Source organism: Lissotriton helveticus, chromosome 2_1 (genome assembly GCF_964261635.1).
Source record: "Lissotriton helveticus chromosome 2_1, aLisHel1.1, whole genome shotgun sequence".
Lineage (NCBI taxonomy): Eukaryota > Metazoa > Chordata > Amphibia > Caudata > Salamandridae > Lissotriton > Lissotriton helveticus.
Window position 1 is genome coordinate 232,899,571 of NC_136059.1, and position 72,089 is coordinate 232,971,659.

The following is a 72,089-nucleotide window of genomic DNA, read 5'->3' on the forward strand; positions in this document are numbered from 1 at the left end:
TTACCTGGCCACCAATTTGTGTGCTACTAATTTATTCAGCAGATGCAACATACAACACATTTAGTCATTGTATTATACTTTAACAATTGTATTTGATTCAAATCATTTTAAAACAACAATTCTTCATTTTTGATGCATTGAAGGAATACACATATCATTCTGCATTGTGTACCGTTGTGAACTCATAACAAACATATATTCATAAACTCATAACAAAAATAGACAATAAAATCAAATCATTTAATTACACCAGTCAGTACTGTAGGTTGCCTGCCAGTGCTAAGTCTATTTTCATTGTAAATGGGGCGCAAAGACAGACAGGCTACGGGGATAAACCTATTTTGGGGTTCTCTCTCGGGGTATTTTTCATGTGATGACACCCTCACTAGAGTGCCAATTCATGTCGATCCCTCGTAGGCGAATATGGGTGAGCCGACGCATTTCCAATTCCCCTCTGCCTTAGGGGATTATCATCAGGGCTTAGACCTTGGTGTAATCTATATAATTAACAAAATAAACACCATAAATTATAAATCACAAATCTCATCAACCCTTCTTTCTCTACATATAACGGTTAGTTTGGGGAATACTTTTTAGGTACCTTATATTCTTCAACGTGGCTCACTCACTCGTGCAGTAGATATTTCCTCTTGGTGGATGTGTACCTAGACATATTCGAATTATTTGTGTGAGTGTACGAGTCTATAAATTGCTGGCAATTATTGTCACAGTTATGTTTTTGTTTATAGACTTACTCGATATCTTCACACGTATGTATCGATAAATGCCAACATGATTCCTTGTTCCTGGTCAAAATAAACGGAGGCTTTTTTTTGGAGGACTTGTATCTCCGCCCTGTAACAGATGCATTATATTCAATTGACTGATTTATATAGCCATCTGTTTTTGGCATAGAACGAGCTTGTTACGGCGTTTCTCTTACTTGAAAAAATGTTTCCTCTTTCATCAATGGTTGGTTATAGTTTTTACGTGCTTCCTACGTCAGTCGTTTTAAAGTATAATCTTGATGGCCTGACAAGATCAATAAAACCTTTTGTCACTTGAATGTTTCTCCTAATTTTAATTCCATGTTACATTTATTGCTGGCAATCATGTGCGCGTATACTGTTGCGTGTCAACCCTTTCCTACTTGCGCGGCGTGCTCGTTACTGCACGTCTCTATCTGTGAAATATGGCTTTAGAGGAATTATTCATGCGGTCACTGCTTCGATGCGCCGTTGCGCTTCCGTTTATGCTCTAATGTCACTTACCAAGCGTGACGCGTTATGCGCTTCAATTCTCGGCTTTTCGTCCATTCTATTGGCGAGTAATAACGCGATGTATCAATGCGCACGATCTTGACGCTTTTCCTCGTGTTCACGCGCTTCTTTGATTTAAAAACAATCATTTCGCTTTACTGCTAATTCCACATACTGAAGTTTGATCACTTACATTGTAGGAGCTTCCTTTGGGCCACAGTTTGTCAGTAGTATCTCTGAATGGACACACATCACTCTGTGCTTGTGCTGGCTCTTCTTTTATGTGTTACCTTTCCTGTCACTGGCCCAAGGGAATTCTGGGACTTGTAGTGACATTGAGTATAGGTATTATTCTATGGTCGATCTTAGGCTCCATTTCCCAAGTTTGTGAATGCTTTTTTAAATTTTTGGATCTTCTTCCTCCATCATATTAGCACCTGGTTCAACTCGGTTAAGTCATTTAACCCATTTGAGGAGGGCATTAACAAGTAACTCACAATTCCCCTTCAAACTTCACCATCTTCTAGTCAACACAAAATCAGGATTCATAAAGAACCACGGCAACAAAACATCACTCATCATGGCCAACAATGACTTTCAAAACATCCTGGGCTAGGGAGAAACAGCAGCCCTCATCCTGCTCAACCTCTCCGCAGCCTTTGACACTGTCTCCCACAATACCCTTATTAGAAGAATCCACAAGATTGGCATACAAGGATCCGCTCTCAAATGGACCTGTTCCTTACTCACCAGACGAACCAAAGGGTCAGGCGGCTAGCCCTCACTTCAGAGACCAAGAAACTGATATGGGGTGTCCCACTGGGATCATTCCTCATCTCAACTCTTTTCAACATTTACATGACACCGCTCGCCAACATCATCCAATAACAAGACAACACTGTCATCTCCTACGCTGATCAAAACCTATTAATCTTCTCCTTGATGGACTAACAGCAGCAGAACCAACTTCACCACCTGCGTGACCATGGTAGCAGACTGGATGCAAACCAACTGACTGAAGCTCAGTTCTGACAAGAAGTAAGTATGGGTCTATGGCACCACGACCTCCACATGGGACTTCACCTAGTGGCCATGGGAGCTAGGATCAACAACCACAGACCACACAGGCAATTTAGGGAATCATCCTACATGACAAGCTCAACATGATGGCCAAAGTGATCGCAGTGTACACCTTCTGCTTCCACAACCTAAGCATGCTGCGAAAGATCTTAAAATAGTTGCCTCAGAATGCCAGATGGACTGTCAAGTATGTACTCATCACCAGAAGACTGGACTACGGCAACACTCTCTAAGCTGGGATCTCCAAACAACTACTACACAGACTCCAGACCATCTAGAATGCCGATGCAAGACTCATACCCAACCTCCCATGCTGCACCCACATCACACAGCACCTGAGGAAGCCAATTAGAGTATAGCCAATTCCAACTTCCTATGCACACATGCAAGGCCCTACACAACACAGGTTCAGAATACCTGTATAGCTGCATGCACTTTCACAACCCACCGGGCACCTGCGTTCTGTGTTGGTCTGACCCTGAATATGAGAGAAGTGCATGCACTGTAGGAATGTTAGAAGAGTTGGTCTGTCTCACCATATACACAAATGACAATTTAAATATCACTATTTTGACATTTCATTTACAGTGCTAGACATCTCAATACAGCGCTTCAAATCACATGTACACATTGAACATTGAAAATTAATCACATAATTAATCACATTGAAAATTATTCACATAAGTGTGTACATAAATGTACAGGATATATTACATAAGACCATAGCCAATGGAATTATACAGCTACATTATGAGGTAGGGTTTACTAAATTATGAAACAAGAAGATGTAAATTATGCAGCATAATTCAACACATTTTGGGATAGTATCAGTTCCTTATTTTGTAATATATACACAACTTAACACTGTCTGGACAAAGATTTCACCTTACTAGTACTAGCGTAACTCTCAAATACAGCAATAAGCAACAGAAAGGTGAATAGTCAACCTTTTTCGAAGTGCCTTCCACTGCACAGCAACAGGCTTTGGAACATTTTTTGTAACTTTTGATCTATTTGAGCTAGAAACAACAATTGTTTCGTTAAAATCTGCAAATCATGGAGCAGATGATGGATTATGTGGAAAATGCAGCAAATACATAATTTTGAAGAAAATGCCGGTGGCGCTGCATAAGACAGTGAGGGTTACAAGGTGTATGAGTTACCGGTGCTTCACAGCTCACTGTGCTATATAAGAAGACTGCAATCTATGAACTGCAAGTATCAAAAGGATCTCTGTGTTAAAAGTAGGAACACAGAAGTAACCCACTTACCCACCTACATAAATTAAAAATCTGTATATTACATGGTTTGCCTTGCAGGAAACACAATAATCCTCTATGCTACTTTGAATAAAAACTGGGACTAGACAAAACACAGATCTCCCCAGCAAAATGTGTTAAACTCAGGAGGTATCTTACCATTATTAATACTCTCTGAGAATTACTGGGCACACAAAGATCTCTGCAGCAGTTGTCTTCACCCCACAAGATATTTTAAAATGCAGACTTTGCAACCAATTAAGTAGAACAGATTTACTGCCACGTTTCTCCTTGTTTCCAATTTCATTTTGTCAGCTTTTTTAGAAATTAAGGACCAGATTAACTACCCTTTCACGCAAAGCAGTGTAGCACGGCAACTTACTGCGGGTCATTGTGCGAACGGGAGAGAGCAGAAATGCATCATATCTACTAAGATAAGGTGTACTTCTACTCTCTCATGATGCTGGCGCACTTCAGACAGCCTAGCGCTAATTCAGGCACCCTTGAACCATGGTGCAATTGTGCCTGCATAACAAGAAGAATTGTTTTTGTGCTTTCCTTCACAAAAACTCTCAAGGCATTTTCCGCTTTCTATGTGTGCTGCAGAGTGAGTCACACATACAAAGAGGCAATAACGGGAATAAAAAGATTTTTCTCCTTGTTAGACCATCCTCTAGGAGGTGCAGCAATTTGATGCAGTCCAGGTTTACAAACCTGTGTAAATTGGATTGCATAAAATCCATAGGTGGATGCATGGGAACTCCCATGCTGCACTCCTGAAACACCTCCCAGAATGAAATGTAATGCATAGCAGTGCAAGCTGCTGCATTGCATTGCATTTTCTCTTACAAAGCCACGCAAGGTGGTGCAAATCGCCCCTTGCATGATTCTGTAAATATCTACTAGCATTTCGCATCATGGATGTGCTGCTAAATGTATAAGTTGAGGCATTTTGTGTAAGGGTTGCGTAACATTTTTCAGCACAACATCAACACAGAGTCCCAATTTAATTGCGTACTGTGCTCAAACGTACTCATGATAGACCAGTAAACATATGCGTGAGATCTAAAGATCTGATATCACTTCTTGTAATGGCGCTTCCTGTGAGCTCATGGATTGTGATGCCACTTTCTGTGATGTCACTGTTTACACATAAAACCAGCAATCCAGCGTTCTCTCCCTGTCTCTCATTCTCTGTAGCCCTGCTCTAGCATATTGATGTTTTGTTTTAAGGTTACTTCTTCGTTTTGACTTGCACCCGACACCTCTTGATTTTTTTTTAGCTGCCATGTCACTGCTCGGAATTCCCTTCGCACAGACTTTTTACATGAAAGGATTTCCCAGTTTGAGATACTTACACCTGCTTACACACGTAAAAGTCACCAATCAAGCCAGGCAGCACATGCGCTGTTTCTTCGGCACATGCAGTATTCATTCTGCGGGCTTACAGCCTTCCCATTTCCTTTTACTCATCCCTTTAATTGTCGTTCAAAAATGCTTGCTCGCTAGTTTTTAATCCGTCCCTTTGTCTCTCCTTCTTGTGTTTGGTTTCCTCCTACACAACACCGCCCAATTACTGTTAACATTACGCTGCTCTGTTAATGTGTTCTTTTGGGGGGCTATTTTTTCTTTGATTCCTGCTCGTGATACTGTTTGTCTGTCTTAGGTGTTTCAACTTTGGCATCTGTCACTTAGGGGCCCATTATGATCGCGGACGGACTTGAGTCCGTCCGCGACCATAAAGGAGGAGGGAACCTCCGCATGGCCTGCGGAGTTCCCTCCTGTCCAATTAGGATGTGACTGCCACCCTGGCGGTCACATCCTCTATTTTTACCATTGCAACGGGTGCGGCTTCAAGCTGCACCCGCCGCAATGGTAAAAATGCATACATTGCATTTGTATGCAGAAAGCGGCAGGCACCGTGCGGTGCCTGCCGATTTCTGCATACAAATGCAGGGGGGTACCATAGGTGCACCCCCCACTCCCCCTTCACCCAGGGGGCCCGCAACAGGCCCCCGCAGTGAAGCTCCACATGCTTTTCCACAGCGGAAAACCTGCTGCGGAAAAGCATTTTTTAAAGCCCATCCTAATATGGCTGGCGGTGTCTGTGAGACACCGCCACCATATTAGAGCTTTTCCGCAGCGGTTGTAAGCCAACCGCAGCGGAAAAGCTGCAGACGGAAACCAGGACCCTCCAGCCATCCTAATGTGGCGGTGGGTCTTTGGTGGGTCCGCTGCGGTTTTTCCGCATCCTCCGGGCTAGCGGTGGCTTCCGCCGTCCCGGAGGATGCGGAAAAACCGCAATCGTAATAGGCCCCTTAATCTCCCTGCTCCGTTAAAATACGGATATGAAATGTCCGACGCTTCAGATGCTATTTTCGGTCACCAGAACTTCAGCAGAGCAAACTTGAAGCACAGTTAAGGGCAAGGGTTGGGAAACGCATGTTGCATTTTCTCTGACACTTGTTTATATAATGAGAACTCAAGCAACCAAAATGTGTTGGAATCACTTGATATGAGTGCTAGTTACAATACAAAATGTCAGATTATTTTTGGGGGGCATTTTTATGGAGCATGAACTCAACTGACTCAGAGGTTTTGAAGTGCTTTTAAAAAGCACCAGTTACTTTACAGAAGGTCTGGTTAATTTTTAGTTTTTAGGTCACAGAGATTAAGTGATGCGGAGGCCGCCCCTGTTTATTCATTATTTCCCCTTTAGCTGATAAGTGGCAGCAGCATTCATCCCACCCATCTCCTCCCATGTCACTGCATTCCCGTCTCGCTTCCTCTTCCTGTTGTACTCCTTCTCCCAGAGCTCTAATTACATAGCAAATCCAAGGCAGCTCCCCTTGACTGAGAGGCATTTTTTATTATATAATGTTAACTCGAGTTTCCCGAAGGTGTTGGAGCGCTTTACATGAGCGCTAGTTACATTACATAATATCACATTACATTTGGGGGGCATTTTTATATTATGCGAACTTGACTGACCCAAAGGTATTGAAGTTACATTACACAAGCTCAGGTTAATGTTTTTGTTTTTAGGTGCAGAGAGATTAAGTGATGCTGACACCATCCCTGTTTATTCATAATTTCCCCACTACCTTACAAATGGGAGCATTTTGTTGTTGCTACTATGATCAGTGTTCCTGTTAGCAAAGGTATTTCTGGTTGGCTAAGGCTTGCGCCAAAGCCAGGCAGAAACCACCACTATAATCATGGCAAGGGAGTTACACACTGACGATAACCCCTGCTCACCCCCTTGGTAGCTTGGCATGAGCGGTCATGCTTATCTCAGAGGCAATGTGTAAAGAGTTTGCGCAACACACACTCACAGCAGCAACACACTAGGCACACCACAAAAGAAACTCCACACAACGTTAAATAAAAAATAGCCTTTGTATTGTCATAAACACATTAGAAACATAATCACACATTTAGACTGCGCTAACTGGCACGGGCAATATTCACAGGGGATTATATACATGACTGGGCCAATCGGGCTACGGTCAGAACCATCACATAGATAGTAAAGCACAACAACCAGTAACTACTGGTATAATAATGACCTCAGCATTATCACTAGCATAAACACATTATGCACTCTCATTGGGCCTAAATATCATAGCATGACATTTACATTAGGCATCAAATTAGCATAACCACATTATGCATAAATCACATTAGGCCCAAACACATTGCGCCACCTCTGTAGGTATAAACATATTAAACCTAAACCTCATTAATAGGGCACCTTAAGGAACTACTGGCAGGGCGCACACTGTACAATGGAATTACTAAACATAGCCAGCAATACACCATAGTACCGCATTTCAACCAGGGCAAAAGCTGTAACCATCCTGTCTAATTACACCCCAGAAGGACACTAATCACCATATGGCACTGAGGTATAACATGGCATTTGCATTAGGCATAAAAGACAATTATGCGTCAACTAGGCGTGCACCACAGTACATGCACCAATTATCGAACCCTGACCCCAGGACCCCTCCCCACGGGGAGGTCTCAGTTGTCCTCAACACGCGGGCTCTTTCCGGTCATGGGAGCCCCGCCTCGCACAGACAACCTTTCTCTTGCCGTCTGCTTCTCTACGTAGTAAAGCCCCACTCACCGTGGCTGCTCAGGACTCCTCTTGCTGCTCACCAGGACATGCAGGCTCCCACCTCGGACTCCACCTGTCGGCTCTCAGCTATGGTCTCCTCTCGGGGATCCTCCCGGCATGCAGGGGTCCCGCCTCCTTCCTCAGCACACCTGGCATCTTCTTTCTGGCCAGCTGGCCATGCCCCAACCAAGCACAGCCACCTGGCTTCTGGGCCGCGGCAGTCATTTCCCTTCTTGGCAAAAGGCGGGATGAGCACCTGCCGTGAATAAGGCTCAAAAGTGCGGGTTGGGCACCCGCGCCCCACTCAAAACGCAGCATGGTTTGGTAAAAATGCGGGTGGGCTCCCACCTCATAGGCATCATGGGGGAATCCCTACGCTGGGGATTCCCTCAGCAGCAACGTGCAACCCAGTGCTGCGACGCTCCAGCGCTCCTCACTGAAAGGGGAAATTAAGAAATAAAGTTCAGCGCCTATGATGCAGCCCATATCTACAGATGCCAGCTCTTCATCTCTGCTGGCAAGTTAGGAATGAAGCACTACCCTGGCCTTGGGCCTTGGGGGATCCAAATATAGTGGTGCGCAGGAAGTCCTTAAGGGCCCAGGGTCATAGCTGGGCCCAGGGAGGCCACCACACAGGGCCCTCCAGCAGGGATGCAAGCCCCCATTGTGGTTTCTCCTGGGACCCAGCAGCAGCAAGGCCTCCTCCGTTAGAAACTGAACCACAGCAAATGGACTGAGCAGATTTGCTGTAAACACGTATCTATCGTGTGCAGTGGAACAATTTCCCCCTTAGGAATTGGGTTACAAAACTTCAAAAGCGGACATCCTGCCAAATGCTAGCCCTCTTTCCTCAATAGTCACGATTCAGTGGCTTTTACTCCGAGTTCCGCCCCAGGGTTTGACCTACATCTCCCCTTCCTCATCCTCATCGCCAGTTTCCACCCTCTACAGGGAACCTGGCTTGGTCTCCCTGTGAGTATTGCTTCCTTTTACCTCACTGGCTGTTGACACTAATTTCCTCAGCTGAACTGCTCGGTTGACAATCCAGATGTTCCCAGTATCATAGGTCCTGATGAGACCCCACATCTTAGAGAGGGTTGAAAAGCCATCGACAATTTTGATGAAAGCACTTATTGTATAAAGTTGCTGCATATTTTGAGAAAAGTTCAGATATGGTCGTTTTTGGTAGAAAAAATATGTGAAACCTTGTAATTATCACATTGCGCCACTCAACTGTTAGGTTCACCCTACACTTGGGACACCTCTTCACAAATGCTTTCCTTTTTGTATAATGTTTTGATATATACATATATATATATATTCACTGAAAAAACCATAGGTTATAGACCATATATAGTTAGGAATTAGCATTTAGAAAACCTTATTTTACTCACACAAAACCATTGAAATTCCATATATAGTTAGTTGCACTAACTATATATCGCGCACCCGCAATCCACTGCTGATGATGTCACATATTACATCATTCATGACATGGTCAGTGACATCACTGATGACATCACTGATGACATCACTGATGACATCTCAAATGACATCACTGATGACATCATGACACACCAATACCAGTTACTACATACGCACTCACTGATTCCTACGTCTACACACACATTCACTCATTCACCCATACAATCACTCATACATACAGTCACTCATTATTACAACACTATCATATGCAATCATACACCTATGCAGACAGTCACACACTGCCACTCATCCATGGAGTTACTCACACACCAAGTCAGTCCTGTAAAGAATCAATCACACTTCCATTTCTTCATCTATACAGTTAAACACAGAACACCATACTTCAGTGACATCACTGATGACATCACTGATGACATCTCAAATGACATCACTGATGACATCTCAAATGACATCACTGATGACATCATGACACACCAATACCAGTTACTACATACGCACTCACTGATTCGTACGTCTACACACACATTCACTCATTCACCCATACAATTACTCATACATACAGTCAGTTATTATTAGAACACTATCATATGCACTCATACACCTAGTCAGTCCTGTGAAGAATCAATCACACTTCGATTTCCTCATCTATAGTTAAACACAGAACACCATACTTTTCACACATATACTAACACATACTTACTCTCTTATACAATCACTGATACAAGTACACATTGATATGCACAGAGTCACACACCTCCCAGCCAGCCACACACACACTCAGTCTTCCATACATCCACTCATTCTTCAATATGTAAAACGTATTTAAACTTTACAAAAACACACAGACACTAGATGATGTCATCAGTGATGTCATTTGAGATGTCATCAGTGATGTCATCAGTGATGTCACTGACCATGTCATGAATGATGTAATATGTGACATCATCAGCAGTGGATTGCGGGTGCGCGATATATAGTTAGTGCAACTAACTATATATGGAATTTCAATGGTTTTGTGTGAGTAAAATAAGGTTTTCTAAATGCTAATTCCTAACTATATATGGTCTATAACCTATGGTTTTTTCAGTGAATTTTCAAGGTTTTGTAAATGCTAATTCCTAACTATATATGGTCTATAACCTATGGTTTTTTCTGTGAATTTCATTGGTTTTTTAACAGCTAATATCTGTAGCTGTAAAATGTATTCTTTAGGTAGTGCTTTTCTTCATGAGGTCTGGTCGCTTCCATACACATACAGATGTTTCAAAGATGATCAAGAAGTTTATCTGAATGGAGAGGAATGCACTGAGACGCCAGATCATTCACTAATGTGTAGGCACATACAGTTACACGGTTCATGCAACAAACACCGACCAAATATGGCTTGCGTGTTGCAAGGCACGCCAGTTCCTGCTATCATCCCCACGTTCAAGTTGTTGGAAAATGGTAGTTATTTGATGCTCAATAATGAAGATTGTTCTGAGTTAATTAAAAGTATTCCTTTTATCGTAACAGTAAGTGAACGGGTTATTTGCTGCAGAAATGTTCTATTTCCTCCCACACATGAACATAGGGAGTTTTCAATCTGGCCACAAATACCAACCTTGGGACACGTTTCAACGGCATGGCAAGAATAAGAGCTCTTTTGTCTCAGAGAGAGGTGGCCTTGAGTTCGGCCCGTGAAACTTTCGTACTTCACATAGCGAACACCCGTACAGAGGTGCACACCCTTTTAAATTAAGATTTGCCTTTCAATTTCAGCAACATGTTTCCGACTATCTTTAACGCATCCTCCACAAAGTCCCTGGCGCACTTTTTTAAAGTTGTTACCAGTGGTCTCGTGACTTTATTTGAGAAAATCTTTGGAGTCATCCCTGCTTCCTTTCATTCCATTTTCTCCACTCTGGTTCGTGGATTGGCATTTTTACTTGCATTACCAGCGGACGCTCTTGTGCTTTTTTACATTTTTAAATATGGATGTCCCTCCTATGCAACCTCACACCCTGCAGCTGCTGACACTGTTCCGCAATCGCATGCTAGAATATTATGGCACAATGCCGTTGGCGATATTAAGCACGGCATATGGATTATCTTTTCGATTCTCCTACTTCACCTGTGTCCAGCCTGTATTTCACTGCCTGACCTGTGATTTCGATTGGGCCATTGATTTGTGTCTCTGCGGACCGGTTTCTCCTGACGTCGACTTTAATCAGATGATGACTCCTATCATTACTCACAAGTTGGTTTGTCCTGGCGAAAGGATTATGGCTGTGGCATTGATGCATGGACTACTTGGTCCCTGGAATTTACTGGCGGCAGCACAGTCTTTCTTGGAACAGAGCTTTCTTGAAAACCCACCGAGCTGTCCTCTGATGGTGATAGAGGATCCGGTGCTGGGAGAGCACGTATGTTCTTTTCCGCTTTTAAATTGGATGGCTGAACTGTTTTCGGATGAAGACGGTGACTTCCTATTGGAGGCTGTTGCAGCTTATTTTGCATACACAGTTATGTCATAGACCTTTTTCATGTTTGATATGCTGAGTACTAGCATTTCATTGACAATTCATTGACTTATTTGTCAAGTTTTTATTATTTACCTTGCCTATTGGCTTAAGACTCGATAAAGTACTTGGCTGTTTTATTTTTCTTTAGCATTAAATTTTCCTAGTTTTTAATGCTTTACCTTGCACCCCGTCCACATATAAACTTGCAATCTGCTCTCATGAGATGGCACTTCTATTATCTTATTCAGTTCGTTTCCGGATCATGGGGAGGTGTCATCTAGGTCCTGGATATCTTTACACCGTGTTAAGTTAGCATGGGCTCATTACCGGTTTAAACGCCATTTTTCCTTTTTTGCAACTTCTGCACAAGACACTTAGTTGTTGCTTTAGCTTTCCACCTAGTAGTTCATCGTGGTTTACATGAGAATAATATGTTATTGGTCTACTATCTGCTTTACTTGTTAAACTATATCTGTACAGCGAGTGCTAAAGTTTCAAGAACAACACGATACAGAATTGTTATGAGGTCTGATCTCCACGACTTCATACTCATAACATAAGTGCAACTTCTGCCAATTCTGGGCATGAGGCGGGTTTTATATTGCTTTGCCGAACACACATACACAATAGTTGATGCGGTTCACATGAAGAGAGAGCTGGTGTATGCTGATGTGATTCCTTCAAATCTAAGACACTAAAGTATGGGCACGCCCTAAACCAACACAAAGAGACCTTCTTAGCAAATAATATAATATGTGTATTAGGGAGGGTGAGATATAAGCAGCCGCGGGCCGTGGAGGGAGTTACGATGGGGCAGGGAGGCGGGGAGGGGGAGAAGCAGGGTGGAGCCCTCTCTACCTTGCCCCTCCCCCTCCCCGCCTCCCTGCCCCACCGTAACTCCCTCCACGGCCCGCGGCTGCTTATAAGTGTTGCTAACTCTTATTCATTTACAGCATGTTAACATACTGTCACCATTCGCTTTTTATGTACTAGTAACTATGCTGGTAATTTTGCTACTGATAATATGTGTACTTGTATTCTCCACCCTGCTTCTCCCCCTCCCCGCCTCCCTGCCTCACCGTAACTCCCTCCACGGCCCGCGGCTGCTTATAAGTGTTACTAACTCTTATTCATTTACAGCATGTTAACATACTATCACCATTCACTTTTTATGTACTAGTAACTATGCTGGTAATTTTGCTACTGATAATATGTGTACTTTTATTATCTAAGGTACTACGCCTGAGAAGACGGCATTAGTAAATAAACATTTCAAATACACATCTGTTCTTCTTAACTCCATGTTCTGGTTTCTAAGAAATCTATAACGACCGACTGTTCATGAGTTCCACGTATCCTGAGGTACTATAAGTTCATATTCTGGATTGTCTAAACATTGAGAGTTTGTTATATCCAATGTGACACTGTACCTAGCTTGCTAAGGAGTTTTTGATTACTAACGTGAGTTTTGGGACACCCTAATTCGCCGAGGTTCCAATCCTCTGTCCACAGTTCTGTGTGAGAACAGAAACCCTGCGACAGGGGCACCCCCGACCCTTGCTGGAGCTTCATCACACTTGCGATACAACTCCAGCAATGCATTCGCCGAGGTTCCAATCCTCTGCCCACAGTTCTGTGTGAGAACAGAAACCCTGCGACAGGGGCACCCCCGACCCTTGCTGGAGCTTCATCACACTTGCGATACAACTCCAGCAATGCGCCACCTTTACGGCACAGATACATCACGCATCTGTGCTGTTTTTGCCCCATGATGCGCCGCATTGTAAATGCAGCACACCATAGGTGACGGAACAGCGGCACAGAATGACTAACACATCCCTGGTGATGCGCCAGTCATCATAAATGTATCCCTATGCTTCTTATCTTGTTAGAGATGAACCGCCATATGTATCATCAAAGTTTTTTGCATTTCCTAAATAGCGAACTTTAAGGAATAAATAGCGATTCTTTACCATTCCTAGTTTGCGATGAGCTATTTGCTAATTAGCCGAATGTAGCCCAATGAAGCCCAATGTAGCCCAATGTAGCCCAAAGATGGCTGCCAGACACACAAAAAAACAAATGTAGCCCAAATATCAGCCAGATGTAGCCCAACTATAGCCCAGTGACAGAATGACCAATCAGCTTCGCAAACCTCCGTTACGCGAAGCGGAGCGCTGTTACAGATATATATCTTTTTTTGAACGTTAATTTCTCAAAATCCACTGGAGCTCATATATTGAGACCTAGCAAAGGCACATCGGGCTACCAGTCCCTAATATTTTGCCAAGTTTCGTGCAAATCCATTCAGCCGTTCGATTATTATTATTATTATTATTTTTTGCCCCGCGGGGCCCTTTTAAAACCTCCACATCAAACCTAGGGGGTCAGCGAGGATCTACTATGCCCCCTTATAGTTATTTCCCCCTTTGTTTTGACCTCCTCTTGTCTCTCGATCCTACCGAGAGAAAAGATGGCGGCCGCTACGGACTGTTTGGAATGTTGACAGACGCCGGAGAACCAATCAGCTTCGCTTCACAAAGCTCCGTTGCGCGAAAAGTCCGCGTCCTGGGCCGCTGCCCAGTCCGCTGTTACAGATATATATCTTTTTTTAAACGTTAATTTCTCAAAATCCACTGCAGCACATATATTGAGACCTACAAAAGGCACATCGGGCTACCAGTCCCTACAATTTTGCCAAGTTTCGTGCAAATCCATTCAGCCGTTCGGGCTAATAGTGAGGCCAACCGCCCTATGGAAATTAACATGGGAAAAACGCGTTTTGGGACCCCCCTTTTTTCTCGGCCCCCCCTTGACGAACCCCCCCAAAATTTTCAGGGGCTGCTCAGAAACAAAATGTGCCATTTTCCTGAAAATGTCAGCCAATTCCGTCCACAAACGCCAAAGTTATTAGACATAGAATTTTCAAAAAACCCATAGAGAAAAAATCCTAACTATATATACCTACTGGCGACCGCCAGTAGGTAATATATATATATATATATATATATATATATATATATATATATATATATATATACATATATATATATATATATATATATACATATATATATATGTATATATATTATATATATGTATATATTGTGTGAATAATACAAACTTATGTGTATAACGAAAACCCTTAGTGTGTCTGGTCCCTCTTTCTATGACATCAACATAACCCTTCTATCACGATTGCGCACTAGTATACTTATATATAGAAATATACTATCCCACAGGAACCATTGTTTTCTTGTTATAATTAGCTACCCTGGTTCCGTTGTGAGTAGGGTCCCCTTGTTCTCCCCTCTCGACCCTCCATCAGGAACAGCACACCAGAACAGGAACTGAACAATTTCATGGGGTCACAGCCCCTACAGTTATACACCATTTCTCTTTGTCTGCAGTGCACAGGGCTTGGGTGAACCAGTTCCAACTGGTTCTGGAGCACTCCGTTTACCAGGCTCCTCTTCCCTATTGTTAGGTGGGGGCTCATCATCAGACACACCACAGGGGGGGCGGAGCCAGCATTCACTAGGGCAGGCACAATCCTAATCAGGGACAAGGGTCTTGCCCTTCCACTTACTGCAAATTGCAGATGTTCCATTCAGCCTAGCGCTGACTCACCCTGCCCCTCCTGGAGCGACACACACCTCACAGCCCTTGTCACTCAAAAGCCAGACATGCAATTCACATTAGATAGGCAGACACATAGCACACAGAAATGCAAATTTCTAGAAGTAGCATTTCTAAAATTGTTATAATAAATCTGCGCACACCATTGTGCAGCATTTATTCTCACCATTTCATAGATACTAAACTCGACCACTCTGCGCCTCCCATACCATGAATTACCACTGACACCCACTGATCAGGGAATCCCTAATGCATTCCGATGGGAGGGCAGGCCAATCTCATCACACGTACCCAGAGAGCGCATGCACTTTACACTGGACCACAGTGCTAAAGTGCCCAGAGGCCTAAAACCACCAACACCAGGTTACAGACAAGGCAAAAAGTGTAGGGGTGAACCTGCCAATAAAATGCCAAGTCCAACAGCTCCTATAGCCAGGGGGCTGGTACAGAGGGTGGGGACTGGGGCTTGCTGGTAAACGGTGCAAGCAGTGTTTTCAATTGAAAACTCTGGAGAAGGGTGCCTGGTGAATAGAGGCCTGGGGGAGAAGGGATGTGATGTCACCGTCATTGGAAAGTACTTCACTACTTTTTTTCATTGACTGTTCAATACTCTAGTGATGCAGTCATACACAGAATGTTATAGCACTGTTGACTTGCATCAAGGCACTTGTCTTTTTGTCTGTGGTTTAAAAAGCCTTGGAATATCACAAATAAATGTTTCCTGAGTCAAGCATTTATTCCTAAATCACACTGCATGGTCCAGTGTGTAGTACTTGTCCAACTCTTCAATCCCTCGTGGCACAGCACCCAGAATAATGTGCTGCATGGCTAAACACTTATAAGGTTCCAAAAATGAGATGTATTAGCTATGCCAATGCCGGTGTGCCTTATTTTGACCAATTTTGACATATTCTGTTCCATTTTGCTTTTTAGTGCAGACTTGGACATGGCAGAAAGGTTGGTACTGGTTATGGGGAGCCTGGCTCCGGCAGGCCACACAGCAGAACATATATTTTGGCAATTGAAAAACCTGTGGCTAAAACTGCAGTTATATACAGTTTAGACTGAGCCTGTCCACAAATAGGGCTGGGGACAATAGCATGCAGAGCCATGTTATTTTACAAATCTCAGAATAATGCCAAGAATGTTATTTCCAACCATAGCCTCGATGCCAGTAGGCAACTGTTTATAAACAAATACAATCTGCAGTTCATGTAAATATTTGCTGGGAATGAGATCATAGCACATTGCACTGATGATTCCTCCACCTCTCTGAAAAGCATGACTGTCCACAAGCATACATTGAACCAATGCTCATGAGGATCTAGGTGTGCAACTGTCCAACTGACACTCAAAAAGACATCTGTGTACTGCTGGCGGGCCACAGGAACTCCAGAAAAGAACACATATTACAATCTATAAGAACATCTGGAAAATCTAAAGAAACCATAAGCGGGCGCACACCTGCCCCTAAGAAGCCAATAACTCCAGCATCAGTCAGAATGGATCACTGACAGAATATGAGAACCAAAAATATTTTGTGGACAGACTACCGTGTCAAAAAAACGAGGACCAAAATATCAAGAACGTAAGTGCAATAGCTAAGTATAGATTTGCTATTCTTAACTCCATATCTATGCAACTTGATGATCATCAAGGTACATATTTGTGGCGTTATATATAGTGAAACATTACTTAACTGAAAAAAACTTACCCTCGTGATATTTTTGTCTTTCATATTCTTGACACAATATTTTGTCCCACACTATTTTTGTTTCCAATATTCTACCTAAATACCATCAGAATTAGTCTAGCTAGTGTGCCCAATAAGCCACCAGCACCTGCACCAGTGGAGAGTAGCCCAAGTGTTCATCCAAAAACACTAACATCTGCACCAGCCAAGAAGTGCCACAATCACACAAACCTCAGCAAGAGATCTGTGCAGCACTGACATTGGGGGAGCAGGACACTACCTACTCCTCATCGCGTGGTTTCTGACAAAATTCAAATATGTGTATTCAGACCTCAAAGTAACCAGACACAGTAGCTTCAACCTGTGTTACAGGGAAGTGGTACTGTGGAAAAAGATGTAAAACAAATGAACAAATCAATGGTCTCAGTGTCTTGGTAAACATCACAAATGCAATGGTTAACAATGTAGTGGGTGAGTATGTAATTGTATTCAGTACAGTAAGTGTGAAGCAACGCATGGGTTCCTTGTCTTGAAAAATTACACAAAACAGAAACAGTGGTGAAGAACACACCACTCATAGACAGATTCTCAACCAGATTAAAGGGAATTTATTGTTTGCCAAAGGTGGTAGGGGGATGTCGATCTCATTCTTGTGTAATCACCAGGTCCATGAGCTGGATAAGGAAAGAAGTCATGTGTGTGTTGCCTTCTTCATTAGCTGCCCCTATGCAAATCACTGCTTTGAACAGGAAGTCATTGAATTGCTAGTACTGCTATTAATAACAATATTGCCATGCTGTGCTCATTTTATGGAACCATACGATAAGTAACCCAGAAGATAACACAGTGAACTACCCAGATCGCACTGTACTCAACTATCTGCCTTCTATACTTGATTCTACACAAATTGATTGAACATAAAGTGTGTGCCTCTGAATGAGTTTCATTATGAGCCATTTCTCTCTGGAAACCGCTATGTTCATGTTATGTTGTTATGTTATGTGAATTTGTAAAGTACAGCTAATCACCTGTGAGTGTACCCAGGTGCTGGGTAGGGCAGGCCTGAGGGGGGAGGAGATCATGCCTGTTTTGTCTAGAAGAATCATGTTTTAAGGTTCCTTTCAAAGTACACGAGGGAGGGGGAGGTTCTTAGGTGTTTCTGGAGGTTGTTCCAGGTCTTGTCTGCAAGATAGAGGAGGAGCAGCCTCCACTTCTGGTCACCTTAATGCGACGGAGGTGTGCTCTTGCCCTGGATGCAGATCGAAGGAGTCAGGTGGGTTGGTAAAAGTTGAGGCAGTGGTTAGGGTAAGCTAGACGGGTGTTGTGGAGAGCTTTGTAGGTATAGATAAGTAACTTGAACTAACATCTTTTCAGGACTGGGAGCCAGTGGATATTGTTGAGGTGTGGAGAGTTGTGCTTATTTTGCAGGATGTTCAGGATAAGTCTGGTGGCGGCATTCTAGGTGGTTTGAAATTGGCGTAGGACATGGGTTGGGATTTTGATGTTGATTGCATTTCCGTAATAAAGTCTACTCATGATAACAGTCTGGGTGACCGTTCATCTAGTATTCAGTGGGATCCACTTGAAAATCTTGTGTAATATTCACAGGATGTGGAAGCATGATGAGGAGATGGTATTGATCTGTCTGCTCATGGAGAGGTTGGTGTCCAGAATGATTCCCAAGTTCTTGTCATGGACCGCAAGGGTGAGTGGGGGTCCAACCTTGGCGGGCCATCAAGAGGAGTCTGGGTGGGGAAGGGCGGTGGAGGGTTCCTGAAGATTAGGTCTTCGGTTTTATCTGTGTTGAGCTGGAGGCAGTTGTTTTTATCCAAGCAGCAATGTTTCTCATGCAGTAGGGGACGATTGCCTTGGCGGTGCTGGTTGAGTCAAAAAGGGAGACAATGAGCTGTGTGTGATCGGCATAATATACTATGTTGATGTTGTGAGCTCTGAGGATGTCTTTGAGGGGCGTAGTGTAGATTTTGAAGAGTGTTGATCTGGGCATGATCCTTGAGGGACACCGCAGAGGAGTTTCTTGGGTTCCGGGATGCAAGGAGAAGTCAAACTTGTTGAGTTTTGTCCGTGAGAAAGGAGGATATACACTTGAGGGCCAGTTTGCTGAAGCTTTCTGATGAGTGACTTGCAGGAGACCATATCGAAAGCTACATAATCTTGTCTTGCCAAGTGCTCATGAATATAGAGCATGCACTGGTGTGGCATAAAACAATCTTGATGAAGGAGGCACATTGGTGATCATATAGGAAAGATGATTCATCCAGTAGCCATTTCATCCAAGATCCATTTAAATCAACACTCAAAACCCATTGACATGTTATTCATACACATAAGCTAACATATTAACAGTAATTTATTAATACATATGATTTGCTATTTTAACTGCTTACTGTCAGCTTCAGATTAATACTTAGCATTAATTTCTCATTAGCAAATGATTCCATTGTTGTTAATTACTTCTAAAGCCAGTCAAACCCCAAGTTGTGTATTTCGGATTTAATCATGCTTCTCATGGAGAAAAAGGGTTAAGTGCACAACACGCACAATCTTGCAGACTGTGGGTCCTTATGACAAGGTTCAGAAGTCTGTGTATTGCTGTCAACTGATTCAAGAAAATATACTTATTGGTCTACATTGGATGTGCTCAATATATGTGATCAATGTATGGTGAAGTGACTACGGATCATTGATAGCTACCACCAACAGGGGCAGCCCTATGACCCAAACCCGGGGCCAAATAAAGACTAGAATCCTAACAAGGGTTCAAGTTATATCTCATCCACGGTGAGAGATATAAACATAAAAAATGACAAGAGATTAGGGCAATGAAATAATGAAATTAGGAAAAAAGAGAGAAAAAGAGAAAGAGAAAGGAAGAAAAAGTAGAGCAATATTTTAAATACGTGATATCCCCACAAATTCAAATAGTATATGTTGGACCTGGCCCTTTTGGCAGGTTCACCCCGAAACTTTTTTGCTTTTTCCTAGCCTGTTTCTGGAACCTGGTGTTGGTGATTTTAGGCCTTTGCGCACTTTTTCACTGTGGTACAGTGTAAAGTGCGTGTGCTCTCTGTGTATGTGTGGTGAGTGACCTGCCCTCCCATAGGAATGAATGGGGTATATGTATGCCCATGGTAGTTCCTGATGTGTGGGGAGTGCAGGGTCGAGTTTGATATGTGCGAACTCGTGAGATTGAATGCTGCGTAATGGTGTATGCGGCATGATTGTGTCTAGTCTAGAAGCGCCACTTTTAGAAGTTGGCATATTTGTGTAATTTGTGCCTGGCGTGTAATTGGCTGGTGGGCCTGGCCCAGAGTGCCTGGGCCTGCTTGTGGATTGACTGTCTGGTTTGAGCGTGACAGGGGCTGCAGTGCCCCCAGGAGGTTGTCTGAGTCAGCCCGTGGATGAAAGGCAGCATCTGCTGCCAGGGAAGTGGGTGGAGATCGCACCTGATAGTGAGTGAGGCTGTGCCTGCCTGCCGCAATGCTGGCTCCACCCCCCCGCTGGGCGACTGTCACCTCTGTCCCTGATACTGACAGGACTTCCCTATAACCAGTTCTAGCTGGTTCTCACACTGCCTGCACAAAGACTTCAAAGACTTTTCTGTGTATAAGAAGGGGCTGTGTCCCCTTCCAAAATGTTCTTGTTTCTGACTTGAATCTACCAGGGGCAGGCGCTGCCCAGCCCCTGGGTGCCTGGAGGACTTCTGGGGGACCCCTCTGCCTGTCCTGGAAGGATAGGGGACTTTGCTTTACCCTGGATGGACTGCTGATGCCCTGGACTCTGGAGACCTTTTACTGGGTCCCCTTTGCTTCCATTTGCTGGACTTGTGGACCTTTACATGTCCCTAGCGCTGGGAGTGCTTTGCTTTCACCCCTAGCGCCTGGGGGCGCCTTATCTCTGATGTTAGCGCAGGGAGCGCTCTAAATTTCCTTTAGCGCTTGAGAGCGCTTTATTCCTGCTCTAAAGCGCCTGGGAGCGCTGTGGATTGTCCTTTTAGCGCTGGGAGCGCTTTATTTACTTTGCAGGTGCCCACCCTGCTTATGGTGGCCCTAGCGAGTGCCCACCTCGCTTATTTGCTATTTTTATATTTTTACTCGAGGGAGCCCACTGCTCGGTAAATTCCCCCAAGCCTCTGAGTCCCTGAAACGGGCCGCCGCGCTGCCCGCGGCGACCCGGAAGTGCTGGGTCGGCCGGCCAATCCTAGCACGGCCCCCTCGGAGAAGGACCGGAAGTCTCGCCCCCGGGGGCCGCGGCACGAAGGAGGAAGGCTGCTGGTGCTTGCGGGGCTCCCATGTGCAGAGGGAGCCCCGGGAAGATGAGCGGAAGCGTGGCCTGCTGCGGGGCTCCCGTGTGCTGAAGGAGCCCCGGGAGAAGCGCGGGAGAGCCCCTGACTGACGGGGGCCCAGCAGCGAGAGAGGAGCGGCGGGAGTGCAGGCGGGGCTCCGATGGAGAAGGAGAGCCCCGCGCTGCTCAAGAAGAAGCTTCAGCCCGCGCTGCTCGAGAGGAAGCAGAGCCGCTGCCAGACCAGGTGAGTGGAGTAGAGGAAAAGAAGGGAGGGGTGCCGGGACACATTGCCGGTGTCCGCCCCCCCCCAGTGGCGCGATCTTGCGCGCCTTGTGCTGGTGAAGCCCACGAGGGCTGATGGGGCATTTTTACCGATTTCAAGCCCACGGAGGCTCGAGGGGCCATTGGTTGTTTTGAGCCCTGAAAGGCTCGAACGACGGGGTCATATCTGTTTTAAGAGCCAGAGAGGCTCATGGGCAGGTTTATTTACTGAGAGCCTGAGAGAGGCTCTGGGGGGCATGCTTTGTTGTAGAGCCCCGAGGCTCCCTGCCCCATGATGTTTAGAGCCCAGTGAGGCTCTTGGAGAACACCAGTGATTTTAGAGCCTGTGTGGCTCGAATGTGGCTACAGCCTGCGCATATGTGACGTCAGAGCCTGTGTGGCTCCAACAGTTGGCGCAGTCCTGTTTTAGGGTCAGTGAGGACCCTGTCGCAGTTTGTCTCCAGCTGCCCAGCAATTAGTGGGCAGCTGCACCGTTTAGGCGCAAGATGGAGAGTGAGCCCTTGAGAGGGACAGAGATGGCACAGAGGTGCCCGGCCAGTCACAGCTGCGCAGCACTTAGTGCCAGCTGCAGCGTTTAGGACCTTGTTATTGTTCCCAGGTGCCCAGCAAGTAGTGGGCACCTGCACCATTTAGGCCCCTGACATTGAGACACAGGGCGTACTAGCCCAAACAAGGCCAGTTGGCCTAGGGACTGCCACTGGTGGTGGCTTATGTAAGTTTTGCGCAATGTGGTTACCCACTATGTTTAGGATGGTAATTGTCTACTGTGTGTTTATGCGCTATTGATTTGGGTTGGGGTACCTCTGAATGTTTTTAATGCATCATGTGTCTTCCTTGATTTTACACCTCTGAATGTTTTTATACATCATGTGTCTTTCTTTCCCTGCGCTGCACCTCTGACTGTTTTAGGCATCATGTGTCTTCTTGCGCTGTACCTCTGAATGTATTTTATTGCATCATGTGCTTTGTTCTTAACACCGCTGAATGTGTAGATTTATGCATCATGTGTTTCCCTTTACTACTCCTCTGAATGTATATTTATGCATCATGGGTAATGTGTTCTTTCCTAGACCCCTAAATGCTGTGTGATACTTAGGTGGTTGTTCTTTTTAGTACAGGTGGTCCTAGTGAGGTCCTGGTCCCCTGCGTGACATTCTCCTAAGGTAGTTAGGGTTGCGTAGGTGGTACTTACCTGTTCCCAGTAGTTACTGGATGTGATTTATAACTGTTATTTTGTTTTATATCTTATGTTCTATGATCTACAAAGTACTATTTCTAAATGTGTTGATTCTGACAGTGGCCCATGTGGCCCTGTCTTGTAAATAATCCCTTATGAATGTTGCCCGTGCCAGTTGGCACAATGTACATGTGTGATTTCTATCTGATGTGTTTTGACAATACAAAAGTTATTTTAATATAACCTTGTGTGGAGTTCCCTTTGTGGTGTGCCTAGGATGTTGTTGCTGTTGTGTGCTGGCGCAAATGCTTTACACATTGCCTCCGAGTTTAGCCTCACTGCTCATGCCAAGCTACCAAGGGGGTGAGCAGGGGTTATCTTGGCGTGTGACTCCCTCGCCCTGACTAGAATGGTGGTTTCTGCCTGGCTTTGGCGTCAGCCTTAGCCTACCAGAAATAGCCATTTCTAACAGTATATATGTAGAAAATGTATTAATAAGACAATATTAATAGAAACAGTAAATTACTAATGGCATAAATTACTAATGCTAGACAAAGAAATCAATTCGGGCCACAAATTCAGTTTGAGGTCCCCCAAGGCGAGCCAAACTTCCCATGCTAGGAATAAATCGGTTAAGGAGCCGTCATGCCGGAAAAGAGACCGTCCCGACAAGTTGCCAGACAAGAACGCCTCAATTTCTTGATTTGAAGTTCCATGAATGAAAACAAATTCTGACGTATAGTTACACCCATGCTGCAGATTCGACGCCCACATGTGGCCCTACTTAAAGAGGATGCATTTTTGTGATGTGTTGTTTCTTGTTTTGTCTAAACCACATATATGTAATTTTTCCTCAGTGACTTTTTATGTATACACAGCATATTGCCATTATGGTTGTTTGTGTAACTGGTTGAGCGCCATTAGTATTTTACTGTTACTAATATTATTGGCTTATTATTAAACAGACCCTCCAGCATTTCGTGATTTCGCGATTCGCAAAATAATCGCGAAATCAGCTGAAGAGTGCAATGGCCGCGATATTGAACATTTTTGCCGCGAAAATGGACCTTATTGGCTGTACGCGCACACGTCACTACGTGGCGCTCTACAGCCGTAATAGCCGCCTGTTTACTCCTGCTGCACGCCTGTACCGCATTAGGGGATTTAGGTCCATGTTCTTTGGAAGATGAGACGAGTCTCCGAGAAAGCCGGGCTGTGTTTGAATTTTGGCTTGAGACAGTGCTCTTTCCATTTGCATAAATAAAGCCACATTTCGGAATGATTACGGAGAGCGCAGGGCTCGTTACGTGTAGAATTACAACTCTTCCTTCCCCAGGAAGCTGAGTACTTGAAAGTTCTGCGAAGGAGCGGGGGCTTCTTCTACCCACCCGCCACCCTGCAACACTTTGCTCTCCCCTCGTCCAAGCTTGCTGAAGTAAAACCGTAACTTCAGCAAGCAGTTCTTGCCTTCCCTTAACTTTCATTCATTCGTTCCCACATCTAATGAATGAAAAATAGGAAAGGAACATTTTTTGGGGATGGTCATCTTTATCGGGCATTTTCTGTTCCGTCGGCAGGTTCAGGAAGGAAGGGGGAGGGGAAGGTTTGTTGGTCAGTGGTCTATGGAGCCCTATGTCCTCCCCCATCCAAGCTTGCTGAAGGAAAATCGTGACTTCAGCAAGTGGCTCTTACCTCTCCTTCATTCGTTGCCTTGTGAAATGGATCCATAAAAGAAAGAAACATTTTGTTGGAAATGTTGTCTTTCTCTGCAATATTCTGTTTGAGCTACAGCCTCGGGACGGCAGGGGTAAATAAATGAAAGATACAATACAAGGAAAATATCTGCATGAAACTAGACATAGGGGCAGATTTACAAGCCCCGTGCGCCGCTTTTACGCCGCCGTTGTGTCACTTTTGTGACGCAGCAGCGCCGCAAAAGATGCGCCATGGTGCGGGGTATTTCCAACGTGACGTATCTCCCAGATGCGTCACGTTGTAAAGCCCTGCGCCAGAAGAGGCGTACCATCGCAGGGGGAGGTGTTCCGGCGCAGGAACGCCTCCCAAAAGTGGCTGAGTGAAATCTACAAGATTTCACTAAGTCACTTTTGGGCCCATGCTGCGTCAAAACCCTGCCCCTGCTTGAAGCAGGCGTAAGGATTGACGCAGCATTGTGCACATAGGCCCCCCCTGATCATTGCTGGAGCTGCGTCGCGCTTGCGACGCAATTCCAGCAATGCACCGCTTTTACGGCACAGATGCGCAACGCATCTGTGCCGTTTTTGCCCAATGGTGCACCTCATTGTAAATGCGGCGCATCAAGGGTGGCGGAGCTGCAGCGCACAATTACTGGCGCATCCCTGCCGATATGCAGGGATGCGCCAGTAATTGTAAATCTGCCCCATAGTATTGGCAAAGTGACCAGTGTTTTCTGTCACATGCAAAGACAATTAGCGCCACTTTACAGAGTGGGCCAGTTAATAGCGCTGTCATTTTAAACTCTTTCCTGTAACAGCATTGTTGTTGGAAGAGAGGGTGAGGAGATGATGTCTCCATGGTCCGGGGTGTCCCTGACGTCTTCATGGTCAGTGGGGTCTCTGGGGTCTTCCTGTGCTATTGTGCTGGCCTGAGCCTATGCTCCTGGAATGTTACCACAAAGGAGAATATAGCAAATACACTCTAATACAGTTAATAATGCCTATTGCATAGTTAAATATTCTGCTAAATCAGTTTGCATAGATTTAAGGCTGAAAAGGAATGATTAACAGTAAAATAAAGTGCCGCAATAATGCCGCAAAATTTTCATTTTTGTGCCGCTAAATTTCCATTTGTGTGCCCCTTAATTTGCAAATCTATGCCGCTATATCCTGGGGGGTCTGATAAAATTGTCTACATATATACGATTTGAATTTGTGGGATAGCACTTGTTTAAAATATTGCTCTACTTTCTCTTCTTTCTCTCTTTTGCTCTCTTTTTCTTAATTGTATTATTTATTTGACATAATCTCTTGCCATTTTGTATGTTTATATCTCACACCATGGATGAGATTTAACTTGAACCCTTCTTAGGATTCTAGTACTGATCATTGACGACATTTCGTTAATTAAAGAGTAATATCACAGGACACACAAAAAAGCAGGCTCCCTTCTCTGCTCAAAAATGCAGAAAATAAAAGTGATTGTATTTGCCACTACTTATTTACAATTTGTATGCGGAAAATTCTACACTGGTGGAAAAGAGCACATTTTGAAGATTTTCACATAATTAGCAACAAACTTCAAAAGCGAACACACACTAAAAGTGAAAGAATGCAAAGGTTTCTCTGAGTTTTGTAATTGCCCTAAAAGTCGTAGATCTATTACGAATGTAGGCATAATCCTCTGATGAGCAGAATAACGCCTTTTCAGAGGGTGTTTTTAAATCGACCACCAAATAAGTAAACCATTGAAACAATTTCAGTATAACAATTGCTCCATCAGTAAGGATTCTGCAACACAGTGCCATGAGAGCTGTCAAATATCAAATCTCTGAAAAGGTTTGTGTTGAATATTGATGGATGATATGCCAATAAAACATATATTTTTCATAAGTAATTAAAGAAGCGTGTTCGCTCATATAAATGTATATAAAGAACGATAGTGTGTTTAGGGCACTGTGATGTAACATTGCTAATAAGCCGTAGGATGTGACTTTCACCTTTATAGGTTACACACAGGCTGACACAGCATAGTGTTGTGCTGTATCAGGCCTTTGGGATGGCCTCGTGACAAATCTCCCCTGTGGTCCGTCTTGGGTTGCCCAGTTCTGTTAACCTGAAGAATGTGTTACCCTCAGCAGTGTTTACAGGCCTCCAAAGCCTCTGCAGTTCAATATTTCGCTGCTGGACCACATGGCATCTTTCTAATGAGAACCAGCTCTGCTGACCTTTCCGCGTGCGTTTTCAGAGCCCGGCCTCATTAACACGCTGTCCTTTGCGTTTCCTGTCTGCTCCTTTGGAGAGGCAAGATGACATTTCACAAAATGAAGTCTGAACAGGGTTTTGTTCCGAACATCATTCAGTTCTTTGTTTCACCTTTTTTTTATGTAAATGAAACTATTAATCTGCCTTCATGTAATTCAATGCAGCACATTCTTGATACACACTTTAATAATCACTTGTTATAATATATACCATAAACACTTTAGAGCTGAAATGTATAGATTAAACAATGTGTTTATTAACCCTGGTCAGTTGCAGAGGCTTCCCTAGATCAAAGGTGAGCCCCCCTTTAAAAGTAAGGTCGCTTTGCACAGAACCTTCATAACTTTATTCTCACAAAGGCCTAGCGTTGCAGTGCGCAGACCTGCTCGAGCAGCACAAGACATTTATTAGGTAAAAATGGGGTTACAGAGGCTGACTAAGGAATGGTACATGCATAAGCGTGTGCTTTTCCTTTTGTGGCATGCTATTGGGCTTTGTTTGCGTGTTTTTCACCAAGAGAGCACGCAATGGGCCAAAGGCGGGAGCATTTCTCCGCCCATGGCCTATTGGTGTCTGTTACGCGCACCGGCCGTCATGTAGTTTCAATCATCGTGCCCAGACACCGGCGCCATAATTGAAACCATATGGCTCGCAGTGGCGAACGCGCGCGCACTACTCGCGGACTTGTTCTTTTTTTTGTATTCATTTCTCAGAGAAGCAAATAAATGAAAAAAGCCGTATTTTGTTCGGCGCCACTTTTACACCTCCCAGGATAGCGATGTTTATAAAAAAGTCTACCTATTTGCATGTAGTTGGCAGATGGTAAAATCGTTAAGCTTAACAGCAGACAACATTTATAGCATATACATTGTCACCCATAGAGGTTGCTTTGGTCAACGCCTGGCTTACTTCCAGAACCACCTGTAGCAGATACCCAGACTGTGTCCGATTCTTCGGAAGGCAGATCTGCTCATCAAGTAAAGTCAATAGCAAGAGCTTTTCAAAATCTGCGGGAAGACAACAGCAACCGCAACAGGCACCACATTTCAGTGTTTTCAAGACCCGTTCTAACTGAATGGGAGTATCCCTGAATAACATGGGACTAGTGCTGATGAAAATTTAAATAGCGCTGATGATACCAATGCGACTAGTGCTGATGCCAACAATGAGAATAGCACTGATGATACCAATGGGACTAGTGCTGATGCCAACAATTAAAATAGCCCTGATGATTACAATGGGACTAGTGCCGATGTGAACAACGGGAATAGCACTGATGATACCAATGGGACTAGTGCACATGGCCACAATGAGAATAGTGCTGATGAAACCAATGGGACTAGTGCCCATAACAATGAGAATGGCACTGATGTTAACAATGGGGCTAGTACCGATGCCATCAATGAGAATAGCGCTGATAACAATGAGACTAGTGCCGATTCTAAAATGAGAAGAGGGCTGATGATACCAATGGGTCTACTGCCGATGCCAACAATGAGAATAGCGCTGATGATACCAGTGGGACTTGTGCCGATGCCAATAATGAGAATAGCTCAGATGATACCAATGGGAATAGTAGCGATGCAAACAATGAGAATAGCGCTGATGATACCAATGGGACTAGTGCCCATGATAATAATGTGAATAGCGCTGATGATATCAATGGGACTAGTGTCGATGCCGACAATGAGAATAGCGCTGATGATAACAATGGGACTAGTGTCGGTGCCAACAATGATAATAGTGCTGATGATAACATTGGGACTAGTGCCCATAACAACAATGAGAATAGCGCTGATGATAACAATGGGACTAGTGCCCATGACAACAATGAGACTAGTGCTGATGATACCAATGGGACTAGTGCCGATGCCAACAATGAGAATAGCGCTGATGATACCAATGGGACTAGTGCCGATGCCAACAATGAGAATAGCACTGATGATACCAATGGGACTAGTGCCCATGACAACAATGAGAATTGCACTGATTATACCAATGGGACTAGTGCCCATGCCAACAATGAGAATAGCGCTGATGATACCAATGGGACTAGTGCCCATGCCAACAATGAGAATAGCGCAGAGGATACCAATGGGACTAGTGCCCATGCCAACAATGAGAATAGCACTGATAATAACAATGGGACTAGTGTGGATGCCAACAATGAGAATAGCGCTGATAACAATGGGCCTAGTGCCGATGCCAACACTGAGAATAGCACTGATGATAACAATTGGACTAGCGCCGTTGTGAACAATGAGAATAGTACTGATGATACCAATGGGACTAGTGCCCATGCCAACAATGAGAATAGCGCAGATGATACCAATGGGACTAGTGCCGATGCCAACAATAAGAATAGCACTGATGATACCAATGGAACTAGTGCCCATGACAACAATGAGAATAGCGCTGATACCAATGGGACTAGTGCCTCTGACAACAATGAGAATAGCACTGATGATGACAATGGGACTAGTGTTCCTGACAACAATGAGAATAGCACTGATGATTACAATGGGACTATTGCCCATGACAGCAATGAGAATAGCACTGATGATAACAAAGGGACTAGTGCCGATGCCAACAATGAGAATAGCACTGATGATAACAATGAGACTAGTGCCAACGCCAACAATGAGAATAGCACTGATGATAACAATGAGACTAGTGCCAATGACAACAATGATAATAGTACTGATGAAAACAATGGGACTAGTGCCAATGACAACGATGAGAATAACAATGATGATACCAAGGGGACTAGTGCTCCTGACAACAATGAGAATAGCACTGATGATAACAATGGGACTAGTGCTGATGCCAACAATGAGAATAGTACTGATGATAACAATGGGACTATTGCTCATGACAGCAATGAGAATAGCTCTGTTAACCATGAGAATAGCTCTGTTAACCATGGGACTAGTGCCCATGACAACATTGAGAATAGCACTGATGATTACAATGGGATTACTGCCGATGCCAACAATGGGAATATCACTGATGATAACAATGGGACTAGTGCTCCTGACAACAATGAGAATAGCACTGATGATTACAATTGGACTAGTGCCGATGCCAACAATGAGAATAGCACTGATGATAACAATGGGACTAGTGCCAATGCCAGCAATGAGAATAGCACTGATGATAACAATGGGACTAGTGCCCATGACAACAATGAGAATAGCGCTGATACCAATGGGACTAGTGCCTCTGACAACAATGAGAATAGCACTGATGATGACAATGGGACTAGTGTTCCTGACAACAATGATAATAGCACTGATGATTACAATGGGACTATTGCCCATGACAGCAATGAGAATAGCACTGATGATAACAAAGGGACTAGTGCCGATGCCAACAATGAGAATAGCACTGATGATAACAGTGAGACTAGTGCCAACGCCAACAATGAGAATAGCACTGATGATAACAATGAGACTAGTGCCGATGACAACAATGAGAATAGTACTGATGAAAACAATGGGACTAGTGCCAATGACAACAATGAGAATAACGCTGATGATACCAAGGGGACTAGTGCTCCTGACAACAATGAGAATAGCAATGATAACCATTGGACTAGTGCCGATGCCAACAATGAGAATAGCACCAATGATAACAATGGGACTAGTGCCGATGCCAACAATGAGAATAGCACTGATAACCATGGGACTATTGTCCATGACAGCAATGAGAATAGCGCTGATGATAACAACGGAACTAGTGCCGATGCCAACAATGAGAAGAGCACTGATGATAACAATGAGACTAGTGCCGATGCCAACAATGAGAATAGCACTGATGATAACAATGGGACTAGTGCCATTGCCAACAATGAGAGTAGCACTGATGATACCAATGGGACTGGTGCCAATGCCAACAATGAGAATAGCGCTGATGATAACAACGGAACTAGTGTTGATGTCAATAATGAGAATAGCACTGATGATAACAATGGGACTAGTGCCGATGCCAACAATGAGAATAGCACTGATGATAACAATGGCACGAGGGCCAATGCCAACAATGAGAGTAGCACTGATGATAACAATGGGACTATTGCCCATGACAGCAATGAGAATAGCACTGATAACCATGGGACTATTGCTGATGCCTACAATGAGAATAGCACTGATGATAACAATGGGACTAGTGCAGATGCCAACAATGAGAATAGCACTGATGATAATAATGGTACTAGTGCTGATGCCAACAATGAGTATAGCACTGATAACCATGGGACTAGTGCCCATGACAACAATGAAAATAGCACTGATGATACCAATGGGACTAGTGCTGATGCCAACAATGAGAATAGCACTGATGATACCAATGAGACTAGTGCCGATGCCAACAATGGGAATAGCACTGATGATAACAATGGAACTAGGGCTGATGCCAACAATGAGACTAGCACTAATGATAACAATGGGACTAGTGCTGATGCCAACAATGAAAATAGCTCTGATGATACCAATGGGACTAGTGCTCATGACAACAATGAGAATAGCCCTGATGATAACAATGACTATAGCTCTGATGATAACAGTGGGACTAGTGCTAACGAGAACAGTGAGAACAGTTGTAATTACGTAATTCGGTTTCAATTTATGAAAAACCATAAAAGTACATACATAGAATATTGATACAATTTTCAAGAAAAAAGAACAATAAATAGTTACATTTAAAAAACGATTTAGTTAAAATACACATCAAAGGATTAAAAAGGAAAAAAAAAAATTATAGGTTCATTCTGTGTCGAATACAAAATGTTAAAAACCTAGCGATATTTAGTGCTAAGAAATCAGACTCGAGAAGTTGGAGAACCAAGAGGGCGGGGCGACATTGACGTAGTCCGAGGCTTTTTAGAATTTGAACAAGATATCTCTTTCTAGGTTCTATATAGAATTTACAAAAAAGGGTCAAATGTAAAGTAGATTGGGGAGAGATACCATCACAGGGGCATTGACAAGGCAACTGCGACCAGTCATTAACATTAGGGAATGTAGCTAGCCGAAAAAAAGTATTCAGCCTAAACCTGGTCAGCAGGAATCTATCGTAGCAGCTTAAGTACCAGGTTAAATAGGGCTGGATCAGCATGGAAGTGTGAATCAATAAAGCATGCTGAGCTGAGGGTTTGCTGGCTTCGATGGGCAAATGAAGCTCCGCTAGATGGGATAGAGAATGATTTTTCAACGCTTTCCTAGAGATCGGATCCAATGCTAGTGGGTTAAGATAGAGTTTCTCTAGGCCCATATCAGAGAGGAACCTTTTAACATATCGAAGCCAGCCAATCTTGTTGTCATTTTCTAGCAGAAGACAATCCCTCACAATGCTTTGGGTGAAAATCAGCTTATCCGAGGTCTATAGATGGGGCCATAAGAGTATAGGTTCAACCTTTATGATGTCAGTAATATAGGGCAAGCCCAGCTCTAAATGGCAGCTAAATGTTGAAGTGCCCTGGGGAACCGCAAGCAGGAACCTCAGAAAGCTGTTTTCCACTTTTTGAAGGGATTCTGCCTCAATGTAGCCCCAAACCCCAGCCCCATAGATAGCAGTACTAATACATTTGGCCTGGTAAATGCGGATCAACTCCTCGGGAGCTCTTCTTCCCAATCTCTGTGTAAATTTTACCAGGGCCATAGTTGATTTTAAAATTTGCAATTTTCTTGCCTTGAAAGCTTTTTTCCAGGTGCCCCTTTCATCTATAAGGACTCCAAGGTATGGGTAGGTGGGGTGTACTCTACGGTAGAATTGTTATTGTAAATTGCTCTAGTTTTTCTTCGTTTGTGGCCACAGTTCATAATATAAGTATTTTTAATGTTTATTTTTAAATCTAGATTTGACATAAATTAATTATATCGGGACAGTGAGTGCTGAAGTTCAACGGGGGTACGGGCGATAATCACTGCATCATCCGCGTAAAGGAGAGCGGGAATCGGGCGGTGGTGTATTAAGGGTAGGTCCTTGGCCCCCTCCAACATGGCTTCTTCTAAGCCATTTGTGTACAAAATAAAGAGGAAGGGGGCCAGAACGCAACCCTGTCTGACTCCCCGCTCAACCCTAAATGGTGCTGTCAGATCACCCCCTGTGCCAAATCTTACTCGAGCTGTGGCTTTCGAATACATTGCTCGTAGAAATTTAACTAGCAATTGGTCAACTCTCATTGCTGTTAAAATAGCCCATAACTTCGAGTGACCCACGCAGTCGAACGCTGCAGTAAGATCTACGTAGGCCAGATGAAGACTCCCACCTTTTGTATCCACATATTTACCCTTGTGTAAGGACAGATTTAAAACCTGCTCGATGGTGCCCAAACCTTCCCTGAATACGTACTGAATATTGGATATGATCTTGTTATCTTTGGACCATAACTGTAGTCTTTCTAGGATGATACGCCCCACAGTTTTTCCAAAGGAGTCCAGTAAGGAAATAGGACGGTAGCAGGTTGGATTGAGATGATCGCCCTTTTTGAATACTGGAATCAAGATAGATTTTGACCATGAATCCAATAGTCCAATTTTGCAGGTTGCGTCTAATACTCTGAGAAGAATTGGGGCCCAAAGGCCTATATTGAATTTATAAAGGTCAACCAGAACCCCATCGGGGCCCGGGGCCTTTCCCGCTTTGCTAGCTCTTAATGCTTTCTTGACTTCATTTAGGAAGGGGTGCTAGTTCTGTCGGGATTTGTCCCTGGGGGGCACTGATCTATAATCGAGTTAGCTGCAATCCCAAATATTTTGGAAAAATGGGCGATCCAGGATGGTTCATCTATTGTAACCTCTATTTTATTTGAATTAATAGGACCTGACAAGAAAGGGGTGTTTATCACTTCCCAAAAAGCTGCACTGTCATTAAGTCGGCAACTTTGATGTAATTCTGCCCAAAGTTCCTCTTTTAAATCTAATTTTCTTGATCGTATAGCTTTATTATAGGTTTTACTAAGTTGAATAATCTCTTTCCTATCTCTAACTGGTGCGTTAAGGGCTTTTTTCAGATTTGAATAGGCTTTGGTACAGGTGGAATTAAACCAGCTGACCTGGTTATTTTTTGCTCCTTTGGATTTAATAATTAGAGCTTTTTGTATGGAGTTGGTCACTGTCCTAAAGTTGCCAACAATCTCCTGTGGGGACGAAAGATCTGCCAAACAGGTGATTATTTCTATCATGGAGCTCTTAACAACTTTTTCTGTGATCTTTTCCGGGTTGACCTTGGCCCACTTCAGGGCGTAGTCATTTAACCTAGCCATAAGTAAGTTTTCCTCCCCGTAAACATTTCTCTGTTTATTGCTTCCTCCTGTCATCAGGAGGGAGAGAGTAACTGATATGGGGAGGTGATCACTAATTACGCAATCGTGGGTGTTAAAGTTTGAGATAAAGGAAGAGGCAGTACTTGTTAAAAGTATAAAGTCAATGCAACTAGAGGCGCCTTTTCCGTTGAAGGTTGTTGTTAGAGGAACTTTGGGCGATACCAATTCGTAAGCCAAGGTTAATTGGAGGCTCAAGATCGTCTCGTTCAGACAGGCCCCACTTTGGGAGTGAATAAAAGTGAGTGATGCTGATATCATACTCGTCTAGGAGGCCGCATATGATATTATCGTTATGTGGGCAAAGTGTCAAATTAAAGTCACCTCCCCTGAAGATAATGGGGTTTTTTCCTTGGTGTTTAATATTAAAATCTAATAGAAGTGTACGGATTTCCTTTAAGGTGGCGATCAAGTGAGGCTGAGCTAGGTTATTATAAAAGTTAAGTAACACAAGGAGGTCCAATTTGATTATATTAATTAAAATTATCTGATAATTGGTCTCTATTTTTAAGGCAGTAATTTCCCGGACTTGAATTAAATTGGTAATGTATACCGCTAGGCCTCCATTTGCGCGTCCCGATGGAGATTGTATTGCGGGGGAGAAATACGTTTTATAGCCATTTAGGTGAATGGGTAAGACAGCCCATGTTTCTTGTAGGCATATAATGCCGTAGTCCCGGACAAAAATAAGCCACTCACCTAAATTAGCCTTTGAAAGAAGGCCGGCCATGTTCCAAAAGATAATTTTAAGCTCGACCCTTCTCGTGACAAGTGCATCTGATGAGGGGGCTACTAAGTAATCTCTGATTTCGTTTGACGAATTTACATCAGGATAGATACCTGGGACAAAAATAGGACTATCATTTAGAGATTGAACACGAGAAGAAAATTCAGTGGAAGGTTTAACTAACGGAAAAATATGCTCCCGTTCTGATGCAACCGAGATACGGTCAGGGAACCTGGGCGAAAGATTTACCAGCCTATCTACTGCCAAAGGGGATTTAGAAGGGAGAATAGGGGGATAAACCCCGCTGTTTACCTCATTCGGACCTAATATGGACCTGTGACCATGAGTTAGTTGTCAGTCTATTTCCTCAAGAGAGGATAGCTGCCTGAACCTATTCGAAGTTATAATTGAACCGTTACCTTCTCTCCTGGGATTTACTGTGGGTTTATAAAAAAAACCCAAAGGAAGAGCCATTATAGTTGGATAAAGAGAGGGGAGAAGCTCTTTATTATTTAGAAGAGAACGGACCATTCGTGGGTACCTGAAGTTAACAACAATGCAATCACCCTGGATTGATTTAGGTGAGGAACCCAACCAACCCACCCTGCAAACCATAAGTATTTCGTTTGTATGGTCGGGGTTAAAGCGCTTATATTTAGTCAGCCAATCTATCACTTTATTTTGAAGAGATGGCCAGGATTCAATCTGTCCTTGTTTTAAGGCTGGAACCCCCGTAAGAACTAGAACGTATGAACAGGAGGCTTGTGGTAGGTCCAGAGTTACTGGATTCGGTCAAGTTATGGGATAAGATTGATTTTCCCTATTAAATGGCCCTTGTCTGCTGTTATACCCCAGCCTAGAGGTGGTCGTTAACTTATGGGGCACTGAGTCGTGTCTTGTTGGAATTTCTAAATATGGTTCCCTTAAAGGGGTTGGCATGGTCTCCTGCGTGCTCTGTCTGGGGCCTTCTTTTTGCGTAAAAGCACCATCCCTGTCATACTGAATGGGATTTGGATTTTCTGGGGATGTTCTAAGTGACTCTAGGTCCTCTTTTAATAAGTCTAACTTCCGCTCTATGCCACCAAATCTTCCATTGATGAAAGAGCTCACTAAAGTCATCATGGCCTTGGTGTGCGCTTCTAAAAGGCCTCTGATGAGCTCTTCAATAGCTGTGTTAGGATCATTGGAACGTTGTTGGAGGCCTTTTATAATCAGGGTGGGTGCTTCTACGTGGAGTACGGGGTAGTTATCAGTTACCTCTGTTTGACTTTCTACTGATTGCATTCCTGTAGAGTTTGAGCCTGGAGGCCCCTTTTTTCTCCCTTCCTTACCCCCCTTTGTTCCCGTTTACTTTGAATTTATTGTAGACCCTTTCTTTCATTTTGATTGATTCCGGGTTTGTGGGCCTACCCCTACTGATGAGTGATGTTCAGACTCTCTGTGATGACTCATGGGATGATGAGGCTGAGGAGACGGGATGGGGTGGTGTTTTTTGTCGGATAATAACCCTCGGGGTTAATGATCTAGTAGTATCTTCCTCCGTAGATAACGGTAACATTATGGAATCAAGGGAGAGCCTTCGCTCCGTTAATTCGATCTCATGCGTAAGGAGCGATTCAGCTCTAACCAAGAAAGTGTCTAGGGTACCCACTGTGCTGTTTCGTTTCTCCATCGTTCCTTTGAAGTAATGGCTCGAGAGAACTGAAAACCAAGGGGGGCACCCCTGCCCTGTCTCTTTCTGGCCCTGACTGGCACAGACAGGCCCGCCCTTGGCCCAGGCGTCGCCCGGCACGTGCCCGCGCGCCGCTATGTAGCGCGGGGAGGCGGAGCAAAAGGAGACAGAGGTGAGGGTGATTCAGGGGCTCCTGGGCGTGGTAGTCCGTCACCCACCAGCAATCAAATGGTCCACCAAGAGTCGCGGCTTCGAGCAGCTCCCGCGAAGCGGGGCCCGCGAGCAGCTCTGTAGCACAGGGAGGCGGAGGAAAAGGAGACACAGGTGAGGGTGATTTAGGGGCTCCTGGGCATGGTAGTCCGTCACCCACCAGCAGGCAAATGGTCCACCAAGAGTCCGCGGCTTCGAGCGGCACCAGTGAGAATATGATGACAATAATGAGACTAGTGCTGATGACTACACTAATGACAGCAACGACAATAGCGCTGATGATAACAATGAGACTGGTGCCAATGACAACGAGAGTAGTGCCGATGACAACAAGACTAGTGCTGATGACAAGACTGGTGCAGATAACAACAATAAGAATAGCGCTGATGATAACAGGACTAGTGCAGATGGGAAAACAATATGATTAAGAGACTGTTACTCAGGGTCTGCACTGCTCATTCATAGGAGACACTGTCCTAGATTCACATGCCTGTCATTAGTGTGCACACTGGTCTTTGACTGTATTACTCCAACAGATTCTAGCACATTATTACAGGTTAATATGGTGCTTGTGAGGCCTCCTAACTCCTGCCATTGGGATTTAAGTTATGCCACTAGCTTGATTATAATTCCAGTGATGGAGCATTGTGCTTTTGGTAACACAAAGCCATCTCGTGCTTTAACTGTACTTGTTTGTTTTTGTGAGTGACGTTAAATGAGCCAGTATGCGCTGTAAAAAGGGCTTTTCAGTAACAACAAGCATTTGCAAAGCAATAGGTATCGCATTTACGCGAGTTTGACCTATTGGCATTGCAAATGACAATGGCTTTTATTTATGTTTCAAAAAACAAAACATAAATAAAAGGCAATGTCATTTACAATCAAAATAGCTCAAACTCTCACAAATGAGAGACCTATTGCATTGCAAATGCTTGTCTCACATGCTAGGGACTCAAATATTACCATGGTATGTGGATCCCCTAGAGGGAACTGTGAAAATAGCTTGTTTGTGTGGAAAATGTGAAAAAAAAATTGGGAAAGAAAGCATACATTTTTTTCATCTTCCCAGCTTTCAGGAACAAGCAGTGTTGTAAAAATAAAAAATAAACAGTTGGATCACCAAGTGCAATCCAGCTGTGTTTCAATGCCTGAATTACAGCGGAGCTGGTTGTTTGTGTGAGAGAAGTGAAGTGCTATGTGAAGTGCAATTATGTGATAAAAATGCCTCTAGGAACAACCCTTAGAAAAGTTTTAATAAAAGGGTCCTAGGACATAGGTAAAAACATTGTCGGGATCAGCGTGGGGTTTACAAATGTACCTCTGTATCCCTTAGGTTTACTGGTTTCAGCCTTCAGGTGTGTTCAAGAGGCTTTCGTCAGGACCATTTAAGTGTGTGGCCAAAAAGAAGGCAACAGTGGTGCAAATATCAGCACACACCCTAAAGTCTGCTGTGAGTGTGGTGGGATCTTGTTACTTACAGATCCTCAGCAGGGAGTACCTGTAAAGGAAAGAAATATTAAGTGCAGGTACAATGCGACAAGTTTGTTTTGTCATGCATGTCTTATTTATTAGCGCTCCTATATGCGAAGAATAATGAGATGATGGCATCATGTATGTGACTGGGTGAAGTCATGCATGATGGCTATCTGAAAAATAACCATGCGTGGCTACAATGTGCCCCGGTGGTGCTTATTTCGATTAAAATCCAAAGATTAATGGCACACGAAGACTGTTGCGTTTTATAGCAATGGTGGACTGAATCTGAAGGCTGAAACTAGTAGACCTAAGGGATATAGAGGTACATTTTAAAACCTCATGCTGATCCCGACAACGTTTTCACCTATGTCCTAGGCCCCCTTTATTAAAACTTTTCTAAGGGTTGTTCCTAGAGGCATTTTTATCACATAACTGCACTTCACATAGCACTTCACTTCTCTCACACAAACAACCAGCTCTGCTGTAATTCAGCCGTTGAAGCACAGCTGAATAGCACTAGGTGATCCAGCTGGGCCCCGATGATGAAGCATGCCACCTACTAAGTAGGTGGGTGAGGGGTTTCCTAAAACAACTTTCAGTTGTTTGCGCTCCTTTTTCGAAGGTTTGGGTCAGGAACTATGACCTAAAACCTATTAAAGGACTTGTCCACTTTGTTTAGTTGCATACTACCCAGGGAAGAGGACAAGTAAACTTTTTCCTCACTCTCTAGTTGTTCTTGTGTAATATACTTTTACATCTGCTGTGGTACAGGGATATAATGTTCGTCAGATATCTAATACATGTGTACACAGAGCCAACAACAGAGCTGTAGTGTGTAATGATATTTCATTTTTTACCGACCATACAATTCATATGGCAAAATCTAATGAAAAATTTGGATACTGGAAACCAATGCATTTTCGAAATGTGTCCAAGATACTGAGTTTAGAAACAGTAGTTAACTTTTACAATTCTGAATGTATTTTGTTTTACCTATACTAATATGACTCAGAGGGCACTTGCAAGATGTGTTCTTTCTAACAGACTTGCTATCAATTAGAAGCAAAAAATGGAGAGAACTTTGATAGATAATACCAAATGTTCTACTGTTCTATATTCCCATGTGCCTTCTGATAAAAAAAAGTACCCCACTGGTGGGCTTAAATATCGCCCATGACAGGAAAGGTCCTCAATAGAATGTGGACACATTAACATTTTTGAGATGTGGGTAGCTGCAGTATTTGGACACACATTTGGCTGCCACCCAAGGAAACCCACTAAATGTAGACATTTCAGAAAAATGGACACCCAGTAGAGTAGTGTGAATTGCATAGATACCATGACATTTTTTTAACCAGATTGCTTAGTAAACCTCAAACGTGGCTAAAATCATGTTATTGTCAAATTTAAATGAAGGAAGGTTTGGTAATGTATGGAGATCCACAAACATCTTACCACCCAGAATCTCCAGGCTTCTTTCGATAAAAATGGTACTCCACTTATGTGGGTAGGACTATAACCCACCATATAATAGGGCCTAAAACTCAACTTGGAGACACCAAATGTTAGTCATGGAAATGTATCCATTTTGGCAATAGGCATAGCTGTAGTATTTGGGCCAGTTGCCACCCATGGCATCTTACTTAACCCATACATTTCTGAACACTAAATACCCAGAGAGTTTAGTGTGGTGTGACTATTGTGGATCTCAGGACATTTTACTAAAAGGAGTGGGGTGCAAACCCTAAACTTTGGCTAAATTTGAACTTTCCGCACATTTTTGGGAAGAAACTTTGAAAAATCTGAGGAGATCCAATAAATTCCTAACAAATGTAGCATCCTGCCCCACCCGGGTACTCGCCAATGACTGTCTCACATGAAGAGTAGTTATGCACATCTTTATTCTTTAGCATGTAAGCAAGAACTCATTCTTCTAAACCTGCATTCACTTCATTAGCCTCCAGCGCTTACATCACAGGTCTACGGAGTCCGTCAGGAACCAAAGGAGTTCCATCATTTGTTATTTACATTATACTATACCCCCCCTTTTGGTAAATAAAAAGATACACCTTTTTACAATAAATGAATATATCAATGAATGAATACATAAACAATTACAAATACATATTCACTTATAACTATTCAATGAGCCTTCACGGTGCTTGGATCACACTACCTGATTGTGTCAATGGAAACCAGGAACTGGCAGTCGAAGTGTCAGTGATCTACATAGGTGTGGTGGACACAGCTGCAGTTGCAGGATCACTAACTGTCTACCTGGACTCAGTCTCTATAGTGACATCGATGTTTGGTGAATGATGAGCCACATGACTGAAGTGAGCAGAATTTCTTGCAAGGAACTTCCCCGGACATTGGGCATTTACCATATGTCCTTTGGTGTTTGTGATAGTAAAGGGCTCAGCCTCGAAAGCAGCATCAGATTTTTGATTTCTATATTGTCGCACTAATACACATTCTCGTCTCTGGAAGGTGATATCTTTCACATGACGTCGTTTTTCAGTATTGATTTTCATTTTCTCTTTGTGACCAGATTGTTCTGTGCAAATGTCTTTCTCAGTCTTTGATCTGAGGTTGTTCCTTTTAGGTAACTTGTGCACCATGGCTCTCCCAAATATTAAGGTTACAGGGCGTTCCCCTGTAGTCAAGCGCGGGTTGATCATTAAGCTTGAAGAGTGGTATTCACAACAACCTTGAGGTCAAGCTTCTCTAATGAAGCACTCTGCACAGCTTTCCTTAGAGTACTTATTAATGGTTCTACCAGGTCATTTGCCTTGGGCCGAAAAGGAGTACTTTTCTAATGCATTAAGTTGAGATGGCTGAGAAAGTCTTAGAACTCTCGACTATAGAAGGGGTGTGCCATTGTCAGATTTCAAGATCACAGGGACACCCCATGTTGCAAAGATGTCATCTAATCTTTCAATATCTTTTTCATGAGCGTTGGATGAAAGATCTTCTACCATTGAAAAATTGGAGTATTCCTCAACAATGACCATTAGATGATGTCCATTCTTTAGAGGACCAAATAAATAAACAGCAATTCTCTCCCAAGCATGGTTAGGCAATTCTGGCATGCTTAACAGGTGCTGAGTAAGGTGTGATGAATGACAGCTGCAAAAGTGACAAGCCTTTAACTCTCATTCAACCATTTCGTTGAGATAAGGAAACAGACTATTTGGCAAATATTCCTCCATGGCCCTCATGGGCTACCTCAATTACTTGTTGTCGAAGACTCTCTGGGAATATAATGTGTGCATCTCTCAAGCTGAGGCCTTCCTGAGTTACTGACAGTTTGACTCTAACATTTCAGAATTTAAGGTACTCACTGTCACTGGTGAGGAGTCAAAATTGGTGAGCAATAATGTCTTTCAACTTCAGTATATCACTGTCTTGGTTCATACCAATGACAATTTGTTCTAATGACACGGCAGCTGATGTGCTTGATTTTACAATGACATTTATGTAGGCTTCAGGTGTGTTAGATAGGGTTCCTGGGCATTTTAATGGCACTCTTGAAAAATAATCAGCATGATTTTTATCTTTCCCTGGACAGTCAACAATTGTGTAGTTGTGTTAGACCTGACATCATTGGCGTGAGTCTCCCTTCCATTTTTGACGAATTGCTTCCTCTGCTTTGCTATGTTTTTGCTGGATTTATGCTTTGGGCACTGTGCCACTGCTAATCAGTGCCACAGTGCAAGCGTCCCTATGTTAAATTGATACTGATTGGATTCCATGATTGGGTTAAATGATTCATCTGTCAGCCCCTAGTACAGTGCACCATGTGTGCCCAGGGCTTGTAAATCAAATGCTGGTGGTGGGCTTACAGCACCGGTTGTGCCACCAAAAGGAGCATCCTGTAAAGTGTGTCTCAGGCCTGCCATTGCAAGGCCTGTGTGCAGTCTAGCACTGCCATGTCGGCTTGGCCAAGTGCACCCACTTGCCAATCCCTAAACCTTTCATTTGCTTCATATTAGACACCCCTATGGTAGGCCCAAGGGCGGGTGCATTGTAAGTATAAGGTAGGACATGCTATGATGTGTGTAGCATGTTCTAATAGTGAATTACAGCAATTTTTGTTTTTCACTATTGAATACTACCTGTTCTCATAGGCCAGAATGGGCAGTGAAGATTATGACATTCTTATAATCCTGTGTAGCAAAGGAGGGGTAAAGGAATTGGATCAAATGTTGATCCTAAGGCTCAAATTACCATTCCAGAAAAGTAGAATGGAAGGTCCAACCTGAGTCAGAGCCCCAAGTAACAATGACTGACAAAAAGGGGACTCAGTTGTTCCTTGGTGAAGAGTTATATGGTCAAGGAGGGAAGAAGGTTAATAGGAGGGTAGTGCTCAGTGGAGGGCTACCCTGGGCATCCCATTAGTTGGAATGAATGGCCTCACACACTCTTGCAAGTGTCATGCTTCATCATCGGCCGTTGCTCCTCGTTGGACAGGCGGTGCAATGTCCAACGGGCTCACCTCTAGGAGGGGCTCTTTGTCGGAGATCTTTTTTCCAACAGCCTGTGGGTGAAGTGCAAGTGAGGGGCCAGGTGAGGGGTGGATAGTGTAGGTGGGTGCGTTAAAATATAGCACGGGATACCGGAGATCAGTTTATTCTGGTGGTTCCCATACTATAAGTTAAAACCAGTGGGTAGCCTATGATCGCCAGAAGTTAGGTTCCGTATCACGATCTAGGACTACAAAGCGTTCTGTGAGGTCGACATGTTTCTCGCTTTTGCAATTATGCTGCGATTCTTCAGGACCTAATATAATTATACATCTATCACAAGGGAAGACCTAATAAAGTGTCAACCTATAAACATTATATTTTCTGTTGTACTACCTGGTTAAGACTGCTCTTGCCTAGAGGAGACAAAAGAGAGAGTTACCAAAATACACAGACAACAATTTCCCATTCATGACCGTGAACACACTGTGGTTGTGTGAAGAGAAGTGACTCTGTGGCTGTGACATTCTGTGAGCAGTGACCGTTTAGTATCAACTTAATTCACGTATACCACATGTCACCTCTATCATAATTCAAATTAAAATAAGCTTAAAAATCAAATTAAAACATGATAGCAGCAGTTTCTTCATGGTGTCTACTTCGTAAAACCACTGTGGGTTACTTAGTTACTCACCTACAGGTCAAGGAGTACAGGTGTCAACAGTACCCGGTAGGTGTGACTTCAAGGGGGAGAGCCAATAGGGGTTTAATGGCTATAAGGAAGACAAAGGCACGTAATTCCAGTTTTGTCAGGGGTCCCCAAACGCCAAAACAACTCATGGTTCTAGAATTGGAGATGGTGTTTCTTTTGTGCTTAATGTTTCACGCTAATAGTATTAGACATGCCATTGTAGGGACACTCTTATACATTCATTCTTCCATTCGATAATATGCAGCTTGTTTGGTCAATGCATTCTCTAATTTATGCGGAGGCCTCAGTGTTGTTTTAGCCATGTTCTATTAAATGTTAGCTATGGTTACAGGATATAGGTAAAAACGTCCAAAGTGCAGCATTCACACACTTAGTTCTGTATGCATATGCCAGGGTCACCGATAGTGTGAAAGACACAACCGTGTGTTGGTTGTAATGTCGCCCGTTCCCTTCTATAGCTAGATTGGGGATTCAGAGGCAGTCGTGCTCGTGCGTTATCGGTAAGGAAACGCCAGCACTAATTTCAGCAACGCCGGGCAAGCACACAAGTATCCTGGTGTCGGGGCGAGCGAAACAATCTCGCTGCGCTCCCAGCAGACGGTAAAACGCACGCGCCGCTCACTTACTTCTCGAAGCCTTGGTCAGAGCTAGTACGCCTACCCATCGCTACCGGTGTCCGGATAGTAACGGGTTCCCGGTACTCGAATGGTTATATCGGAAGTTTGGGGCGTCACCAGCGCTTCTGGTGTATCACGTGATTAGTGGTGCTAGCGTGGTCGCCATCTTAGAAGGTGCAGTCCAGGTGTATCAACGATTAACCAACCAGGGGTGCATCAAAATAAAGGGTGTTAGTACAATTACACTGTAAGCGAGGAGAGTCAACAGTGTAAAAGACAACTAGAGTTGTGGTCAGAACCCATTATATTGGACGTTGCCAAAGCGCCTGGTATATATTGTGAAGACCGACGTTAGCATGAGCGCCATCTAGGAGAGGGGAATCAAACCCATTGAGTTTATAGACAATGATGGATTATTATGCATTCGTGTATATAACCCAATGGAACTCATCGTATATTAAGCAATATTTACAGAAGCATGGTCAGCGAGTGTCCCTTCATTGTGAATTGCACACTGTTCTTACAGTGGTCAAGCAGACTATTGGAGCTGGTTCCAGACTAGACGTTGTTAAAGTCTAAAAAGGAGGTAGGATGCATACAGGAGGGCATGGGAATTTGAATCCACCATACCTAGGACATAGAGGAGTGGTATTGCATCAATGAAGTCATAGGCTGCTCCATGGGATATCCTCGTTGAGTCCCTGCTTATCTGAGGATAACCTATGTATCCACCGCTGTTCCTTTTGGAATAGATCCTGTTTTGATCTTTTATTGGGGATTTCAAGGATGAGCCACCTTATGGAGTCGGCAGTGTGGTTGTGTTCCAGAAAGTGTCGACACATCTTGGTGTTGGATTTCTTACATCGTATATTGCTTCGGTGTTCCGATATACGAATCTTGACCGGTCGGGTGGTCATGCCCACATATTGTAATTCACAAGGGCACCTAATAAGGTAGATGCAATTGGAGGAGTTACAATTGGTATGGTTACGAATTTCCCAGGTGAATGTCTCTGTTAAGTTGATAGACTTGGTGACATTAGTGAAGGGGCAGACACTGCAGGAACCACATGGGTAGTGTCCCTTAACTGGAGGGAGTTGCCAAAGTGTGTTCTGTCTGCGGACTGTACTTTGTTTTGGTCTGGTGTGGACCAAAATGTCTTTTATATTACTGGACCTTTTAAAGGCAAACCTTGGGGTCTCAAGAGTCAGCTCTCCTGTGTTGAGAATTTGCCAGTGTCTCTTGACAATTCTCTTAATGTCATTAGAGATAGGTGTAAAGGTTGTCACACAAGTCAAAGTATTGGTATCTTGTGTGGTTCTGATATTATCCTCCAGGAGTGCCTCTCTATTGTTGTTCTGTGCCCGCTTCCGTGCTTTGTAAATCTCCCTAGTGGGGTAACCTCTTTCTTTCAAATTTCGTGAAAGAATACTAGACTCATTCCTGTAGTCGGTGAGGTTGGTGCAATTGCGCCTAACCCGCAGAAATTGCCCAAAGGGAAGGTTCAATCTCAAGGCTCTTGGATGATGGCTTGAGAAGAGTAATAAGCTGTTCCGGTCCGTGGGCTTCCGATACATTGTGGTGCTGATCTTACCCCCTTCCAATCTGATGGTAAGGTCCAGAAATGCTATCCTGGAGTCTGAGGCAGTGATTGTGAAGGTCAGGAAATTATTCAAGGTATTCAACCACGTGAAAAACTCTAGGTACTGGTGTGATGTCCCTGTCCAGAGTATGAGGATGTCATCAATGAACCTCCTCCATAGTATGATGTTGGAGTGATAAGGGTTCATTGGTCCATTGATGTATTGTTCCTCAAAATCTGCCATGTACAGGCAGGCCACCGAAGGGGCAAAAGTACTGCCCATGGACGTGCCCTGGGTCTGTTGATAATACTGTCCTTTGAACTCAAAGAAGTTCTCTGTCAGGGCAAGTTCAGCACATTCCATAATAAATGAAGGTGGTGTTGCTGATGTCCATACTTCCATACTGAGAGTCCTCTCTATCACCCCGAGTGTGGCCCTCTGTGGGATATTCGTATAGAGGGCCTCCACATCTAGGGTGATGAGGAAGTCAATCTGAATGTCCTCCTGCAGGTTGTCAAGGAGGCGTAAGACATCTTTGGTGTCTTGAACATAGGAAGGGATTCTCTTCACTAGCGGCTGCAGGAAGTAGTCACAGAATTGTGATAAAGGTTCCAAGATAGAGCCTATCCCTGAGACAATCGGGCGTCCGGGTACTGGTGTTGTCCCTTTGTGAATTTTAGGGAGGGTGTAAAAATATGGTACCCTTGGATCCTTTTTCACAAGAAATTCCGCCTCTTTTTTGGTGATCCACTCTTGGCACTCTGCAGATTCCACCAATCCTGTAATGGTGGTTTTAAGTCGTGCAGTGGGGTCAGTTGGGATAGGAGTGTAGTAGCGTCTATCCCCGAGTTGTCTTAGGCATTCTATTTCATAGTCTTTAGTGTCCATTAAGACTGTTGCTCCACCCTTATCTGCCTGTTTGATAGTGATGGTTTCATCATTGCCCAAAGAATTGAGTATCTGTGTCTCCATATTGGACAGATTATGGTATTTCTTACATGGTCTCAGGGCCCCAATGTCCTTGAGCACAGCCTGCTCATATGTTAGGACTTCGTTGGGTATCATCCCACTATGTGGTGTAAAAGTTGATGGATTGTGGAGACCTGAGTCAGAACGTATCTCAACGGCTTTATCATCGAAGAAAGCTCTCAGTCTGACTTTCCTGAAGAATTTCTGAATTTCACAAGTCAATTCAAAGTTGTCTATTTTTGGGGTGGGTACAAAGCCCAATCCTTTCTGGAGGACTTTTTCTTCTGGTATTGTAAGTTGGCGTGATGATAAGTTCACAACCAAACTCACTTCCTTCCTGTCCTGCTCCTCGTTTCCATCCCTAGGGTTTGTGTGTCCTCCCACTGGACCCTTTTGTCCAGAGCGTTTCCTCGCCTGCGCCCGCGCCCTCTGCCCCAACCTCTGTCTAAAAAAGGCTGCTGGTTCATGCTTTGTGGGGCAAACTGAGGGGGTACGGAGGTCCAAAGGGGGTCATGGGATGTTGAAAATGTGGAAATTGCCACATTGGAGGACCTTGATAGGGGGGGAGTTGATAAAAGGGTTGTGCCCGTCTCCCTCCTCTATTGCCTCCACGGGGTCTAGGTTGCCACTCATCTCCACTCGAGTTGTTATCGCTATTGGAACCTCGCCTTGAAGAGGTAGCACTTGAGTCGGTTAACCAGGTAGTACAACAGAAAATATAATGTTTATAGGTTGACACTTTATTAGGTCTTCCCTTGTGATAGATGTATAATTATATTAGGTCCTGAAGAATCGCAGCATAATTGCAAAAGCGAGAAACATGTCGACCTCACAGAACGCTTTGTAGTCCTAGATCGTGATACGGAACCTAACTTCTGGCGATCATAGGCTACCCACTGGTTTTAACTTATAGTATGGGAACCACCAGAATAAACTGATCTCTGGTATCCCGTGCTATATTTTAACGCACCCACCTACACTATCCACCCCTCACCTGGCCCCTCACTTGCACTTCACCCACAGGCTGTTGGAAAAAAGATCTCCGACAAAGAGCCCCTCCTAGAGGTGAGCCCGTTGGACATTGCACCGCCTGTCCAACGAGGAGCAACGGCCGATGATGAAGCATGACACTTGCAAGAGTGTGTGAGGCCATTCATTCCAACTAATGGGATGCCCAGGGTAGCCCTCCACTGAGCACTACCCTCCTATTAACCTTCTTCCCTCCTTGACCATATAACTCTTCACCAAGGAACAACTGAGTCCCCTTTTTGTCAGTCATTGTTACTTGGGGCTCTGACTCAGGTTGGACCTTCCATTCTACTTTTCTGGAATGGTAATTTGAGCCTTGAGATCAACATTTGATCCAATTCCTTTACCCCTCCTTTGCTACATACCTTGCACGGCTAACCACCGTGGGGAATATACCGTTTGGTGGGTAAGTGTTCCTCTATCCCCCACATCTTTTTGAGTCCCTGACCAATATATCACGGACTGGGTTGATATACTTTCTAGTACTATCCCCTTTTGACCTTACCTTTCATATCACCAAATAACCCCTTACTATCCCAATATGGACGGACAGGGACTTAGTTTTTGTGATGATGACGCAGCAGCTATTCACAGGCTTCCATCTATGCTGGGCATGGAGCTAGAAATTGCAACAGGGAGCAATTCCACAGACTGGAAAGCACTCTCTGATATGAAAAGAGAGTGGGTCAGAATCACTCTACATGGAGCACTAATGGCCGAATACTTTAAGGCAAAAATAGCACCTAATGGCCTCATTGTTAAGAACTTCCCCAGGATTTTCTGGGAGGACGGCCAATTTAAGATAGAATGGTCCCTCATTTCTTGGAAATGTACACATGACTTACTTATTCTTCTGGTGAATACAGCCAAACGTTTGGCTGATGAGCTCCTGACTAAAATCCAGGCAGCAGAAAGTGCCCTCAAAAATTCTGGACAGAACACCGGTTTCAAGACTAAGTTGACAGAGCTCAACAAAGAAATCACAGAACATAAAGATTTCTTAATGAAACAAAAAGTGGCAAAACTACAAAAGGATATTGAACGGTTCTCCAAAGAGAAAGTCTATCCATATCTCAAGGACGACTTTGTCCCTACAGGGACAGGATATCTCTCCGACTCAAGTGCTACCTTTTCAAGGCGAGGTTCCAATAGCGATAACAACTCGAGTGGAGATGAGTGGCAACCTAGACCCCGTGGAGGCAATAGAGGAGGGAGACGGGCACAACCCTTTTATCAACTCCCCCCCTATCAAGGTCCTCCAATGTGGCAATTTCCACATTTTCAACATCCCATGACCCCCTTTGGACCTCCGTACCCCCCTCAGTTTGCCCCACAAAGCATGAACCAGCAGCCTTTTTTAGACAGAGGTTGGGGCAGAGGGCGCGGGCGCAGGCGAGGAAACGCTCTGGACAAAAGGGTCCAGTGGGAGGACACACAAACCCTAGGGATGGAAACGAGGAGCAGGACAGGAAGGAAGTGAGTTTGGTTGTGAACTTATCATCACGCCAACTTACAATACCAGAAGAAAAAGTCCTCCAGAAAGGATTGGGCTTTGTACCCACCCCAAAAATAGACAACTTTGAATTGACTTGTGAAATTCTGAAATTCTTCAGGAAAGTCAGACTGAGAGCTTTCTTCGATGATAAAGCCGTTGAGATACGTTCTGACTCAGGTCTCCACAATCCATCAACTTTTACACCACATAGTGGGATGATACCCAACGAAGTCCTAACATATGAGCAGGCTGTGCTCAAGGACATTGGGGCCCTGAGACCATGTAAGAAATACCATAATCTGTCCAATATGGAGACACAGATACTCAATTCTTTGGGCAATGATGAAACCATCACTATCAAACAGGCAGATAAGGGTGGAGCAACAGTCTTAATGGACACTAAAGACTATGAAATAGAATGCCTAAGACAACTCGGGGATAGACGCTACTACACTCCTATCCCAACTGACCCCACTGCACGACTTAAAACCACCATTACAGGATTGGTGGAATCTGCAGAGTGCCAAGAGTGGATCACCAAAAAAGAGGCGGAATTTCTTGTGAAAAAGGATCCAAGGGTACCATATTTTTACACCCTCCCTAAAATTCACAAAGGGACAACACCAGTACCCGGACGCCCGATTGTCTCAGGGATAGGCTCTATCTTGGAACCTTTATCACAATTCTGTGACTACTTCCTGCAGCCGCTAGTGAAGAGAATCCCTTCCTATGTTCAAGACACCAAAGATGTCTTACGCCTCCTTGACAACCTGCAGGAGGACATTCAGATTGACTTCCTCATCACCCTAGATGTGGAGGCCCTCTATACGAATATCCCACAGAGGGCCACACTCGGGGTGATAGAGAGGACTCTCAGTATGGAAGTATGGACATCAGCAACACCACCTTCATTTATTATGGAATGTGCTGAACTTGCCCTGACAGAGAACTTCTTTGAGTTCAAAGGACAGTATTATCAACAGACCCAGGGCACGTCCATGGGCAGTACTTTTGCCCCTTCGGTGGCCTGCCTGTACATGGCAGATTTTGAGGAACACTACATCAATGGACCAATGAACCCTCATCACTCCAACATCATACTATGGAGGAGGTTCATTGATGACATCCTCATACTCTGGACAGGGACATCACACCAGTACCTAGAGTTTTTCACGTGGTTGAATACCTTGAATAATTTCCTGACCTTCACAATCACTGCCTCAGACTCCAGGATAGCATTTCTGGACCTTACCATCAGATTGGAAGGGGGTAAGATCAGCACCACAATGTATCGGAAGCCCACGGACCGGAACAGCTTATTACTCTTCTCAAGCCATCATCCAAGAGCCTTGAGATTGAACCTTCCCTTTGGGCAATTTCTGCGGGTTAGGCGCAATTGCACCAACCTCACCGACTACAGGAATGAGTCTAGTATTCTTTCACGAAATTTGAAAGAAAGAGGTTACCCCACTAGGGAGATTTACAAAGCACGGAAGCGGGCACAGACCAACAATAGAGAGGCACTCCTGGAGGATAATATCAGAACCACACAAGATACCAATCCTTTGACTTGTGTGACAACCTTTACACCTATCTCTAATGACATTAAGAGAATTGTCAAGAGACACTGGCAAATTCTCAACACAGGAGAGCTGACTCGTGAGACCCCAAGGTTTGCCTTTAAAAGGTCCAGTAATATAAAAGACATTTTGGTCCACACCAGACCAAAACAAAGTACAGTCCGCAGACAGAACACACTTTGGCAACTCCCTCCAGTTAAGGGACACTACCCATGTGGTTCCTGCAGTGTCTGCCCCTTCACTAATGTCACCAAGTCTATCAACTTAACAGAGACATTCACCTGGGAAATTCGTAACCATACCAATTGTAACTCCTCCAATTGCATCTACCTTATTAGGTGCCCTTGTGAATTACAATATGTGGGTATGACCACCCGACCGGTCAAGATTCGTATATCGGAACACCGAAGCAATATACGATGTAAGAAATCCAACACCAAGATGTGTCAACACTTTCTGGAACACAACCACACTGCCGACTCCATAAGGTGGCTCATCCTTGAAATCCCCAATAAAAGATCAAAACAGGATCTATTCCAAAAGGAACAGTGGTGGATACATAGGTTATCCTCAGATAAGCAGGGACTCAACGAGGATATCCCATGGAGCAGCCTATGACTTCATTGATGCAATACCACTCCTCTATGTCCTAGGTATGGTGGATTCAAATTCCCATGCCCTCCTGTATGCATCCTACCTCCTTTTTAGACTTTAACAACGTCTAGTCTGGAACCAGCTCCAATAGTCTGATTGACCACTGTAAGAACAGTGTGCAATTCACAATGAAGGGACACTCGCTGACCATGCTTCTGTAAATATTGCTTAATATACGATGAGTTCCATTGGGTTATATACACGAATGCATATTAATCCATCATGGTCTATAAACTCAATGGGTTTGATTCCCCTCTCCTAGATGGCGCTCATGCTAACGTCGGTCTTCACACGATATACCAGGCGCTTTGGCAACGTCCAATATAATGGGTTCTGACCACAATTCTAGTTGTCTTTTACACTGTTGACTCTCCTCGCTTACAGTGTAATTGTACTAACACCCTTTATTTTGATGCACCCCTGGTTGGTTAATCGTTGATACACCTGGACTGCACCTTCTAAGATGGCGACCACGCTAACACCACTAATCACGTGATACACCAGACGCGCTGGTGACGCCCCAAACTTCCGATATAACCATTCGAGTACCGGGAACCCGTTACTATCCGGACACCGGTAGCGATGGGTAGGCGTACTAGCTATGACCAAGGCTTCGAGAAGTAAGTGAGCGGAGCGTGCGTTTTACCGTCTGCTGGGAGCGCAGCGAGATTGTTTCGCTCGCCCCGACACCAGGATACTTGTGTACTTGCCCGGCGTTGCTGAAGTTAGTGCTGGCGTTTCCTTACCGATAACGCACGAGCACGACTGCCTCTGAATCCCCAATCTAGCTATAGAAGGGAACGGGCGACATTACAACCAACACACGGTTGTGTCTTTCACACTATCGGTGACCCTGGCATATGCATACAGAACTAAGTGTGTGAATGCTGCACTTTGGACGTTTTTACCTATATCCTGTAACCATAGCTAACATTTAATAGAACATGGCTAAAACAACATTGAGGCCTCCGCATGAATTAGAGAATGCATTGACCAAACAAGCTGCATATTATCGAATGGAAGAATGAATGTATAAGAGTGTCCCTACAATGGCATGTCTAATACTATTAGCGTGAAACATTAAGCACAAAAGAAACACCATCTCCAATTCTAGAACCATGAGTTGTTTTGGCGTTTGGGGACCCCTGACAAAACTGGAATTACGTGCCTTTGTCTTCCTTATAGCCATTAAACCCCTATTGGCTCTCCCCCTTGAAGTCACACCTACCGGGTACTGTTGACACCTGTACTCCTTGACCTGTAGGTGAGTAACTAAGTAACCCACAGTGGTTTTAAGAAGTAGACACCATGAAGAAACTGCTGCTATCATGTTTTAAGTTGATTTTTAAGCTTATTTTAATTTGAATTATGATAGAGGTGACATGTGGTATACGTGAATTAAGTTGATACTAAACGGTCACAGCTCACAGAATGTCACAGCCACAGAGTCACTTCTCTTCACACAAACACAGTGTGTTCACGGTCAAGAATGGGAAATTGTTGTCTGTGTATTTTGGTAACTCTCTCTTTTGTCTCCTCTAGGCAAGAGCAGTCTTAGCCAGGTAGTACAACAGAAAATATAATGTTTATAGGTTGACACTTTATTAGGTCTTCCCTTGTGATAGATGTATAATTATATTAGGTCCTGAAGAATCGCAGCATAATTGCAAAAGCGAGAAACATGTCGACCTCACAGAACGCTTTGTAGTCCTAGATCGTGATACGGAACCTAACTTCTGGCGATCATAGGCTACCCACTGGTTTTAACTTATAGTATGGGAACCACCAGAATAAACTGATCTCCGGTATCCCGAGCTATATTTTAACGCACCCACCTACACTATCCACCCCTCACCTGGCCCCTCACTTGCACTTCACCCACAGGCTGTTGGAAAAAAGATCTCCGACAAAGAGCCCCTCCTAGAGGTGAGCCCATTGGACATTGCACCGCCTGTCCAACGAGGAGCAACGGCCGATGATGAAGCATGACACTTGCAAGAGTGTGTGAGGCCATTCATTCCAACTAATGGGATGCCCAGGGTAGCCCTCCACTGAGCACTACCCTCCTATTAACCTTCTTCCCTCCTTGACCATATAACTCTTCACCAAGGAACAACTGAGTCCCCTTTTTGTCAGTCATTGTTACTTGGGGCTCTGACTCAGGTTGGACCTTCCATTCTACTTTTCTGGAATGGTAATTTGAGCCTTAGGATCAACATTTTATCCAATTCCTTTACCCCTCCTTTGCTACATACCTTGCACGGCTAACCACCGTGGGGAATATACCGTTTGGTGGGTAAGTGTTCCTCTATCCCCCACATCTTTTTGAGTCCCTGACCAATATATCACGGACTGGGTTGATATACTTTCTAGTACTATCCCCTTTTGACCTTACCTTTCATATCACCAAATAACCCCTTACTATCCCAATATGGACGGACAGGGACTTAGTTTTGGTGATGATGACGCAGCAGCTATTCACAGGCTTCCATCTATGCTGGGCATGGAGCTAGAAATTGCAACAGGGAGCAATTCCACAGACTGGAAAGCACTCTCTGATATGAAAAGAGAGTGGGTCAGAATCACTCTACATGGAGCACTAATGGCCGAATACTTTAAGGCAAAAATAGCACCTAATGGCCTCATTGTTAAGAACTTCCCCAGGATTTTCTGGGAGGACGGCCAATTTAAGATAGAATGGTCCCTCATTTCTTGGAAATGTACACATGACTTACTTATTCTTCTGGTGAATACAGCCAAACGTTTGGCTGATGAGCTCCTGACTAAAATCCAGGCAGCAGAAAGTGCCCTCAAAAATTCTGGACAGAACACCGGTTTCAAGACTAAGTTGACAGAGCTCAACAAAGAAATCACAGAACATAAAGATTTCTTAATGAAACAAAAAGTGGCAAAACTACAAAAGGATATTGAACGGTTCTCCAAAGAGAAAGTCTATCCATATCTCAAGGACGACTTTGTCCCTACAGGGACAGGATATCTCCGACTCAAGTGCTACCTCTTCAAGGCGAGGTTCCAATAGCGATAACAACTCGAGTGGAGATGAGTGGCAACCTAGACCCCGTGGAGGCAATAGAGGAGGGAGACGGGCACAACCCTTTTATCAACTCCCCCCCTATCAAGGTCCTCCAATGTGGCAATTTCCACATTTTCAACATCCCATGACCCCCTTTGGACCTCCGTACCCCCCTCAGTTTGCCCCACAAAGCATGAACCAGCAGCCTTTTTTAGACAGAGGTTGGGGCAGAGGGCGCGGGCGCAGGCGAGGAAACGCCCTGGACAAAAGGGTCCAGTGGGAGGACACACAAACCCTAGGGATGGAAACGAGGAGCAGGACAGGAAGGAAGTGAGTTTGGTTGTGAACTTATCATCACGCCAACTTACAATACCAGAAGAAAAAGTCCTCCAGAAAGGATTGGGCTTTGTACCCACCCCAAAAATAGACAACTTTGAATTGACTTGTGAAATTCAGAAATTCTTCAGGAAAGTCAGACTGAGAGCTTTCTTCGATGATAAAGCCGTTGAGATACGTTCTGACTCAGGTCTCCACAATCCATCAACTTTTACACCACATAGTGGGATGATACCCAACGAAGTCCTAACATATGAGCAGGCTGTGCTCAAGGACATTGGGGCCCTGAGACCATGTAAGAAATACCATAATCTGTCCAATATGGAGACACAGATACTCAATTCTTTGGGCAATGATGAAACCATCACTATCAAACAGGCAGATAAGGGTGGAGCAACAGTCTTAATGGACACTAAAGACTATGAAATAGAATGCCTAAGACAACTCGGGGATAGACGCTACTACACTCCTATCCCAACTGACCCCACTGCACGACTTAAAACCACCATTACAGGATTGGTGGAATCTGCAGAGTGCCAAGAGTGGATCACCAAAAAAGAGGCAGAATTTCTTGTGAAAAAGGATCCAAGGGTACCATATTTTTACACCCTCCCTAAAATTCACAAAGGGACAACACCAGTACCCGGACGCCCGATTGTCTCAGGGATAGGCTCTATCTTGGAACCTTTATCACAATTCTGTGACTACTTCCTGCAGCCGCTAGTGAAGAGAATCCCTTCCTATGTTCAAGACACCAAAGATGTCTTACGCCTCCTTGACAACCTGCAGGAGGACATTCAGATTGACTTCCTCATCACCCTAGATGTGGAGGCCCTCTATACGAATATCCCACAGAGGGCCACACTCGGGGTGATAGAGAGGACTCTCAGTATGGAAGTATGGACATCAGCAACACCACCTTCATTTATTATGGAATGTGCTGAACTTGCCCTGACAGAGAACTTCTTTGAGTTCAAAGGACAGTATTATCAACAGACCCAGGGCACGTCCATGGGCAGTACTTTTGCCCCTTCGGTGGCCTGCCTGTACATGGCAGATTTTGAGGAACAATACATCAATGGACCAATGAACCCTTATCACTCCAACATCATACTATGGAGGAGGTTCATTGATGACATCCTCATACTCTGGACAGGGACATCACACCAGTACCTAGAGTTTTTCACGTGGTTGAATACCTTGAATAATTTCCTGACCTTTACAATCACTGCCTCAGACTCCAGGATAGCATTTCTGGACCTTACCATCAGATTGGAAGGGGGTAAGATCAGCACCACAATGTATCGGAAGCCCACAGACCGGAACAGCTTATTACTCTTCTCAAGCCATCATCCAAGAGCCTTGAGATTGAACCTTCCCTTTGGGCAATTTCTGCGGGTTAGGCGCAATTGCACCAACCTCACCGACTACAGGAATGAGTCTAGTATTCTTTCACGAAATTTGAAAGAAAGAGGTTACCCCACTAGGGAGATTTACAAAGCACGGAAGCGGGCACAGAACAACAATAGAGAGGCACTCCTGGAGGATAATATCAGAACCACACAAGATACCAATCCTTTGACTTGTGTGACAACCTTTACACCTATCTCTAATGACATTAAGAGAATTGTCAAGAGACACTGGCAAATTCTCAACACAGGAGAGCTGACTCTTGAGACCCCAAGGTTTGCCTTTAAAAGGTCCAGTAATATAAAAGACATTTTGGTCCACACCAGACCAAAACAAAGTACAGCCCGCAGACAGAACACACTTTGGCAACTCCCTCCAGTTAAGGGACACTACCCACTTGGTTCCTGCAGTGTCTGCCCCTTCACTAATGTCACCAAGTCTATCAACTTAACAGGGACATTCACCTGGGAAATTCGTAACCATACCAATTGTAACTCCTCCAATTGCATCTACCTTATTAGGTGCCCTTGTGAATTACAATATGTGGGCATGACCACCCGACCGGTCAAGATTCGTATATCGGAACACCGAAGCAATATAAGATGTAAGAAATCCAACACCAAGATGTGTCGACACTTTCTGGAACACAACCACACTGCCGACTCCATAAGGTGGCTCATCCTTGAAATCCCCAATAAAAGATCAAAACAGGATCTATTCCAAAAGGAACAGCGGTGGATATATAGGTTATCCTCAGATAAGCAGGGACTTAACGAGGATATCCCATGGAGCAGCCTATGACTTCATTGATGCAATACCACTCCTCTATGTCCTAGGTATGGTGGATTCAAATTCCCATGCCCTCCTGTATGCATCCTACCTCCTTTTTAGACTTTAACAACGTCTAGTCTGGAACCAGCTCCAATAGTCTGATTGACCACTGTAAGAACAGTGTGCAATTCACAATGAAGGGACACTCGCTGACCATGCTTCTGTAAATATTGCTTAATATACGATGAGTTCCATTGGGTTATATACACGAATGCATATTAATCCATCATTGTCTATAAACTCAATGGGTTTGATTCCCCTCTCCTAGATGGCGCTCATGCTAACGTCGGTCTTCACACGATATACCAGGCGCTTTGGCAACGTCCAATATAATGGGTTCTGACCACAACTCTAGTTGTCTTTTACACTGCTGACTCTCCTCGCTTACAGTGTAATTGTACTAACACCCTTTATTTTGATGCACCCCTGGTTGGTTAATCGTTGATACACCTGGACTGCACCTTCTAAGATGGCGACCACGCTAGCACCACTAATCACGTGATACACCAGACGCGCTGGTGACGCCCCAAACTTCCGATATAACCATTCGAGTACCGGGAACCCGTTACTATCCGGACACTGGTAGCGATGGGTAGGCGTACTATCTCTGACCAAGGCTTCGAGAAGTAAGTGAGCGGCGCGTGCGTTTTACCATCTGCTGGGAGCGCAGCGAGATTGTTTCGCTCGCCCCGACACCAGGATACTTGTGTGCTTGCCCGGCGTTGCTGAAGTTAGTGCTGGCGTTTCCTTACCGATAACGCACGAGCACGACTGCCTCTGATTCCCCAATCTAGCTATAGAAGGGAACGGGCGACATTACAACCAACACACGGTTGTGTCTTTCACACTATCGGTGACCCTGGCATATGCATACAGAACTAAGTGTGTGAATGCTGCACTTTGGACGTTTTTACCTATATCCTGTAACCATAGCTAACATTTAATAGAACATGGCTAAAACAACACTGAGGCCTCCGCATAAATTAGAGAATGCATTGACCAAACAAGCTGCATATTATCGAATGGAAGAATGAATGTATAAGAGTGTCCCTACAATGGCATGTCTAATACTATTAGCGTGAAACATTAAGCACAAAAGAAACACCATCACCAATTCTAGAACCATGAGTTGTTTTGGCGTTTGGGGACCCCTGACAAAACTGGAATTGCGAGCCTTTGTCTTCCTTATAGCCATTAAACCCCTATTGGCTCTCCCCCTTGAAGTCACACCTACCGGGTACTGTTGACACCTGTACTCCTTGACCTGTAGGTGAGTAACTAAGTAACCCACAGTGGTTTTACGAAGTAGGCACCATGAAGAAACTGCTGCTATCATGTTTTAATTTGATTTTTAAGCTTATTTTAATTTGAATTATGATAGAGGTGACATGTGGTATACGTGAATTAAGTTGATACTAAACGGTCACTGCTCACAGAATGTCACAGCCACAGAGTCACTTCTCTTCACACAACCACAGTGTGTTCACGGTCAAGAATGGGAAATTGTTGTCTGTGTATTTTGGTAACTCTCTCTTTTGTCTCCTCTAGGCAAGAGCAGTCTTAACCAGGTAGTACAACAGAAAATGTAATGTTTATAGGTTGACACTTTATTAGGTCTTCCCTTGTGATAGATGTATAATTACATTAGGTCCTGAAGAATCGCAGCATAATTGCAAAAGCGAGAAACATGTCGACCTCACAGAACGCTTTGTAGTCCTAGATCGTGATACGGAACCTAACTTCTGGCGATCATAGGCTACCCACTGGTTTTAACTTATAGTATGGGAACCACCAGAATAAACTGATCTCCGGTATCCCGTGCTATATTTTAACGCACCCACCTACACTATCCACCCCTCACCTGGCCCCTCACTTGCACTTCACCCACAGGCTGTTGGAAAAAAGATCTCCGACAAAGAGCCCCTCCTAGAGGTGAGCCCGTTGGACATTGCACCGCCTGTCCAACGAGGAGCAACGGCCGATGATGAAGCATGACACTTGCAAGAGTGTGTGAGGCCATTCATTCCAACTAATGGGATGCCCAGGGTAGCCCTCCACTGAGCACTAGCCTCCTATTAACCTTCTTCCCTCCTTGACCATATAACTCTTCACCAAGGAACAACTGAGTCCCCCTTTTTGTCAGTCATTCTTTTAATCCTAACTGACTCAGGGAACATGGTAGAAATTCGAATTTAGTATGCCTGAACTCAGAAAAATAAAATACATAGTTTAGCAAAGTTTATTTTAATATTCTTTGTTTGCAAATACCACTTTTAGAAAGTAGTTGTTTGCTTGCCTAACCATTTGAGCCTGCCTCTGCTGGTTTGTGTATTCCTTGTCTGGGTTTGTGTGTGACAGGGCTGGGGAAATTCCAGGAGACAGTCTGGGATGGCCCAGTGGTGAATAGAGAGATTTACATCCAGATGGGAGGGAGGAGTGCACCTGGGACCTGAAAAGGGCTGGGCCTTCCCTCTACAATGCTGGCTCCACCCCCTGTGGCTTGCCTGATGTCTCTGCCCTGCACAGTTAAAGGAGAAGAGGAATCCTGTCAACAGAGTGCTCCAGAGCTGTATCTTTCCTCCCCTGTGCTGGCTCCACCTCCTGTGGGGCGGCTGATGTATCTGCCCTGCACAGTGAAAGGTAGAGAAGAGTCATGTCAACAAAGTGCTCAGGAACTGGTTTGAGCTAGGCAGAGGCCTCTCTGCCTTCAGAGAACAAAGGATTTTTGGGGTATAAATATTGGGACCCTGATCCCAAGAAATTAGATCACTTCTGGAACAAGAAACCTTTCTGCAAAGGAGAAGAACCAAGGAAGCTGCAGGAGTTGAACTGTCCCTCTGCCAGTGTGCTGTTTGCTGGGTTGGCCTGAAGTGGTTGCTTCATTGCCAAGGGAAAGGAGAAGGAACTTTGTAAGGACTTTCATCTACAGAATATTCTCCAAGGGCTTGAACTGTGCTTGTCTCCTGCTGAAGTCTCAGGGCCAAAAGACTTCACCTCCAGCTCCCTCCTGAATTACCACGCTGGGAATTCTGACTCCAGTCACTTGCTTGCCGCTAGGAGCTGGAAGCGCGACGCTTTGAGAGGAAGCGTGTCGCCGCCGCAGCTGAAATCATCGCAACGCCGGAGAAGCAAGCCTTCGTCGCATCTCCCTGGAAGCGTGTGTTCATCGAAACTGCCTGGTGTCGCATCACCGGAGAAGCGTGACGCCATCAAGAGAGTCGCCATCGCATCACCGGAGAAACGTGTCACTGGGCCTGTCGCGGCTCCAAAGTACAGAGTCGCCGCAAGGCTGCCAGGGCGTCATTGCATCGTCATTGCATCGCCGCATCAAGGGCGCCATCTTCTCGCATCGTAACTGGATCATCGCAGCGCAACAAGGTGCCATCTGGCGCACCGCAACGGGCCCGCAGGCCGAGAATCTATGCATCACTTCCGCACCGGTAAGGCTCATGACGAGTCCCCTACTCTGCGCAAGCATTGAGGAAGGACGCAACCGTTCCCCCGGGTCACGGAACCGACGCATCTCCCCGTCTGCGAGTCCTTTTGTTTACTTTGCGTAACGCTGCCAGGTACTTTGTTGAGAACTTTGTCGCATCTACCATCAACTTGAACTAAGAGACTTTAATCATCTTTTAAGTATTCTTTAGTGTAGTATTGTGGATTTTTGTCGTTTGTGGTCATGTGTTTAAGTCTATATAAAGAATACTTATTTTTATAAAACCTGTGTTGTGTCCATCTGTAGTGTTATCACTGTATTACTGTGTATACTCACAAATGCTTAACACACTACCTCTGAGATAAGCCTTTCAGCTCGTGCCAAGCTACCAAGGGGGTGAGCAGGGGTTATTAAGGAGCGTAATCCCCTTATCCTGACTTAGAAGTAAGGGTCCCTATTTGGACAAAGGTGATAACCATTGCCAACTAGAGACCCCCAGTTCTAACAAGTTGTATTCTGTAATCTCAAACCTAATGCTCAATTCGAGGAGGCATCTTGGCTTTAGGATTGCCAAATATTGTCAGTAGTGATTGATGTTTGATGACTACCGTGAAAGGCTTTCCTTATAGGAACAAATAGAAATAGTCCACACCACTGCCAAGCTTTCTTTCTCAGGTTGTGAATAAATAGAGTCGGGATAAAAACTTGGCACTATTCAATTGAGTTATCATATCAGCAATGTGTGACCTGCATGTTATTCTCTCTCAATTGACTTGTTGACCTTATGCATGTTAATGCAAATGTGTACAGCTCCTTCAGTGTCTCTTTTAGGCACTACTACTATGTGAGAAACCCATGGCGTTGGACGAGTGGAGAATTCACTTATATCATGTTTGAGCAATGAATCAAGTTCTCTTTTGACAGCTTCTTGCAAGGGACATGCAATTCATCTGTATCTCTGGGCATTAGGATGAACATCCTCATTTATATGTAGATGTACTTTCATAATCTTGAGCTTTTCTAACCCTGAAAAAAATGAAGAAAATTAACTTACTATTCCATGATAAGCATTCACATTGTAGTTATTATTATTATATTATTATTTTTGTACTTATACTGCGCATCGGCTACCCAAATCGAGTTTCCCGGCGCATCTCTGCCGTTATAAGATGGAGAAAGAATCTTATTTATCGAAATAACCAGGTTTTTAGCAACTTTCGGAAGCTAGAGTAATTAGGCTCATTCCTCAGTGAGATGGGGAGAGAATTCCAATAAAACGGGCCTAGATAGGCAAAGGATTTTCCTCCTATACGTGTGCGTTTAAATTTAGGGATCATAAAGCGGCCCTGAGTGGCTGACCTAAGATTTCTGGATGGGATGTATGTTTTTGCCAGTGAGCAGAGGTACTTCGGGGCTGTGTTGGCTTTTATTTTGTACATGTAAGTGAGTGCTTTAAATTTCACTCGATTTTCTACATTTAGCCAATGTAGCTTACGTCGGAATGCAGAGAGTGATTCCCTTTAAGGTACCTTACATAGTAATCTGACAGCCACGTTTTGGGCCATCTGTAAGCGGTGGAGAATAGCCCTGTTGGATCCCAAGTAGAGAACATTTCCGTAATCCAAGCGGGATGTTATCAAGGCATTCACCACCGTTTTTTTGGTTGACTCTGGGAGCATTCAACAGATTTTTCTCAGCCACCGTATGATAGAAAAACAAGTGGCTGTCACTCTAACTGATTGTGCGTGCATGCTCAAGGTATCATCCAGGAGTACCCCTAGGTTACGTACTTGCGAAACTGGATTTGGGAGGTTACCCATTTTCTCTGGCCAGTGTTGATGGCTCCATAGATGTTTCTGTTTCCCTAAAATGACTACCTCTGTTTTTTCTCCGTTGAGTTTTAAAAAATGTTCCTTCATCCAGATAGTGATATTATTCAGTCCAGTTTTGAGCGTAGAGATGTCGTTTGCATTTTGAGTCGTCAGTGAAAAAATAACCTGTGAATCATCTGCATAGGAATAGATCGTGAGTCCCGACTCTTCAACTAACTCAGCCAAAGGCTTAACATAAAGGTTGAAGAGAAGTGGACTCAGGATGGATCCCTGCGGTACGAAATGACTGAATGAATGGGTTTCTGAGTATGCATTTTGAGAGAAAACTTGGAATGTCCTATTAGAGAGGAAAGCCTGAATCCATTTCAAGGCATCCCCACTAATTCCTATGTTTCTCAGTGTATTTAAGAGCACCTTATGTGAGATGGTATCAAAAGCAGCGCTCAAATCCAATAGGATGAGCGCTACTGTATCTTCATTATCCAATTTCTGGCGGATAGCTTCTGACACACCTAGGAGCGTGGTTTCCGTACAAAAGCCTGCCCTGAAACCGGACTGTGAATGGTGAAGAAGTTGGTGGGTATTCACATATTGTGTCAATTGTAAGTGGATGTGTTTTCCAAAATTTTTGATAGAATTGGGAGTAAGGAAATGGGGCGGTAGTTTTTCGTATATGTTACATCTGCATTTGGTTTTTTCAATAAAGGGTGGATCATAGCATGCTTCCAGAGGGAGGGAACTTTGGCCTCCTTAATTGAAATGTTGAGTACCTGCGTTATAGTGGATATCACAGAGTGATTTAGCTGTTTAAGAATATTGGCTGGAATAGGGTCTCTCGATGACCCTGATTTGATTGAATTTAATAGGTCTTCAACAATATTAGTTGTTACTAGGGGCCAATCTTTTAGTGCATGATCGATCTTTCCTTGATTGGATTCCTGCGTATCATCAGATATGGTAGCCTCTGACCTTGAGGCCTCCGTGTCTTGTGAGACAATTTCTTGATAAATACCTTCCACTTTGTCTATGAAGAAAGCCGCTAGTTCTTCACATTTAGATTGAGACAGAGTGGGTGGTTTGGCTATTGCATCAGAGCCAGCTAACGTTTTCACTGTGTTGAAGAGAGTTTTTGCACACTTTGAAGCTTTAGAGATGGTTTGATTCACGAAAGTGGCACGTGCCAGCCTGCATTCCTTATGGTATTTACTTCAGGCGGCTTTATAAGTTAACTTGTCTGTAAGGTTATAGTTTTTTCTCCAATGTATCTCAAGAGTTTTGCAGCTAGATTTGGAATTCTTCAACGAATCAGTATACCATGGTGCTGGGGGGTGATGAGAGATTTTTTTTTAATTAGAGGTAGGTAGACACAAGTCCACTGCTTTCGTAAGCCAGCTTTGAACTGCATTGGCTAGGGGGTCTATCTGTTGCTTCATAGATGGTATGTGCGCCTCTAGACATTTATTCAATTTTGCTATGTCTAGCCTCTTCCAGTTTCTTTGCGGATTCCCTGTGTTAATTGTATTCTTTACTCCGTTTTTATTGTAGGGTGATAGCAAAGAAAATGTTATCAGGTGGTGGTCGGACCAAATTGTAGGTAATGCTGGTAAGCAGGTGATTGTGTCTAAGTTGGTAAAAATGGGATCCAGAAAATGCCCTGCTCTATGAGTGGGTCCTTCATTTACCAGATTAAGATTTTGGGAGGCCATGTCTGCAATAAGTCTGGTGCTATTTTTACAGGTGGTATCTTCTAAGTGGAGATTTAAATCTCCAAGTACCGTAAAATTGGCCTTATTTGTTATCTGGAAGGACATTTCTTCCATTAGTATAGGGATCCAGTTTGTCATCGGGGCAGGTGGTCTATACATAAGTATCCCAGAAAGAGTAAAATAAGAAGAGAGAGTGAGTTTGAAGAGGGCTGCTTCACATGTTATGATGGGAAGTTGATCAAGAATGCAGCTATAGGTTTTTTTTAAAAATTACTGCAATTCCCCCCCATCTTTTTTGTTCAATCTATTCTTACTATAGCATAGTCCGAGGGTAATGCTATTGCTATATTTGGTCCCGAGCTTTCCTGGAGCCACGTTTCCGTAAGAAAGACTGCATCCGGTTTGTCATTCAGAAGAAGATCAAACATATTATCACTATGTTTGGGAAGTGAACCGCAATTTATACTAATCATATTATATGTTATAGGTTTACTGTATTTGTTCCTATACCAAGGAATACCAGCTCCCTTTGAATTTAATGAAAATCCGCAGGAATTGCAGAGAAACGGCTTCAGAATATTGTGGGCTGTATCACAAGTGGACATAGTGGGCTCCCTGATAGTTTTTAGAGTTTCTGCGTCGTAGATATAGGTCCCTGTCTTACTTAGCTGTTTTTGTGGGAGTATAGTGAATGGTGTTTTCCCTAGTTTTTTACCAGGTGTTCTGGCCCTTTGCCCGGCGCGGACGGGTGCAGACGGGCTTGCCTTTGGCGCGACGCCGGCACGCCCCCTGCGCGAAAGTACAGAAGAGTCCATTTTATATCAGCAGTGCCACAACAACTAGCCCGCTGCCCGCTCCGATTTCCTCCCAAGATGGCGGCGGAAATCGATCGGCAGATTCCGGTGGTGTTTTCAGCGTCCCCTGGCCAGAGCCTACTCGTCTAGACCGGGTGAGCTGGGGCAAAGCAGTACAGTCAAGGTTAAAATCGAATTAGGTGCTTTTTTAAGAAATTGGGTCTTGTGCCAGCGCGATTTGCAGTTTAAAAAAGTTGGTTCTAGTATAACAAAAACAATTCAATATTAAACAAGAATATCCAAAAACAAACTTAAAAACTCCCGGCTTTCCGCCTCAGGAGTTGCTTTTTGGCTAACAGCTAGGGATTTAGTTCACGGATATTAGGACCATATGTGCAGCAGTGTTGAAACTGAGCAGATAGGCACATGAAGTTGCACCCTGAACCAGATAAATAGGCACTTGCACCACTGTTTTCTTGTGTTACTTGTGTTCTTGTGTTACATCATAGCTACAAATGAACCTTGAGTTTTTAATAGGTATAAACGCGACCCATATATATACTGCAGTTTTTGATTGTGTAAGCTGTGGTAAAGGAGACAATTCCTGATATTTCTCCTCAGGCATAATGTTTATCGATGCACCACTAACAATAATAAAAGGTATTGAATACTCATTTATCTTCAGGATAATCTTTGGCCAATGTTTGTAGGACATTGGTGCTTTCTCATTTTGCTGAATATTTTTATATTTGTTTTATTTCACATTTGACTTGTCCCAGATGTGCATGCCTATATGAAGTAAACTTAGACATTGCACAGTTATCATTGTCACTTTGCTTAAAACCGACACTGAGGAACTCTTTGACAATGACTTTGACGATGATTGACTTTATTTGGTGTCAATTCGCCTCTGTTGGTGTGACTGCTTGGCCTTGTATGAGCGCGCCAAATGTCATTGCTCAGTCGGGCATTTTGTCTTCACGCTTTGATGCACTTACTTTTCTCTTTGCCATGCAAAGCATCACAAAATGGTTCGCGCTGCCACAGCTGTTGCAAATCTGTCCAGTAGCGGGACATCTATACTCTTATGGAAATGACAATCCACATCTGAAGCACATTCTCTTTTTCTGCGGAGACATCACTTTGTGTTCCTCCGCTTAATGCTTTGGTTTACTTTTCATATTAATGACGATGGGCACCTTTGGCCTCCATGTCAGACACTTGTTGATTAGCATGTTCTTCAGTGCATCACCTCCCCTGTGTAGGAAGGAACAGACACATTGCTTTGCTTTTCCAGCATCTCACCTCCTTTGCACCTTGCACTGTCTTTGATTTTTGACACATCTACTGTTCTTTGTGCCTAAACGAATGGATCCATTGATTTCTATGAACTAAATTTGCTTTATCTTTGAAAAGTGACATTTTAGTTGTGTGTTGGATTTTTGTATTGTTTTATTCAAGCAAATATTGGCTATTTTTCTAAACTGGTGTGGACTCAGTAGTGTTTTCACTGTGTTATTGAGTGTGTGGGTATAAATGCTTTACATATTGCCTCTGAGATAAGCCTGATTGCTCGTGCCAAGCTACCAAAGGGGTGAGATGGGGATATCTTAGCTGTGTGACTCGCTAACCCAGACTAGAGTGAGGATGCCTACTTGGAGAGGGTGCAAATCTCTGCCAGCTCGAAACCCATTTCCAACACAGATGTTCACCATTTTGGCTATTTTTATGTTAATCATTTTGTTTGGGGGGATGGGATTTTTTAGTCTTTGAATTTCTTTGATTCATCTGAATTCACAATACATTTTTCATAAACATACTTTTTCTGATTACACTATTTTGTAATTGTTAGAAATGGGATTCCACGTTTGCTGAGGTATGCACCGTTGCCAGGCAAGAACCACCACTCTAGTCAGGGTTAGCGTTATACACAATAAGATAACCAGTGCTCACTCTCTGGTAGCATGGCACAGAGCAATCAATCTTATCTACAAAGGCAATGTGTAAAGTATTTTTGCAACACCCACACACACATAGTAACAAAATGAATACACCACAAAAAGACTTCACAAATGTTTAGAAAAATAGATTACATTTATCTGAGCTTTATACGACTAAAATAACAAAAATCCAATAAGTATGAGTCGAGATATGGATTTTTAAAGAATTAACCAAAATTGTGTTTAGAAGTCACTAGCAATCAAAAGGTTACTTGAGGTAGCGACGGACTGGTGCAAATTTAAAGTGCAGGCTGACAGCGATGGAGGGCAGGCCGGATACAGAACCCCGCAGGGCCCGTTGAGAAAGTACTTTGGATGGAGCACAGCATTGATGCTGAGGGCTCGATGTGCCTATCTTTTCCATGCAGTTGGGTTGCTGCATTGTTGTCGAGCTCTGCTGAAGTGTAGCCAATCCGTCGTTGTTGAGCCATGCAGAGTGTTGTCGTCATGCCATGCAGGCTCTGGAACCACTGTCGTAGGGTGATGCGGGGGCATTTCTCATGCAGTTAATGCATTGCTTTGGATTTTGATGAAAACAGTTACATAACCCACCTGAGAGGCCCAGAGCATGGAGGAGGCACCTCAGGCAAGGGTAGGACTCACAGAAGGCAGAGTCCAGCATCACCAGCAGAATTGTAGGAATTCTTTTGTGTCCCCGAGACTTCAGAAAACAGGAGGCAAGCGAGAAAGCCCTTGGAGATCACTTGGAGGGAAGGCAGAGTCCAACTCTCCTTCTAGCAGTGTCAGGGAGCAGCAGGCAGCAGGGCAACAAGCAGAAAATCAGTCCTTACAGAAAAGCAGACCAGTTAATTCCTTTAAGCAGAACAGCAGTCCTGACTGAGGTTCAATTCACGATCCAGAAGGGTCAGATTGTAAGGGAATAGCGACCCAGTACTTATACCCAAATGTGCCTTTGAGATGGAGGTGATCTTAAAGAGCACAGGACCCCTTTCAGGCCAGTCCTATCTGCAAGGCTAACCCCAGGGGGTAAATCCGTGCTTTGTGTATTTAGCAGGACAATACCTATTGAAGTGTGAGTGTCAGCCTCTCCCATTTGTCCATGCCCAAGAAAACCATTTCAAATGCTGGTGAATGAGATGAGTGTTCAGAATGCAGATGAGCCTCACCTTCCTGTGTTTGTGGCTGTCTAGAGGGAATGTAGAAAGTGTAGGTGTCACCCAACCCAGACGTGTATTAGAGACAGGTTGTCAGGCACAAAGAACAGTAAGTACAGCAAAATGTCCACTTTGTAAAAGTGGCATTTCTAAAACAGTAATGTAAAATTCAACTTTGCAAGTAAAGGAATATTTATCATTACCATTTCAAACATATGAAACATGAACAAGCTACTCATCTCTAATCAGGAATTACAGCTTTAAAGTGTTAGGAAATCACAATGCACACACAGGCACTACAGTGGCAGGTCTGAGATAGGTTTGAAAGGCTACTTCAATGGGTGGCACAATCAGTGCTGCAGGACCACTAGTAGCATTACAGTTACAGGCTCTGGGTATATGGTATACCACTTTACAAGGGACTCACAAGTAAATCAAATATGCCAAACAGGTATAAACCAATTATATCATGTTTAGAGGAGAGAGCAGATGCACTTTAGCACTGGTCAGCATTAGTAAAGAGCCCTCCATAGTTCTAAAGCCAACAAAAAGATCAGAAAAAGAGGAGGAGGGAGGCAGAAGGTTTGGCGTGACCTTTCATAGAGGACATTTTCTAACACGAACCCCCAGCCTAAAGCCATAGCAGACTAATCAATACCTTGATGGACTTCCTTGCTTAGGGTGATATAACATGGATAATAGCCCACTACTGCATGGGGTACTTGCTAGTTCTACACCTTTCTGAACCCAGTTGGATCTCTTTGTCTATGCTCTCAGGGGCCACTGAGCCAACCCATGGGGAGTCCTTCTCCTTAACTGTGACCCCATCTGTGTAGCACCTAACGTTTACTTGCTCACAGATTCATCCGAGTAGGCAGACAGTTACACCAAGGCCAATAAAGTGGTGAGGCCCATTCCACCACTTGGGTCTGACTTTTGTCCCCAACTGAAGGAAAACTCTGTCCACAAGCAGAGAAACCAAGAGAGCCACCAACAACTGTCAGTGTCAAGAGCCTTGCCCCGGGCTATTGAGGGGTCTCTGTCCTCTGTGGTTTCCCAGAGTGGGGGCTGTAGCCCCAGGTGCTTTGCATCCTTTCTCCACTCCACCTCCCACCAGGTCAGGCGTGATATATTGAACCCGATCCTTCAACCCAAGGTCTGCCCCCTTAGGCTGAACATGTGCCTGGCAAGCCAGGACTTCCAGGGGAGAACAACCACCACTCCCAAGGGAAACGTTCCCCTGCATGTGTTGGTCAAAATTCATCCTGGTGCAGATCTCCTAACCCCTGTCCATGTGACAGAGCATGTAGATCCCGAAGGCCAGAAGTGGCCTCCACAGGGCCAGTCTTGGGATGCTCCTATTTTAGAGTTGGCAACCCCTATCCTACTGGTCCTTCCTCTGGGGACGGTCTCCTCCTCTTACCCCTCCATCTGGGCTTTTGCCCCTCCAGGTGTGGAGAGGTACTGCCAAAAGACTGGACTGGTTGGATGCTTGTGTCAGCCGCCCCCCAAGTTCTGACAATCTGGAGCTGCCCTCCGTGGATGGTCTCTCGGTACAGACTAGGCTCCCCGGCAGGTGCTCACTCTGGGAATTACCCAAGATCTGGGGCAAGGAACAGGGCACCCTGGGTCTCCGCCCTCGCCCACCTCTCTTTCTACTCTGAGAAGAGGCTTGGAGTAAGCATGGGCGTAAAATCCGTTACGCTCGCGGATTTTTCGTATTTTCTGAGAATCCGCAATCCGCGAACTCTCGCGGATGTGGCGAGAATACGCAAATCCGCGCGAAGCGGATTTTTTGTTTGTGTTCGCACTGCTCGCGGTCCGCGGCGCGGGCAGGAACAATCTCGCACTAGCGAAAGTCCAAAAATTAGTAAAGGAAGTGGCCCAGACTCCAACTTCCTGTTCCTGTCCAGCAAGCTCCTCCCATAGGGGTGGGGTGAAGGAAGTGCCCCAGTCTCCAACTTCCTGTTCCTGTCCAGCAAGCTCCTCCATTTCCTGGCCACTTTGATTTCGATCTTGACTGGGAAGGATTACTTTTTGTGGTTGCTGCTGGATATTTGGATTTGAGGCCTTTTGGAATACTTTTGGATTCGAAATTTGATTTCACAAAGAAGTAAGTTGATGTTGTTTGTTTGTGGTGATTTTTGTGTGTGTTGCTTTTTTTTCGACTTTTTTGGGGGGAAAATCTGCAAGTTCGCGAGCTGAGGATGTTTTTGCTTGTGTTCGCACTGCTCGTGTCCCGCGCAGCAACAATCTCGCACTCGCGAAATTGTAAAAATTACAATTCTGCACATGAATTGAAAACCACCAGGCTTATTTATGGGTGCATGCATGATACAACTGTTTTGTTGAATTTTTTTTTTAACATGATTCTGGCCAGAGTCAGGGGTACATGAAAGTACAACCCTCTCTGTGTGTGCTCTCTTGGATCAATGTTAAATTCCTGTTTCCCAAAAATTTAGCAAATCCTAATTTTGAAATTTCCATATTGTGTGGTGTGCACGTGTGTATTCATAAATGCCTACTTGCAAACTGTTTATTCAAGCGCTACATATGCAACATATATTTACTGATGTTCCTCTGTCTTCGTTTGCTTTTAGGTGCACAAAACTCCGCATCATCGTTGAGCATCAGTGCCAGGAAGAAGTGCTGCTGCGGCCTGTTGTTCGGACATCTGAAGAAGATGGCTCCAAAAAGAGGTGCCCGTAGGTCCTCTTGCAAGAAAGATGTCTCTACTAAGGAGAAGAAGAAGCAAGTGGCACCACTTACCAAGGAGACTGGTGGCTCAACCAATACATTTTTTGGGGAAAAACAACAAAAAAACAAAGGCCCACCATGAGTGCTGCACAGGTAGCCTGTTTAGTTGTTGAATCACCAACGACCAGTGATGTGGGATCATCGCAAGAAAGTAGCAGCACGCCATCAACACAGGTTTTAACTCATCTCACAAGTACTATTCAACAACCAAAGCCGCAACAACAACTGCATGGGCTACTAGTACAAGCAGAAGTACATGCGCAAGGAGCTGTCCGAGAAGGAGCTGTCCGAGAAGGAGCTGTCCGAGAAGGAGCTGTCCGAGAAGGAGCTGTCCGAGAAGGAGCTGTCCGAGAAGGAGCTGTCCGAGAAGGAACTGTCCGAGAAGGAACTGTCCGAGAAGGAGCTGTCCGAGAAGGAACTGTCCGAGAAGGAACTGTCCGAGAAGGAGCTGTCCGAGAAGGAGAAGGCCGAGAAGGAGAAGGCCGAGAAGGAGAAGGCCGAGAAGGAGAAGGCCGAGAAGGAGAAGGCCGAGAAGGAGAGGTCCATGGAGACTTGCAAGTAGAGGTCAGTGAAGATGCCGATGTAGCGGCGCATGGAGCGGTGCAAGTGCCCACAATGGTTGTTCTTCCAGAAGTAGGGGCACAGGAGGAAATTGACTTTGGAGCCGGGGTATCATGTCAGGAAGATGAAGCCACTCCTCCTGATGATTCATTTTCTCCCAGCTCCCCAGCAAGGAAAAGATCAAGGAGGGTGTGTAGAAGTTCCTCTTCAAGCCCCGCTCCATCAGATGATGATCTGGATCTCGATTGGCAACCATCTCTGACGTCTGAGAGGGAGGCACACCATGAGCTGCGAAAGGTATCACATGTTAAAAGGAAGGGCCCCGGAAAGCTCATACTTATGGATCCGAACGTCGGACTTGATGAAGTGGTGCATTCTGATGTTGTTGAACAGGATGACAGCAATGACCTATTCATCACACATGTCAGTCCAGCCACACCGGCCATGCAGCAGACAGACATTTATACCCTATCCCGACGTCATGCTGAGCGTGACCCTGGCGACGTGCCACTGGTAGCACCACCAACGCAGTCAAGTAGTACCACAAGTTCAACAAAACCTACAGCTCCCATATTTTCTCCCCGGAGGGGGACTCCATCCAGCTCGACTCCCTCAAGTAAGGTTGCTGCAATAATTGCACAACCCAGTAGATGTCTGCAAGGCTCATCCACCACTGCCTCCTCTGGCATTGGCAGCAGTATCACCTCGTGCGGCAAAACCAGAAGTTTCCAGTCCCCAGTTTGGAACTTTTTTAGTGTCCATGAAAAGTATGATAACATAGCCGTTTGTTGCATTTGTAAGACTAGCGTTAGCCGTGGTAAGACTGGTACCAACTATGGAACCGGAGGCCAGATAGGTCATCTTGAAAGAAAGCACACTGTCGAATGGTTTCCGCGCCTAGCAAACGTCAAGGGAAAGCGATCCCAAAGGGCAAGTGGCCAAAATATACCCATAGTAGGTGTTTCATCTGAAGATGATGGGGAGGTAGAAGAAGCGTCAGACATGTGTCCGGTTGCACCCAGTACCCCTGGCAGCACCACACC